At 39.1% G+C, this 71,196-nt stretch overlaps 6 protein-coding genes across 7 annotated transcripts; 4 read left to right on the forward strand and 2 right to left on the reverse strand.

The window, feature by feature from the left end:
• Positions 1–20,157: 20,157 nt before the first annotated feature.
• Positions 20,158–24,745, forward strand: LOC115710250 (DEAD-box ATP-dependent RNA helicase 57). 2 transcript variants are annotated; one of them, XM_061111804.1, is made up of 11 exons: positions 20,158–20,456; positions 20,632–20,776; positions 20,876–21,000; positions 21,122–21,213; positions 21,673–21,769; positions 22,003–22,083; positions 22,163–22,395; positions 22,683–22,877; positions 22,966–23,056; positions 23,340–24,066; positions 24,256–24,745. In XM_061111804.1, exons 1-10 carry the CDS (start codon positions 20,376–20,378, stop codon positions 23,481–23,483), a joined length of 1,284 nt encoding a protein of 427 aa, XP_060967787.1. In that variant the 5' UTR covers positions 20,158–20,375; the 3' UTR covers positions 23,484–24,066; positions 24,256–24,745. The 2 variants fall into 2 exon arrangements, with proteins under 2 accessions (XP_060967787.1, XP_060967789.1); XM_061111806.1 differs by lacking the exon at positions 24,256–24,745 and having other exon boundaries at positions 23,337–23,466.
• A 179-nt stretch (positions 24,746–24,924) lies between these two features.
• On the reverse strand, positions 24,925–28,135 carry LOC115708891 (pentatricopeptide repeat-containing protein At3g53360, mitochondrial). The gene is made up of 2 exons (XM_030636914.2): positions 25,681–28,135; positions 24,925–25,443 (listed from the first exon to the last, which is right to left on the reverse strand). Exon 1 carries the CDS (start codon positions 28,057–28,059, stop codon positions 25,801–25,803), a length of 2,259 nt encoding a protein of 752 aa, XP_030492774.2. The 5' UTR covers positions 28,060–28,135; the 3' UTR covers positions 24,925–25,443; positions 25,681–25,800.
• An 866-nt stretch (positions 28,136–29,001) lies between these two features.
• Positions 29,002–32,182, forward strand: LOC115711454 (beta-1,4-xylosyltransferase IRX9). Its single transcript, XM_030639797.2, has 3 exons — positions 29,002–30,074; positions 30,628–30,865; positions 31,763–32,182. Exons 1-3 carry the CDS (start codon positions 29,323–29,325, stop codon positions 31,934–31,936), a joined length of 1,164 nt encoding a protein of 387 aa, XP_030495657.2. The 5' UTR covers positions 29,002–29,322; the 3' UTR covers positions 31,937–32,182.
• A 27,394-nt stretch (positions 32,183–59,576) lies between these two features.
• Positions 59,577–62,085, forward strand: LOC133035698 (uncharacterized). Its single transcript, XM_061111807.1, has 2 exons — positions 59,577–59,691; positions 61,129–62,085. Exon 2 carries the CDS (start codon positions 61,129–61,131, stop codon positions 61,627–61,629), a length of 501 nt encoding a protein of 166 aa, XP_060967790.1. The 5' UTR covers positions 59,577–59,691; the 3' UTR covers positions 61,630–62,085.
• LOC133036003 (uncharacterized) lies at positions 62,074–63,718 on the forward strand. The gene is made up of 3 exons (XM_061112469.1): positions 62,074–62,563; positions 62,643–63,046; positions 63,119–63,718. The coding sequence occupies exons 1-3, from the start codon at positions 62,074–62,076 to the stop codon at positions 63,716–63,718; spliced, it is 1,494 nt and encodes a 497-aa protein (XP_060968452.1).
• Positions 63,719–64,372: 654 nt separating this feature from the next.
• Positions 64,373–66,385, reverse strand: LOC133036004 (uncharacterized). The gene is made up of 2 exons (XM_061112470.1): positions 65,013–66,385; positions 64,373–64,832 (listed from the first exon to the last, which is right to left on the reverse strand). The coding sequence occupies exons 1-2, from the start codon at positions 66,383–66,385 to the stop codon at positions 64,373–64,375; spliced, it is 1,833 nt and encodes a 610-aa protein (XP_060968453.1).
• Between the last annotated feature and the right edge of the window lie 4,811 nt (positions 66,386–71,196).

The following is a 71,196-nucleotide window of genomic DNA, read 5'->3' on the forward strand; positions in this document are numbered from 1 at the left end:
TTATTATTTAATTAATTATTTTTGAAATTAAATATTTAATTTAAAATTAAATAAATCCTACATCCAACTATCCAGCTAACCTTGTTGCAGAAGTATGTGTTTTAGCTTGTTTGTAAGTTTTCAAAACCTATTATTACTTGATTGCAAATAGCCATGGTTACTTTTTGCCAGATCTAATGATCTGATGGCTCCCTTGGTCAAGTTAATAATTTGTAACAGGTATATTTACAATCTTCTTTCATCTGTGTATGACCTAGCAACATGATAGGACCCATCCAAAGTGTGCCTGTGTGAGCCTTTGTGTTTAATGTGATTATAGATACATATAGGTTGTTGTTGCTAAAATAAATTATCATAGTTCTTGATAGAATTTATTTAGGCCCATTTAGTTATTGGGCCTATTCAATTAATAACAATTGTTCTTATTAAGGTTAAATTCCTCTCTTTTGGGCCTTGTGTGAGAGTTGGGAGCCATAGAAGTGGGTACGACAAACTGAACCCAGCACCCCCTCACATGAACCACCCCAATTGTGAAGGCCCATTTGCCTGATTTGAACAACTGTACTAGGTAAACTAGTTTAACCTAATAAAATTGATTAGCAACATAATTAATTTCATTTATTTTGAAATTAATTTAAGAAAATTATAGTTTAAAGAATTTTTTATTCTAAGCTAAACTATATGTATTTTCTTGTATTTAATTAAATATAGAATTATAACCATCTAGATTCTTTCTGGAACTTAATTTAAATTTTTCATTAAATATTCTTATTTAAGTTGATATTTAGTTATCTACAACTAACCAACTTAAATCTGAATATCTTTTGAATTTCAAATTTCAAAATTAAGTTGAGGAATTTTAGACATTGGTTATTAAGATTCTTTAGATATTTTTTAAGTTAATATCTTTTCGAATATTAACTTAAAATGGAATATTTTCAAATTAAGTGGTTACAACTTAATTTTTGATATTTAATTAAATTTAAATTTGAAAAATATTTAAGTTCTAGATTTTTTCTAATACAACTTAAATTAGATATTTTTTTCAAATTTTGTGGAAAAGATACTTAGTCAAATAAGATATTTTCTAGATAGTTATTTCTAGACTACTTATTATTTCTAATATTAAATAGGAAAATATTATACATTGTGAAATTAATTATTTATATAATTAATTTTGGTACAATTTATTTTAAGTATATTTTTTCCTAGTATTAAACTAGAGATTAATAATTAAGCCTTCTCTACACTTAATTATTTATTTCTTGAATTTAATACATTTAATTAATTTGAAAATTAAATATCTAAGTTGATTTTTATCATCATACTTAAATATTTCTTTTTCATGACATTTAATTAAATAGAAAATTATTTTTAGTTGAAATTTATTTTTTCAACTAAATTTAAATAATTTTCAAAGTATATTTTTTTTTATTTTATTAATCAATTTTCGAAATTGCATTTCTTAAATGCTAGAATTTCGAATTTTATCTTGAAAAATAGATTAAGTTGTAAATTAATTATTTATTTTAATTAATTCTTGGATCAACTTAAATCAATGATTTTTTCATTTATTGATTAATTTAAAATAAATTAAATTAAAGTATATTATTAGAAATTGAATTAATTAGTCAAAGGAAAATCTAGATAGATGATATTTTTGCTTGAAGTATTTTTCTAGTGTATTTAATTAAATAGAAAATTAATATTTAAGTTGATTTTCATCATCATACTTAAATATTTGAAATTTTTCTTATATATTTAATTAAATAGGAAAATTATATTTTTTGCTGTAAATTAATTTTATTAATTAATTTTGGGCCAACATTAAATTAGAATAATTTTTCCAGGATTAATTTTTTATTTTAACATGCATTTTCGAAAATTGTATTCTTAAATACTTTAATTTTTCGAAATGCAATATATATATTTATAGAAAATTAAATTTGAGTTGTAAATTAATTTAAATTAATTTTGTAACAACTTAAATTGAATATTTTTCTAAATATTTATTGGAAATTATTACTAAGATGGAAATAATTCATGTTATTTTCATATCCATCTAAGTAAAATTTATAAATATTAAATTAAAATTTATATTTAGAATTTTTTATTCTAAATTGGAAATTTTAAATAAATATATATTTAAAATAAATAAATTAAATAAAGAGAATCAAAGAAAATACAACTCACTTTAAATAATGAGCTTGATTATTATTAAGATATTCGATCTCCATTGTTGGTCTTACAAAAGTTAAATGTTTTCAATATAACCTCGAGACGCTAGACTTCGTCCCCCTATGGATGGTTATTCGTTGAACGCATTTAACACCGTAAGATTTCATTTGATAAGTGTTTTGTGAGTTTTCGTCTCTATTTAGACTCTCCCCTACGGTGACTACTTAGAGATAAACTCATAAAACATGAAACCATGGTGGAAGCTCATAAAATGAGAATAACCTTGACTCTTGCCTACCGGGACAACGTTGGATTCTTATTTTGATCGAATAAAAGGTTGCTAGAATGGTTTCTATTTTAGATGAGCTGACAACTCTATTCAATAAATGATACTTTGACTCTCGCCTACCGGACACTTTGTATCGGTTGTTGAAAACCTTGGAAATTATTTAGGATTGTATGTTTTAGTATTTTCACTTGTCATTCCTACTTGCTATATGCTTATAATTTCTGAATTGTGTATGAATTTATATTGAACCATGTTATTTTCTGTTATTAAGTTGTAGTTTAATTTCGAATCTTCATTGTTGGTCTAACATGTTTGTTTTTCTAATGAGATAAATCCCTAATGGATTTTCACCATTAGACATACATAATAGTGTAAGATCTCGAAAGATAAATATTGTATATGCGACATCTAGCTGTTCATCAATTGATGACACCTTAGACTAGTATTTTTACGATATGAAACAAGAAGATTGTATAAATAAGATTACTTTGACTTTCGCTAATAGAAGCATCGTTGGATTCTTATTTATAAACGAAATTATCCTAATTCCTCTTAGCTTATTCATTTCGAATTAGCTCAATAATATATCATTGGATGAATGGTCTATAAATCATTTCATGTCATTATATTTTCTCTTAAGAAATTAAATGATGCATATGATTATAATACCGAAATTCTATTCCCAATTGATATAAATCCTCAATCTTAGAAATCTCCTGCTTGTATGGGCAAATCAGACTTAGAATTCAATTAGTAGTGGTGGTCCAAGAAAGAATTACTCATTATATTTGGTTGAATTTAAGTCTTTGACTTTAATTTTAGAATCCAAACAGAAATTTTCTTATATTTCTAATTCCAAATACAATACAGTTACACTTTCTCAAGTGTTTAATATCCATCTTTTAATTAATGGATCCAAACTGTATGGAATATGAGTTAGGTATTCTGTGACCAGGATCCACTTGCACTATTCTAAGAATTCTTTTATAAACCTAAATCATCAAAAGACACTACCACATTTTTTTTTAATCTATGGCATTTGTATCTTGTTCATAGTGGATTTGACAAGATCAATCTCTGTAAAGAGTTAATATGCCTATATCCACTGAAAGTAATTCATCTCATTCGCAGATGGATGTACATTCAGGGATGGATATGAGTTTTTCGTTGTATTCTTAAAACGATCACTCTAGATTATACCTTATGCAAAGAAATTTGAAATGTTTGAAAATTTTCATTAATTTCTAGCAATGGTTAAAACCATTAAGGTAAGTGGTTAAAGATCTTGCGAACTGATAGGGGTGGAGAAATAGTTAGTAGATATGCAGTTCAAAGATCATTAAATTGATTTTTGAATTATATCCAAACTTACCTCCCCAGAAATTTCGAGTTGCATGTTGATGATTAGTTACTAGTCGTTGCCTAAATCCTTCTATGGTAATACAATTTCAGAATGATGTAATGGTTTTATACTTAATGTAAATCATTACTAGATTCATGGATGACCTAATCAAAATCTTAAGAAAAGCTAGAACTGTTAACCATGGTTTCTTAGCTATTCTAAGTGATTAGGGGTGGACCATCCCATTGTCAATAGATAAGAAAGTGTTTGTTCAAACAAATACTACTTTTCTAAGAAAATGACTAAGTCTGAAAAACAAGTAGCAAATAAAGGAGATATTTAATTCTTGATTCCAAAAGTGTTCTATCATCTTATATAATATATGATGATCCCACTGCCTCTGTTGTCTTGTCACAACCAAAGAGGTTAATACCATTTAGTTTTCTTCGACATAATTCACGGTACCTCGTCGTAGTGGGAGAGTTTCTAGGAACTCACCTTCTTATGACTTGGGAGACACTAGTGATTAAAATCCATTGTGAGTTTAAACAAGTAATGGATTGTCAAGATAAGAAACTAAGAAGAAAGCCAATAGAACTATGGTTTAATCCATTCACATGGAATAACCTAAAGTTTTCTATTACAAGGACATAAAAGGAAATTTTCGTTTATAAGTCCATTCAATGGACTTAACAAAACTTCCTGTTCCTAGTATTATAGGTTTGAGTTTATCTAAACCTATGGCTTGTCGTATACCTGTAATTACTTACTCTAATGCAAGCAACTTACTTTAGTAAGATGCTGAAGCATTTTCTTTCTAATGGCAATCTATAGAAGCTTCACAACTTCTTAGGCATAGATTTTATCTAAGGAAAAGTCTCAACTATTCCAGAAAAGATAAAGCCATGAAAGAATTTCTTATATCAACGGTGAGAGGTCTTAGATATGCTTTTGCATGCCTTAGACCAGACACCTACTGTTGAGTGGGAGTAATGAGTAGGTATCAGATTAATCCAGGAGAAGAACATTGGAAGACAATCAAGTAAATCTTAAGATTAAGAAGAGGAACTATATGTTAGTCTATAAGAGTGTGTTTAAAACTCTTAGACTACACCATATCAGATTTCGAAATTTGCCTTTGTGCTAGTAAATCTTTCTGATAAGATGGTGATTACTCTGGGGGTTGAATAGTGATTTTGGAGAAGTGTAAAAACCTATCTGAAGTCTCTAGGTCTACCAGAGAGGGACTGAATGTTAAAGCTGCAGGAAAGGTACTTATTCAGTGTAAGGAAAGTTCTATACATTTTTGGCATCATTCCAAATTGCCTTAAACTACTAGTGTTAATTTCCTGATTAACCAAAAGTAGTTGCCAAAGGTATAGAATCCAGTATCCCAAGAGAGTAGACATATAGAGAGGAATTTCACATTATCAATGATTTTGTGATTAAAGGAAGAGTAATGGTGGAGAAAAGGTTGTGCTTAATTCAACCTTTCAGATCCTATTACGAGGAGTTTACTACTACTACACTTGATTTGTATATCAAGGTGTTGAGATTATTTGAAACGCACTTTTTGTTTTATATTAGTGCAAGTGGGAGTTTGTTGGGTTTTATGCCCTAAATAAAACTCATTTCAATATAATCAGATTTACTTATTAATATAGATCAGAAATAACATTTAATGTTGCATGGTTCACATGATTTATTTCATGATTATATCTACATAATGTATAAATTCATCTGAAACCCTTTTCACATACTTGATCCTGTTTATTGTGCCGTCAACACATTGGAAAGTAAACATGACTATGTGAATAAAGTTTCCTAGATTTATCAGACACAGGGTTTTACTGATATGATAATCTACAACAAGAGTTTACTTGTATTTGGAGAAATACTATGTTCTTTCCAGAGCATTGGTTAAAGTAAAGCTCAGGTTGGATGCATGGAGTATGCATCGGAAGGGACCGATATTGAACTTTGACTTAGATTTAATTAAACTTACCGTAGGATCTATTCAAGTCAATATCGCCAAGTTGATCCTAGATCAAATGATCTTAATCCTGTTATGATTAGGCTCAATCTTGAAAGGCTATTCGTGTTCTTTGATTTGTTAGTTAAGCCTACTTTTAGGTCAGGGTGATACATACATTTTGGGAACACGGTAGTGCAATTGAGTGGGAGCGCTAGCATAAACATGGAATCTATAGCTTCTACCTGGCAAATAGTAAGCAAAGGATGATCTCCTTCCAGCTTGACCAAACGAAAATAAATGGTGGAGATCTCATTTCACATAAGCTGAAATATCATTTATACGGGGTCAAGTGTTTTAAGGATAAAATACATAGTAGGGTGTTACGGTAATTTAATCCCTTTACTGTGTAGATCATTCATATAGAGGAGAATTGATCACATTAGGATTATAACAATGAATAACTAATGATGTGTCTATATGGTGGAACATATAGAGCATTCTATATACTGAGAGTGCAATTCTAAGTTCTATGCGTGGATTCAACGAAGAATTAATAAGTTAGTGAATTTTAGTGCTAAATTCTTGATCTACTTATTGGAAGCTCGGCTATATAGACCCATGGTCCCCCCACTAGTTGAGATAATATTGCTTGTAAGACTCATGTAATTGATTTTTGATTAATCAATTATAATTCTCAAATTAGACTATGTCTATTTGTGAATTTTTTCACTAAGTAAGGGCGAAATTGTAAAGAAAGAGTTTATAGGGGCATATTTGTTAATTATGATACTTTGTATGGTTCAATTAATAAATATGATAAGTGACAATATTATTTAATAATTATTTATAGTTATTAAATAGTTAGAATTGGCATTTAAATGGTTGAATTAGGAAATTGGCATTTTTGAGAAAATCAGATACAAAAGGTGTTAAAATTGCAAAATTGCAAAAAGCAAGGCCCAATCCACTAATGCTTGGCCGGCCACCTATTGTAGGTTTTTAAGTTGATTTTTTCATTATTTTAATGCCATATAATTCAAATCTAACCCTAGTGGAATGCTATAAATAGATAGTGAAGGCTTCAGAAAAATAAGACTTTTCTTCTGACACTTTCTGAATCAGAAAAACTGAGCCTTCTCTCTCCCTATCTTTAGCTACCACTTCTTCTTTCTTCTTCCTTTGAATTTCGAAATCCTTAGTGATTAGAGTAGTGCCCACACACATCAAGTGATACCTCAATCATAGTGAGGAAGATCGTGAAGAAAGATCATCAGCAAAGGAGTTTCAGCATCAAAGATTCAGAGAAAGAGATCCAGGTTCAGATATTGATAATGCTCGCTACGTAAAGGAATCAAGGGCTAGATATCTGAACGGAAGGAGTCATATTATTCCGCTGCACCCAATGTAAGGTTTCTTAAACTTTATATGTGTTTAATTTATCGTTTTAGAAAGTTCTTATTTAGGATGTTAATAAACATACTTGTGAGTAGATCTAAGATCCTGGTAAAATAATTTCCAACAGTTTTATCTCCCGGTCCACAGATAAATGCATTCCCTTCTTCAACATCTTGAAGAAGTGTCAGAAATTTGAATGGTCCGACGAGTGCGAGGAAGCATTCAAAAAACTGAAAGAACACATGGCTAAGCCACCAATCCTATCAAAGCCTGTCCTCGGAGAGGACTTGTTTCTATACTTAGCGGTCTCCGAGAATGCGGTTAGCGCGACCCTGGTACGGGAAGAGAAAAAAACTCAGCATCTTGTGTACTATGTTAGCAAGCGCATGATAGGAGCGGAAACGTGATACCTGGTGATCGAAAAACTAGTTTTTTACCTCTTGATGGCCTCAAGAAAATTGAGACCTTACTTCCAAGCTCACCCAATCAAGGTATTAACCAACCACCCGCTCCGGCAAGTCTTACAAAAGCCAGAGGCATCCAGAAGGCTTTTCAAATGGGCAATGGAGTTAAGCCACTTTGACCTGCACTACATTCAACGCATTTCCATAAAAGGACAGGCGCTAGCAGACTTCATCACGGAGTGCAATGAAGCTGAAGCTACCGCAAACATACCCACACCATCGGTCCCGGCATGGAAGGTATTCGTGGATGGAGCCTCCAACGAGAACGGATCTGGAGCAGGGGTCGCAATGATATCCCCGAACGGACTTCGACTCCAAGCGGCCCTACGGTTTGACTTCTCAGCTTCTAACAATGTGGCCGAATACGAAGCCCTGATAGCAGGGCTGAGATTAGAAAAAATCGTGGGGGCTAAAAGAGTAGAAGTCTACAGTGATTCCCAACTGGTAGTAAACCAGGTGTCGGGGGAATATCAGACGCGCAGAGAAAGAATGGCCGCATATGTGGCGATAGTCCGGGAACTGCTCCACGAGTTTACAGACTATAAATTGGAAAGAATCCCCAGGGAAAAGAATGCTCACACGGACTGTCTGGCTAAGTTAGCTTCGGACAACGAAATTGAGAAACTGGGGGTGGTACCTGTGGAACGCTTAGAAGAGCCAAGCATCAAAGTAAAAGAATCCATAACAACAGTTGAGCAAGAGCCCAGGTGGATGGTTCTCATCATCGAATACATAACAAAAGGTGAATTGCCCCGAGAGAAGGCACTATCCAGAAGGATACAGTATCAAGCGCACCGTTACGTGATGATGGAAAAAATTCTCTATCGAAGAGGACTCAGCATGCCTTATTTAAGGTGTGTATCGGACCCTGAAGCTAAGCAAATCATGCTAGAGGTCTATGAAGGGTTCTGTGGAGATCATACAGGAGGCCCAAGTCTCTCAAAGAAAAGACAAGGGTACTTCTGGCCAACAATAAAAAAATATTGCATAGACTACGTCCAGAAATGTGATTCGTGCCAAAGGTTTGCGAACATACCAAGAGCTCCTCCCAATGAGATTACCCTGATGACTAGTCCCTGGCCCTTCGCGGTCTGGGGAATAGATCTTATTGGGTCCCTGCCAACGGGGAAGGGAGGAGTAAAGTATGCAATAGTAGCAGTAGACTACTTCACCAAGTGGACGGAGGCTGAGCCAATGAAGACTATAACTGCTAAAAAGCACTAGACTTTGTTATTAAAAACATAGTGTGTCGATACGGCTTGCCTCACAAAATAGTCTCTGACAATGGAAAGCAATTCGATTGAGAAGAGTTCACTGACTTCTGCAACCAACACGGAGTCGTTAAAAGCTTCTCCGCTGTGGCAAGGCCGCAAACAAACGGACAAGCAGAAGCAGTCAACAAAATCCTAAAGGTCACCCTAAAGAAAAAGTTGCTGGCCTGCAAAAATAATTGGCCCGAAGAATTGCCAAGAGTGTTATGGGCCTACCGAACGACCCCAAGAACTACGACCGGCCACTCGCCATTTTCAATGGCTTACGGTTGTGAAGCAATGGTCCCGGTGGAAACGTTATTCCCGTCCCACGGGAGAACAACTTATGATCCAGCAACAAACCAAGCTTTATTATAGGAAGCGTTGGATCAAGTTGAGGAGCTCCGGGACGAGTCTCAAATACAAATGGCAGCTTATCAAAAGAAGGTGACTAAGTACTTTAACTCTAAAGTTAAAAGTAGAAAGTTTACTATTGGCGATATGGTCTTAAGAAGAGTCTTTCCAGCCACTCAAGAACCCGGAGTGGGGGTACTTGGGCCAAATTGGGAAGGGCCATATAAAATTGAGGATGACATCGGCTCCGGAACCTATAAGCTAAAAAGATTGGACGAAACCATCGTGCCCAGGGCTTGGAACGCCGATCACCTCCGGAAGTATTACCAATAGTCCAAAATGTAAACTTAGGCTTTGTTATAAGAATTTGTACTGTAAAGTGTATGCAACCTTTAAATTTCAAATAAAACTGAGTGCCTTAAAAACAAATATTTTCATGCCACTCAAGAGGGTACTAAGGCATACCACACGGACAGATGTAAAACAGGCCAAAAGTAAAAACAGTAAAAACAAGATTAAACGAATATATATCAAAGTGAACATATATATTTAAAATATCCTGACCCAAAGGGCAGGTACGAAAAAAAAAAATATAACATACCAAGGGCCTGGGGGCGGGCCGCAATAACTGTCTCCCGTCAAAAGATAATTTAAATTGTCTTAAAGGAAAGAAAAAAGACTGTAAATAAAAAAGAAAAATATGATTGTAATGGTGAAATTGGTTGGACTCCGCGGCCTAATCGATGCGAGGAGGAAGACGAGGGCCCCGGCGCTCTTCAAGTAAAGCATCAAGCCTTTTCTTCTTCTCCCGGAACTTAGCAAGAGCCTCTTCAGGCTTGGGATAGAAGTCAAGCTTGATACTCTGGCCATTCGACTGCCAGGCCATGTAGACGCCGTCATCGAAGCGCTTGACGCAATGCTTGCAGATGATGGGGGTCAGGAGCTCATCTCTTTTGGCCTTTTTCAAAGCCTAATCTCTGAAATCCCTTATCTCCTTCACCTCCACGGTTAGGTTGGCCGTAGACTGCAAGTCCACCTGATGCAACTCCTCTAAGGACTTCACCTTGGAACCCATCTCGTCCATAGCCTCTCTGGCTTCGCGAAGCTCACGTTTGGCCCTGGCTGCAGCCTCGCCCTCCACCTTCAAGGCCTCCTAGTGCCTCGCCTCCGCCTCAGCTTCCCTCTGCTTGGCCTCCTCTCGGATCTTCGCCTCTGCAAGGGCCTCTCTTCGATGAGCCTCCTTCTGGAATGCCCGCCTCTCGGCAGACAAATCCCGTAGGATCCTCACGGCCTCGTCTATGCCCCCGAATTCGGACATGACGAAGCCATGGTCGATCAAGGTCTTGGAAAGACGGTCGGTCTCGGCAGTAATCTGGAAAAAGAGACAAGAGTGAGATCAGATGCCTTAGACAAAATATCAAAGGATGGAATAAATTACAAGTACTCACCGCGGCCATGGCAGAGCTAATGTCTTGGACCTAGTAAACAGAGTTCAAGGAGGCACAAGCCGCATATCTTTTAGCTGGGAACTGAGTCAGATGGGAGACAAACTGGCTGGTCATCTCCGAGGCAAAGGGAGCTAAGGTGGGCCCGACAAAGCAGTTGAACCAATCCGTCAGCAGATCCATGTTCAGGTCCCACGGATTCCAGAAGGCGTCCTCATGAAGAGTGTTCTGTTGCTCCTCCCGCAAAATCTTCTTTAGGGCCTCCACCTCAGCATGCCCCCGACTGTACTCGTCAAGGGCGTAGTTGTACTTGGCCACTCGAAGATTTTGCCTCTCCTCATCTACGGGAACCGGGGTCAATACTATGTCGTGTGTCACAGTATATTCCTCCGCTTCGGAAGGAATCCCAGAATCATTGCTCATCACCGGAGTATCCCCCCTCCTTGTCCGCTTGGAAGGTTCAACCTAAACCATCTTGCCCTTTCGCTTACGCTCAAGGGCAGCCGCATCCTCCACCTCGCCTTCCTCGACTTCCCCCTCCTTGTCTATCAAGACGATTGTGCCTGAAGGGGCATTGGAGGAGGACCTCCCGGGGGTCACCGACTGGGAGGGAGCCAGAGGCAGAGAGGCATCAGGACTGTAGGCCTCAGCGAGAGTAGCCAGGAGATCTTCCATAGGCCTGACTGCTGCAACAAAGAAATAAGCTAAGTGTTAGGATATTCGTGAGAAAGGCATACGCCCAACAAAAAAGCAATAAAACTAGTCCTACCCTGACTCTCTAATTCAGCCCTAGCAAAGTCTCGAATCACAATATTGGCTTCATCATCCTCGAGAAAGCTGTCCGAGGGGAGAAACCAGTTGGAAGATAAATGGGCTGAATGGTCCAGGGGAATAGGCGCCGGAGGTCCAGAGCCCATCCGGGATCGACCTAAAAAATGGCCTAAGTGGGAAAAATAATATTCTTTGGCGTGATCCCCCCACCGGGTAGAAGGCATTTTAAACCTACGAAGGCGCTCATCGAACCCAATAGGTCTAAGGTGGGTATACTCTCAGACGGGAGGAACATAATGTATTATTAAATAGGACTTACCAGAACCCGAAGTGCTGGCATCGGGAGCACCAGTATTGGGGACCAGGACCACAGGCTTGGGCCTGGGGGTCCTCCACTCCGGCGGAGCTTCTAAACGAAGGGTCCTCCCGGCAGCCGCTTAGGCCTTGATGTAGGCCAGCTCCTGTTCCCTCTTAAATAGGTACTTCTGGTACCGGTCCTCCATCGTGGCGATAATATCTTCCCGGAATGCCCTTTCTGTAGCCGGAGCCCTCATGTTCGGGCATATGACCTTGGAGAGATTGAAGTCATCCACCGACTGACTCCCCGATATCAGCTTGGCCTTCCGACAGTTCTCCGTCGTGACCAACTCCCCCACATCGAGGGCCTTCTTGTCGTAAGTAGAGAAAGTCTTGGCCCGCTGAAGGAACACTTGGGTAGGCGCGGTCCGCATGTAAGGAGGGATCCTAACCCACTCCGTGAGAAGCTCCGGGCGGTCCATGGCCTGGAAATCGGAGGAGACGAAGAAGCGGTGGCGGTACTCCTTCAAATGTTTTTAATGGTTGAAAGGGATCGGGCCCTCATTCAAAGGATGGGCTCGGAGGCCATAAAATCCGTCTTTAAATTTATCCCCCTTCTTGGGGATAGAAACAAGTTCGTAAAAATATAAAATTTTGGTCGGACTGGGCGAACCCCTGCTCCGGGCGACATAAAAAATAAACAAGCCTGAAAGCAGGCGGTAAGCTTGAGGGATTAGTTGATATGGCGCGAGGCTGACAAAAACAAGAAAGTTTACAAAATAGTCCTGAAGGGGGAGCATAGCCCCAGAAATTAAATGGGTCTGGCTCCAAGCTCTGAAGCCCCCGTAGTTGTGGTTGGGTGTCTCCTCGTCTCGAGGCAGTCGGTGGTAGGTCCCGGAGACCGAAGGTTTGATGCCTGCCACCACCACAATCTTTTCAACCTGGTGAGCGCAGGTCAGTGTGGAGTGGAGCTCAGCCGCCTCCCATCCGTTGGCACGGGACTTGTAGTTCTCCTAGGCCACAGAACCCTACATGACCTGCTCCAGGGTGGCCAGTTGAAATTCTCCTTTCTTGGAAGATTTAGAACCAGATGCAGAAGCAGACATTTTGGTTCTAAAAAATCAAAAAAATCCAGCAGTTAGGCCCCAAACAAACCCTAATATTCCAAAAAGGGAATGGGGTCCCCTAACCGCTGGAAAGAGGCCCCCTCCGGACACTTGCCAAATAAGAAACCCCCAAGAGGCTTTCCTTGGCAAGAGTCAGGTGCAAGAATCCCAAAGGTAGTGACATTGCAAACGAAAAAAAAAAAGGGAAAAAGGCAAGATCTACTTTAAGCCCTAAAGTTGTCATTACGTGGGATGAGGATGATTCCTCAACGAAAGCGTAGTGTAAAGAAGTAATCTAAACGCAAAAAGGAGGAATTTAACACATCATTCAGAAACTCGAGCAAACCCATTCCTAAGAGTTTGACATCCAACCCAGAAAACATAAAACATGCCATATAAACGAACAGTAAGCAAGTATACTATGACAAAGAACTTACATGAAGTTTGAAGGCTGGGGGTTGGTGTTGATCGCCGGTAGAACGAAGACTGGGAACGTCGAAGGAATAGGAGCAAGAAATCAATGGTGTTTAAAGCTTCTTTTCTCTCTGAAAAAACTCTAAGAAAATTTGGTAAAATGCTGAAAGTAACCAAATGAAGTAAGAAGGCTGGCTTTTATAGGCCAGAACATGTGTGAGACAACTGTGATCAACCACCATCGAACGGTTAGGATGGCAATCGATTCGAATTCTACAGATCCAACGGTTGGATTAAACACTCATCAAGGTGGTAGAAAACGCTTGAGTACCCGTCTGACACCCATTTAATGCGCCGTATCAATAAATGGACAGAAAACGAATCGTCGTCTGCAAAAATCAAATAACTGCAGTAATGATGGTCATTAATATGTCATCACGCGCCCAAGGCACGTGCCAGGAAGCTGATAAGGCAACCGGAGGTATCTAAGCAAGCCTTGTTTACTTTTTCACCAAACAAGGCTTGGGGGGTAAATGTTGCCCCTGATTTTGTCCAAAATACGTGGACCAACCGGATGACGACACGTAGACTAAATGGGTTTAATGTTAAGATAATCCTGCTAAGTCTCTTTCACCAAAGGGATCAGCCCTAGACATGTCTCCCGCTGAAGACGTGTGAGTCTCACACGCTCCCGGAGAGCAAAGCCACAAAAAAGCCTCTTCGGGAGGTGTCAGATCCTATCTGAACAGTCACCTCGCATTTAATGCCGCATGGGAGAAGGCGTATTGAAACTGCCATATGTCTTAAAGTCTGACAGCGTAACCCCCTTTCTGCAGCTACTACGCTTTGATTAGTAAGCCTAGTGACGGCTACTCTATGAGGAATCACATCAGTAAAGAAGGATAAAGGACTACGTCCATAAATCCCCTACAAAGCCTAGGGATTAGACCATGCATTTCTTATGATGTATCCATTGGGAATGTGTGTCTTTACTGGGAATTACAAAAAGCCATGTACCTCAATTCTAGGGATCACCCCACAAAAACACTATAAATACCCCCCAAACTCATTAAGGCAGGGGTCGAGAATTTTGAGTTTCATAAGAACTAAAGAGGAAAAATCCACCAAGAACATTCTCTGTAATAAATACTATCATAAATACACAGACTCGTGGACTAAGGCTCATTATGCCCCAACCACGTAAAAATCTCTCTCATTAATTCCTTATAGCTTTCTTAATTATTATTATTATATTGGTTGCCGAAAACTTCGGTCAACAATACCATATACTATAAAAGGAATTTTACACCACATATTGAAATTTTTAATTTTTTAATTTTTTTTTATTGTGGGACGGGATTTTCTTCAAAAATATTGTGTAAGTTTTATATAGTGTACTGTGTTAAGTTTTTACTGTTGTTCCACGATTGTTTTTTAGTTGTTCCACTGTTGTTTTAATTGTTCTATTTTATTGTTTTACGGTTGTTTATAAGAAGACATAATTTTATTAAAAAATTTCATGTGCCAGTAAAATTGTAAACTTTTATTTAAAATCCAATATTTTTATAAAAATCCCAACTATAAAACAGTAGTCTAAGCATAGCTAATTTTATTTTTGGTGGTATAAGTAATTTTTATGGCTTTTATGATAAAACCTTACAAAAATATGACTTTGTTTCTCTATTTGTTTTGCTTCTCTTTTCTGTTTTTTTTTTTTTTTGTCTAATTATACCTTACTTGTCTTTCCTCTATTCCCATTTATTGTCAACTATTAAAAATCAAAGGGAAAGTTGAATTTCTATGCTTGCATTAGGGGATAATTTTTTTCCCTAAACTTAAAATAGGAGATATTGGTAAAATGGGATAATATTTTTCTTAATTCTCACAATACCCCCCCCCCCCAATTTGAAACCTAATGCCCTCTCTCTCTCTTTCACCTCTCTTTCTCTCTTTCTCTCTCGCTCGGTGCCGCACCCACACATGCAGACCACCCACCCACGGCAGACCACCCATGGCCGACCGGCCTACGTGACCCACGGCCGACCGGCCTACGTGACCCACGGCCGACCGCCCCGCTCAACCCATATCACCCACGCCGACCGCCCCCCTCAATTTTTTTAGTGATTTTTTCAATTTTTCCTTTAATTTTTGGTGCTTAAATTCATGAAATAGAATAATATGTTGCAATTTTGTGTGAAATCTGTTAGTTAAGGTTAGATTTAAGAAAATTAGGAAGAGATTTGTCGAAAATGGAATTTTTTTAATCAGGTCCGATGGGACCCGATGCCCGTCCGATGGTCGGGTCCGATGGGGGCATGGCTGGAGGTTGAAGATGACAACTCAATGGGCCCGATGGGCCCGATGGCCTGATATAGGGGTCCGATGGGGCCCGATTCCTTGGGCCCGATGGCCTGATATAGGGGTCCGATGGCCCGATCTGATTCCTTGGGTCCGATGCCTTGGGCCTGATGGGTCCGATTTACGTTTAGGGGAAAGGATGGGAAGAGAGGAGTTGATGTAATTGGGGGAGGGTATTTTGGGAAAAACAATAAAATTGTCATATATTAAAGTTATTGGTAAGTATAAGTTTAGGAAATTTTTTTTAAGGTTAAGCATAGAAATTTAAATTTCCCAAATCAAATTAAGCATTCATGTTATAATTTCATAATATTTATTTTGAAAGTGTTATTGGTTATTGAGATTTTCAGTAATTGTTTTGTTATTTGATTATTTTGTATGAAATTATAAGATTTTGATAATCAGATATATTTGTTATGATTAAATCTTTTTTTAAAAAAACAAGTCTGTATTTTGTCCACATAGTCCATGTATGAGTGATTTATAGGGTGTATATTTTATATTATGCAATAAATATTATGTTTGGGAGTGATTAAATCTATTAAAAAAGAAAAATCAATTTGAACACACTAGGTTGTCAAACTCTTGGAGACAACAAGTTGGGATTAATAGCAAGCAATTACGTAGACTTAGTAAGGTAATTTACAAACTATTTGAGAGCTAAAATTTCCAAATTTAAAAAATGGATTTTTTGTCTATTATATTTGGTGAGCTAGAAATGAATTTTTTTGGCTTGATGTTTCTTTGTATACATGTGGGATCAATCATAGAACAAAGGAAGATGTTAAAACTAAAATTTTATGTATTTGGCCTAAAAAGGTTGGTCATGAAGATATAGAATCATATTATTGTTTGTAATTGGAGAATTTATTATGTATAAAGTTGATTACTATATACCCAGGTTTTCTTGAGAAGACACTATTAGGTTGTAAAATGTAAATTATTTTGGAGTAATATTCATAAAAAAAATTTACAAACTATTATTAATAATAAAATAAAAAGATTTTATTAATTAAATGAAATAATTATCAATTTAATTTTTATATTTTTTAAACGAGATTAAAATATATATCTTAATTAATATCAATTTTAAATTTTTATTAGAATATGGTATCTTAATATTTCTACATTGTTTTTATGAGTAGAATATCATCAACATAAAGAACAAATAATACTAGTACATTACTTTTGATGTATTTGTACACACAAACTTCATCTACATTTTGTTGGAAACCGTATATTTTATTTGTATCATTAAAAATGATATTAAGTTCAAGAGGTTTGCTTCAATCCATAAATGGATTTAAGTAATTTACAAACCTTTTGATCTTCCCCATTTTGCACATACCTTTCAAGTTGGTCCATATAAATAGTTTCGTCAAGATTTTCATTTAGAAAAACATGTCCATTTGCCATATCTCATAATTATATGTAGCATCTATGGACAAGAAAATGCGAATGGACTTAAGTATGGTCGCATGAGAGAAGGTTTCATCATAATTGATGCCTGTGTAGCCCTTGGCTACAAGCCTTGCTTTATAGGTTTCAACATTCCCTTCAACATTTCTTTTCTTCTTGTAAATCTATTTACACCCCATAGGTTTTACCTTTATAGATATCATTCCATACTCCCAAACTTTGTTGGTGCGCATGGAATCTATTTCTTGATCCATGACATTGTTCCACTTGTCTAAGTCAGGGTCATCCATTGGTTGCTTGTAAGCCAATGGATCGTCCTTGTTTGTGTCAGAGATAAAAATATGTGCCTCATGTTCGTAGCAAACAGGTTGTCTCACAACTAGGGGTGTTCACTAAGTATCCCATCCAATCCAATCCGCACGATCCAATCCAATCCAATCCGCAAAATGCGGATATCCGCACTAGCGCGGATTGGATTGGATTGAAAAATCTAAAATCCGCACTTGTGCGGATTGGATGTTATTTGACCTCAAAAAGTAACCGATCCAATTCAATCCGCACTTAATTATATATATTTTTAAAAAATTATAATATATAATATATATTAATTTTTTAATATTATTAAAAAAAAGACACAAACTTATAATTTCTTAATATTTTTTAGTCATATATTGAGTTGGAGTATTTCATTTGTTTTATAATAAAAAACACCAAAAAAATTATTCTTTATTCACATAAACACATACACATAAATTTAAATATATTACTAACTTATTTATTTTAGTAATGAATACATATATATTTTAGTGTAAATCTAAAGATGAGTACATATATATTGACATATATGTATTGGTTTGATTTATATATAAATGGAGATGGAAATTGATTATTATTGGAGATTAAAATACAATAGTCTTTTTTTAATTTTTTTCTATGAAATATTAAATAATTTATCTTTAAAAAAAACTGATCCAATCCGCACTATTGCGGATTGGATTGGATTGGATTTAAACTGTTATGCGGATCGGATTGGATCTAAAATATGAAATCCACACTTAGTGCGGATTGGATGTTGTTTGACCAAAAAAAATACGGATTGGATCGGATGAACACCCCTACTCACAACCCTCCCACTACGGTGATTTACCAGGAATTCCTTTTTAGGAACTATGGCAACCATGGTTGGTTGTTCCGCTTATAGTACTGAAGTTGACGGTATAGAAATCTGCTCATTTCTAATTTTCTCAATAACCACTTTGTCGTGTGGTTTGTGATCCCTCATATAATCATGTTCCATACAAATTTTATTTGTGAAAACAAATATCTTCTGGTCCTCATGACTATAGAACTGAAGTTGACGGTACAGAAATCTGCTCATTTCTAATTTTCTCAATAACCCCTTTGTTGTGTGGTTTGTAATCCCTCATATAATCATGTTCCATACAAATTTTATTTGTGGAAGTAAATATCTTCTGGTCCTCATGACTATAGAAGTATGCACCTCTAGTCTCCTCTGAATATCCCATAAATATACACACTTCCAACCTAGGAGCCAGTTTCCCTGTCTTTCGTCTTAGAACACGAGCTGGACAACCCCAAATATAAAAATATTTCAAACTGGATTTGTTTCATTCTATAATTATGTTGGAGTTTTTCTTATGCTCTTCGAGTGTACTGCATTAAGAATTTAAGTAGCCTCTTGAAGCGCGTATCCTTAGAGGTTGAATGGCAGTGAAGAATAAGTCAACATAGACTTGACCATGCTCGACAAGGTCCGGTTTCTTCTCTCTCAATCATCGTTTTGTTGTGGTGTTCTAGGTGTTGTGAGTTAGGATAGGATCTTGATAAGTCGTTATTTGTCTTAGAAATATTGACAATTTTATGTATTAATATTTTTAAATTGATTCTTTAAATTATTAATTAGTGTGATTTTAATTTTTTAAGCTATTCTAAAGACTAATAATGTGTTATCCTCAAAATCACCCTTATGCGGCACAGAGCAAGATGACACGTGGCAATTGATAATAAGTTTGGACGGTATACAATTAATTGGGAAGACCGCCCAAAAGGCTTTGGGCGCAACAACTAAGAAGCAAAACAATCGACCAAAGGAGTAAGGTGATCGAGGAGTACAACTTTTGATCACCTCGAACAACTTAAAGATGCATCCTGGATGAAATGTCCGACCAACAATATCGTCACAGTTGAAGACTTTGGAAAAGATCATCTTCCCAATTAAAGTTTTTGCAACGCTGTCAGAGCCACTTTCTGCAACCTCAGTTGCAAGATCTGCCTCTATAACCTCATTTGCTTCACCATCACAATTAAAAAAATCATACAAAGCTGCCCATTCGTCATGATTCATGTCGAACAATTATGAAAGCTTCAATAATCAAGCTTCGTAATCCAACTCTTAGCACCCTAAAAAAAGAACCACATAGAGAGGTACCGAAAAATTTTAAATAAATATATTCGGATGGAGAATAACTAAAAAAAAAATAATATTTATTCACGAATATATATATAATGTTAGGGTACTTTTACAATGCACCCCTTTAAAAGGAATGCACTGATACATCCTTTATCTGATTCGACATTCAAAAGAGTTTTTTTGTCCAATTTTTTTTTCATATTCGTATACATTATAGTTATTTAAGATATTCTACACAATTTTAAGAAATTTGGAATAATTTTATAATATAAAAAGTAATGTTCAAATAATTTATTTCATACGCGTGAAACACACTATTTAAACCTTGTTTTTTGCGTGTTAATTTTTTTTTTTTAAAATTTCTTAATATTTTGTAAGATGTCTTAAAGAATTATAACGTACATGACTACAATAAAAAATTTAAGTAGAAAATTATTTTAGATACTAAAATAGATATGGATGTATTGGTAATCTTTTTTAAGAATTGTATTGTATAATTTTTCAAAAAGTTATGTTCTAGTATATTTTATTTTTTTTTTTAACATTTTTTTTTTTTTTTTGTTTTGAAATTAAACATGAAAGAAAATGATAAATGATAATTGATTCAATGGGTAAAATCGAGAGGACCAATATTTAAATTAACCCTAAATGTCTTGATGTAAACGACATGTCGTTCAATAAGATTTAGTATTCTTTGGGAGAAAGAGCAGGGTTTAAGCAGCGAGTCTCATAGACCGCTCTTACAAAAACACAGAATTTCACCCATCGACCTATTCCTTCCTTCCTTCCACTGCAATTGAATCCAACTCCAAGTTTGTTGCTTTTCTGATAATCATATATAAAACGGTGCAGGTGTGAGAAGGAGACCACATTCATCGTCTTCCACCATGGAAAAAGGCACTTCTTTTTTGTTCGCTGGAGTCCATTTTAATAAGAAGAAATTCTCCACAGACTTTTCCAGATTCCAGGTACCGTTTCCTTTAACTTGGGTATCTTTTGCTTTTTCTTTTCCCGGTCGGGTTAGCTTTCAAATTTTCCAGTTTCGTTTCAGCAATATACAATCCGGGTATTTCTGTTCGGTTCTCGGGAAAGTTATTTATTTATTATTTTTTGATAGTGTTGTAATTTTCGTTTTTTTTTTAGAAAAAGAAGGAAAATGATGAATTAGTTGAGAATTTGAGCTTGAACGAAAATAGAGAATCAGATGAATCAGAAGAAGAAGAAAAAGATGAAGAGAAAGTACGTGTGAAGAAGAGAAAGAGAAAGGCAGTTGGTTCTGGACCTTCCGGTAGTTATTGGTTTTGTATTTGTTTTATTGTTCCTTATATGCCATTAAAAGGTAGACAAAGCTTTAGTTTTGATAATTATCTTTGTAATGCTAAAACAGAATCTGTGGAGGGATTTAGCGTTTTCAAGAGTTCAAAATCAGTTGAAGCTACAGTGAAAGAAGAGAATGAGAAAACTGAGAAGAAACTTTCCCAAGAGAAAAAGAAATTTTATCAGCAACAGGAGGTTCTTTCAGCTCTCTCTCTCTCTCTCTCTCTCTCTCTCTCTCTCTCTCTCTTTTCCTGAACAAATTTGTTCTTATGATGGTGCTTCTGGTTTCTGCTTAACATCTTTGGTATTTTCACAGCGGGATGCACTTTTCAGGAAGGAGCATAACATTCATGTTGCTGGGAATACTGTCCCATCCCCACTTACAGATTTCGAAGAGTTAAGCTCAAGGTCTGTCTTTCGCAGAGTTAAGCATAACATATTCTTGTTATATTTGTGCCCTTGAGAGACCCTTTGCCCAATGCAATTTCCCTCTAGTAATTCACAAATGGTTTTTTTCTTTTAAGACCTGGAAATCAAATTTTCATGTGTATTCTTCCTGGATTTTCTGTTTTGTTTAGTTCTGTCCAAATGGCCATGATTTTCCTTTATCCTGTAAGTGCTGAATAAAATCAGAGAATTAAGTTTTCACTGTTTCATTTTGTGGCGTTGAGTTTCTCCTCTTTGCTGTGTTTGTTATGCTTCCTTACTCCGCTTTTGACAATCATTGTTGTGTGCTTGAACTTGAAGCTGTTGATTTTCGTTGCCTTTTCTGGAAGCTGATATGCTGCTGATTCTTAATTCTAGTTGATGTTAATCTCCCGTTGTTAATAATAAAACCTAAAAAATCTGTCTTAATTTCTCTTATAGATATGGATGTAAGGCGAAATTATTACGTAACTTGGCAGATCTTGGAATTAAACAGCCAACACCAATCCAAAGGCAGGCTATACCAATCCTGTTATCTGTATGGACTTCCGTTTCAGCTATCTTATGGTCTTTATTGTTATTATTTTTTTTTTCGTTCACTTTGTATTTATTTCTTTCCTTGTGAATATGAATAGAATGAGAATAAAAAAAAAAGGAAATTTTATTAATTAAACCCATGAATATTTAATTTCACCGTACTAAATATATGATATGAATAAAACCATATATTTTTGTACACTTCTTGATGTAAGTTCTGATAATTTTTCTTAGGGGCGGGAATGCTTCGCTTGTGCTCCAACTGGGTCTGGCAAAACTTTGGCTTTTGTTTGTCCCATGCTTATGAAACTTAAGGTACTTTGTATGTGATTTGAATTGTGTTTGCAGTGTTTTGCTCTTAAATTTTGCTGATTTTATCTTTCTGTGTAACCAGCCTGCTTCTAAAGATGGTGTTGGAGCTGTTATCCTTTGCCCTACACGTGAATTGGCATCTCAAACAATTAGAGAGTGTAAAAAGTTTGCTGAGGGAAGTAAATTTTGTATAAAGTTAATGACTAAGCAGCTTATACGAAAAGCTGATTTATCGAAGTTCTCTTGTGATATATTAGTATCTACTCCACTTCGGTTAAAGTTAGCTATTCGAAAGAAAAAGTTGAATTTAAGCAGGCAAGTGATGATTTTCAATGTTTGAACTTATGTTAGCTTGCTGCAATTTGTCTGTATTCAGTAGTCAAACAACAACAAGACAGTAATAATAGATATCTCTATATATCAAGATCTCTTAGATTTTGCTATTGTTCGTAGTAGGTGTATGCTATTATTCCCACTTCGTAATTATATCATTTGGAAGTTTCAGAAACTCAGTTTTAGTGATCATTGCAATGGAATTAGATGAATACTGAGCATTTAAGAATTGTCCATGAACTCATGAATTATTTTGTGGTGCTATGCAGGGTTCAATATCTTGTACTGGATGAATCTGATAAGCTATTTGAGCTTGGCTTGTTAAAGCAGATTGATTGTATAGTCAAAGCATGCTCAAATCCTTCAATAGTACGTTCATTATTTAGTGCTACTTTACCTGATTTTGTTGAGGAGCTTGCACGTACAATAATGCATGATGCTGTTCGAGTTATTATTGGCAGGAAGTAAGCTTCATGAATTTATTGCAAACTAGAGTTTGACATGTGTTACATGTTGACGAGTAAACTGATTTGTATCTTTTGGTTTAAACAGGAATACAGCTTCTGAAAATGTCAAGCAAAAGTTGGTTTTTGCTGGAAGTGAAGAAGGGAAACTTTTAGCACTTCGTCAAAGCTTTGCAGAGGTATATTTTTGCAGATATGCACCACATGGGGAATTTTTGTTTGACTAAGATGGGGAAGCTCCCTCTCCTCCCTCTCTCTCAAGTGGAGAATAATACCCAAGGAGATAAATTATGGTTATGACTGGAGGAATCTGATTAATGATATAGATCTACATTGAGATAAATGAACTAGCATGCTTGTTTGTTGTGCAATATCATTATCATTATCATTTTCAATTGGAGCATCTTTCTGAATATCCCTCCAACTCATCCTTTTTTATTTTTCCTTGGTACTTGTCAGTAGAGTCTGAATCCGCCAGTGTTAATCTTCGTCCAGAGCAAGGAGAGAGCTAAAGAACTGTACGCAGAACTGTTAGTTGACGACATTCGAGTGGATGTCATCCATTCTGATCTGACACAGGAGCAGGCAAGTTCTTGTTATCTTTAACATATACTACTTAATTAATTACGGTAAAGGAAAAAATATTCTAGTGATGCATGCAGGATCCTTCTCTACTTTAGAACTCTCGCCAATCACCATCTGACTTAAACAATTTGACAAAAATTGAAACAAAATCTAGAATAATTTAGTTGGGTGCCTGGTAAAAAATGAGAGAGATCTTAACTTTTGGATGCCCTTCATTTTGACATTGTTGAAGTAACTCTTCTTAATACTTATGTAATGGTACTGGGAAAGTGCCTAAGTGTATGAAAATGTTTTGGACTACATCCATGTGCTAGGTCCTTTGGAACTTGTAATATCTCTTGTGAACTTTCTGTGGACCTGCTCATGTGCTGAAGTAACTGTTTTTGGGATTATTCTTTTCATGAACTTACAATCTACTGTGTGTTGAGTGCTAACCTATTAAATGGCATACAGCGAGACAGTGCTGTTGATAACTTCAGAGCTGGTAAAACATGGGTTTTGATCGCCACTGATGTTATTGCGCGGGGTATGGATTTCAAAGCAATCAACTGCGTGATCAATTATGATTTTCCGGATTCTACTTCTGCATACATTCACAGGATTGGTATGTCATTCAAACTCTTCTAGCATGTGTTTGAGACCCTAGTAAGGAAATATAGAAATATAGATTTGTATTAATTTATTGTTGGTGTGCCTTGCAAATTAATATTAGTATTATTGAAAAACTGCTTGTCCTGGTCTCTTCTAAAATGAAACTAAACTCTGAGACCATGTTTGCTATTGTTCTATGAAGGTCGGTCTGGGCGAGCAGGAAGAAGTGGGCAAGCTATTACTTTATACACTGAGGAGGACATTCCTTTTTTACGAAACATAGCCAACGAGATGAAAAGCTCCGGCTCTGTGTTTCCATCTTGGGCCATTGGCTTACAGAAAAAGAAGTGGAAGAAGCACCGGCCTCGTAGAGATACAATATCAACAACCCCCCGAGATAAGGGAGAAAAGAAGAAATAAACAATGAGTTTTCCATAGTTGTGAGTTCTTGACTATAATGTATCGGTTTTAATTTATTTGGTTACAAAATTTTGCACACCCGAAATGTTATAGGTCGATTTTTACTTTTTCTTTTTAGTTCTAATGCTCCATATCAAGCTGGTTTGCTTTTGAATGAAATTTCTGTCGCTTATACCCAAAACAATGTGATTGAATACAACATGCTTCCATATTCTTTTGAACTAAGACCATCTCCGCAAAATTAGCTAAATTTACTTCATATTTGGTTCAAATTTTGTAATTGCTCTAACGTATAAAGTGCAAATTAATTTCAAAGTCAATATACTCATTAAATTTTTATTAGAACTATATATATAAAAGTATTTAAATAGATTAATAAAATGTTAGTTGATCAAAAAGAATAAATAGAAATCTTTTAATTAATAAAAATCATTAATTAGTGGGAATTGAGTAAACAAAAAAAGTAATATTTATTGATGTGTTAATTTATTTATGTTATAATTTGTGCTAAATTTGACCAAATATAGCATGTAAACACACTTTTTACAAAACAAGTAAAGCTTCATTTTGTTTAACTATGGCAATGCACCGCTAGCTCCATTGGAAAATGAACCAAAGGATTTTAATCTTTAACTTCTTTTGAACAACTTTAACATACTATTATACTAGCAACACCTATTTCTACTTCAATTAAATAGTAGACTTACACTCTACTTAGGATTTTGAACAAGTGCATGTTATTAGGCACTAGTAGTACCTATCACCACCTAAAGATATTTTGTAAATGGTTAGTAATATTTTATGTGAGATTTGATACCTAATAATTCTAATAGCAATACGACAATTTAGGTGGTGCCACTAGTGCCTTTTCTCTTTGAACAAAGTTGTCCAGTAATTGAGCATATTGTGATCATGGTTGCTGCAAACGTAGAGCCCCTTCCCTTGAACGAAATCCAAAGTAGGGAAACACCTGAGGAAAAGAGGGGGAAGATGATGAAACATTTTCAAAGATAGATAACTATCTAATTTCTATTGTTTTAACTTGGTTTGAACTCATATGAATCAAGCCAACTTTGAGCAACCAATTGGGTTAGGGTCATTGTAAAAACACACACAAACACCACATCAAAATATTTCAAAAGTTAGCCAAATTTGGACTAAATGCATGTAAAATATCATTTGAGCATCTCAAAATCAAGAAGCAAACCTGTCATGATCATAGCCAGCGGTAAGAGGCAGTTTAGTTTCATTGAGGCTGGCACTTGGTCAGTGCTCGAGTGGCTTTGGGGTTTCAGTGAAACTTCTTTTGCTGTAAAAAGCCTATGCCTTAGAGTGGATCACAACCTTCATCCAACATCTGCAACCACAATTCCTCAAGCTTTTCATATACCTTGTCCCTCTCTGGATGCAAAGTATCGTCAGCTAAAAACACATGGGTTCTACCCTTAACTTCGATCCAGCTCTGACCTGGAATCTTTCTAACACCCCTTTCTTTCATCAAGCTCCTCAGTCTAGCTACTTCTGCCCAATGGCCAGAAGAAGCATGTATGTTGCAAAGTAAAACATGAGCAGCAGAATTAGAGGGATCAATTTTTATAATGTTCTCTGCTGCCCGTTTTCCTATATCAGAATTCCCATGAGTTTTGCAGGCAGCTAAGAGAGTCTTCCACACCACAATGTCAGGCTCAAATGCCATTTGCTTGATAAATTCCTCTGCTTCATGTAAGCGTCCAGCACGAGCAAGCAAGTCCACCATACAAGAACAGTGCTCTCTAGTTGGTAAAATCCCATGCTCGATTTCAATTGTTCTATAGATGTTTTGTCCTTCTTCTACTAATCCTACATGACTGCAGGCAGTAAGAACCCCAACAAAAGTAACTTCGTTTGGCTTTACTCCCGAACTTTTCATTTTTCTGAAGAGTTCAAGAGCTTCCTTTCCATATCCGAACTGAGCATAACCCACGATTAAACTACTCCATGAGACTACATCAGGACTTTCCATTGAATTGAATAGCTTTGTAGCAGTTCCAAGTGTACCACACTTTGTATACATGTCAATTAATCCATTGATGACAGAAGCATTTAGTACAAGCCCACTTTTTATAGAAAAACAATGAACTTGATTCCCTACCTCCAAAGATATAATTACAGCACAACCTGTAATAACATTACTTAAAGTGATATGATCAGGTCTAATTTGAGAGCAAAGCATTAACCTAAATAATCTGAAAACTTCTCCAGCTTCATTGTGGTGCGTGCATGCTGTTAAAAGGGCATTCCAAGATACCGAATCAGCACTACTCTCTATATCTTCAAAGACACTAAAGGCATCACAAAGCGCTGAACACTTTGCATACATAGATAGCAATGTGTTGTGTACAGGAACATTTGAATCAAAACCCATTTTAATTATGTACGAGTGGACTTGCCTACCCTGGTGGATTGTCCAGGAGTTTGTGCAAGCAGAAAGCACTGACAGGACAGTCACATCATTAGGTTTAAGCCCTATACATCTCATCTTATTAAAGAGTACTATGGCTTCATTGGCGTCTCCACTATTAGCAAATCCTGATATTATCGCATTCCAAGAAACTAAATCCGGCATGTCTATATGATTGAAAACCGTTTTTGCAGACTCTAAAAACCCACATTTCGCATACATATCACAAAGTGAGCATCCAGCAAAAATATCACTTCCTAAACCAAATTTTATACACAACCCATGAATCTGCCTTCCATATTCAGGCTCAAAGAGGCTGCTACAAGCACTGAAAGCACTTCCAAAAAAGAACTCGTTCGGCTGGTAAGCACCTTGACATAACATCTCCTTGAAATGAAGCAAAGCCTCAAACTCATAGCCAAGTTGAGAAAATCCCGCAATGATTGAACCCCATGATATCAAATCCTTTGTTACAATACGTGAAAACACAAGGGAAGCATCAGGAATTAGACCAACTTTAGTGTACATTGCAATAAGAGCATTTTGCGCAATAAGTTGATCACCACTTTCTGATTTAACAACATGAGCATGCAGTTGCTTCCCCAACCAAGCATCACTGAGCCCTGAACAAGCTTTGGCTACACTCCCAAACGTGAACTGATCAGGCATATGTCCTAACCTTCGCATCTGACAATACAACTCAACAGCATCATTATATTGACCATTCTGCGAACACCCAGATATGACTGAAGTCCAAGAAATAACATTTCGTTGAGGCATTGCGTCAAATACCTTTATGGCATCCTTAACAGACCCACATTTTCCATACATATTCAAAATACGATTATGAAGAACGATGTCCTGTTGAAACTTAGACGTCAAAATAAGATTATTATGGACTCTCTTACCGTGTTCGAGAGACCTTAGAGAAGAACAAGCAGAGAGCAAGTGAGAGTAAGCACTGGGGCATATCCTAAAAGATGTGGTTTTCTCCATCATGTCAAACATCTCAAGAGCTTCTCTGTAACGTTTTTGCAAGCACAAGTGCTTCATGTACTCATTACTAGACTGTTCAGTTCTCAAGTTGGGTAAGCTCCATGGATGGAAACTTGGCTTGCTATGGGGTTTGAGCTTGGTTATCATCATCGCTGCCAATATTACTCAGGTTTGAGTAATGTACAAGACAATATATGTGTAGTGTATATATGTAATGTGTGTGTGTGTATATATATATATATATATATATATATATATATATATATATATTGGTCGGATTTTATCTTGTAAAACTTAATGGAGTTTTTATCAAAAAAAAAAAAAAAACTTAATGAAGGAGAATTGTTCTATAAACGATATGTCGTTTTATTGTCATTGTTCTAGAACATTTTTTGAACTTAAAATTTGTGTTTAAGAAGAAATTGAAATAGATTCAAACTATTTAAATAAACTCGTGCTATGTTACAAACCATTACTAATAAAAATAAGGTGCAAATGTTTGCTTAATATGTTTAGAAAGTTAGTTGTATCTGACATGATTAGAGAAAGAATCTTCATTTATATTTTATTGTTCTTTATTATCTCAATTTACAAATGTGGTTATTGAGTTTAAACTTAAGAATCATCCAATAAGAAAAAGCCATTTTATAATCATCATTAAGAAAGGTATAGTTCCACGAAAGAGTCCTTCATGTTTAAGTCAATTCCATACCTTTTGTTTTTTGGTGTAAAAATTGGACCCCATTCAAAAACAGAAATGATCATATGATACATACATATACAAGTCTCTCTCCATATATTTTACTTTATTTATTAGATGTCATGTCATTGATTCATGACCAAATTAATCACCAATTGTCAATTCTCAAAGTAATTTTTTTAAATCAACAAAATAATTATTTCATGGAGAAGTGAGATGTTAAGACCTCAATATCTTGCATAAAAAAAGACCTCAATATCATCTTAATTATTTCTAATTATTATAATACTAAGAATCACATATTACTTACTGACTTCACAACCCCATGAGTTAAACCACTGAGAAGAAATAAAATTTATATTATTTAGGTGATGGGTTTCAATCCCCAACAAACATTATAGTGATACCAATCACCAAACTCATCAAAGCTTTCACTACCATTTTCCTTTGACTTAAAGGGACAACAAAGCTCAAAACCATACAAACAAATACACACACTAATCTAAATTGAGTTTCCAAGTACCAATCACATACCCTCCTGTCCTTACTTTATATATATTTATATAAATTTTCAAATAAAGTTGTCACCTTTTTATGTCTCTCTCTCTGTCTCTTTCTCTCTCTATTTATATACCATGATACCCAGATTCTGATTTAGCAAGTTTTCATATCAAAAACTTCAATTTTGAGGAGAAAGAAAAGTAAGGTAAAGTATGGGATCAGTTGAAAGATCAAAAAAGAGGGTCCATGTATGGAAAAGAGCCATAGTTCATTTTTGTTTATGTTTTGTCATGGGGTTCTTCACTGGCTTTTTCCCAACCGGTAAGTCTTCAATTTTCTCATACGACAATTTCAACTATGTCGTTTCTTCATCATTAAGTAATAAGCAACAGTTCTCACCTCAGCCTATTGAAACAATCTCTAATCAACCAGAAACGACAAGTCGTTTCAACACAACTACTAGTTCTACTACTAGTAATGTTAATGTTTCAGAAGAAACAATTGTTCCTATGCCTCAAAATCATCCCCAAAGAATGAAATTATCAGAACAAAAAGAACAAGGACGAGAAGAAGTAGAAGTTGAAGAAGAAAAACGACAAATACCACCACCAAGAAAGCTAGTGATAATAGTGACACCAACAAGCACAAACGACAACAAGTTTCAAGGGGTGCTTTTGAGAAGGATGGCTAACACTCTGCGCTTGGCTAAACCACCGTTGCTTTGGATTGTCGTTGAGGGACAAAGTGAGTCAAACGACATGTCGCAGATACTAAGGAAGACAGGTATTATGTATAGACATTTGGTGTTCAAAGAGAATTTCACTGATATTGAAGCTGAGCTCGATCATCAAAGGAATGTTGCTCTCAAACACATTGAACATCATAAGCTTAGTGGGATTGTTCACTTTGCTTCCCTTTCCAATGTTTATGATCTCGACTTCTTCAATGAGCTTCGAAAAATTGAGTAAGCAAATCTTTAATCTGCCTTTGTTCTTCTTAATTACCAAGTTTAATAATTGAAAAAAAAAAATAAATAAAACAAATACACAAAATCATTTTTGTATGTTGCTTGAAATAGTGTTTTAACTTTAATATTTGTTGTGCCTACTTTCTTTGATTCCAAAAGGCTGTTTAATTTGTATAAGTAGACAAGAAGAATTACTTCATTGATTCAAGCCTCTTAACCACTTTAGATTCTTTTAATTTAATTATATAAATAAAAACACAGATCATGATAGGTGTGGTTTTATTATATATTGTTGTGATGTGATATTATCATTGCTAAAAATTTACTTATAGACTCATGATGGTATGTTATGTTATGTTTCATATATGTCATAATTGTATCATGATGATCATTATATATGGTACTAATTTAGTTGTCTTTAATGTGTTCCACGTAGGCTTTAGATGAATCGACCCTATATATAAACAAATAAATAAATTCTATGAATATTATTATTTGTATAATTATTATAAAGAGGTGTTTTGGGATATTAATATTAAAATGTATGCAGGGGTTTTGGGACATGGCCAATAGCAGTAGTGGGAGCAAACAGGCAGAGAGTGATCATAGAAGGACCTGTATGTGATTCTTCACAAGTCATAGGTTGGCATCTAAGAAAAATGAACAATGAAACTGATGATATTGACTCCAAACCTCCAATTCCCACTTCAAGTTTTGGCTTCAATAGCTCTATCCTTTGGGACCCCGAAAGATGGGGTCGGACTTCCCCTATTCAAACCACCTCTCAGGTATAATTTTAATTTATCGATTTTGATATAAGACTTCTATATTTTTTAATTTAAATTATTAAGTTAATAAATGTAATTTATAGGATGCATGTCACATTAAATATTATTATTATTTATTTATTTTAATTGGGGAAGGAGGTTTCTAGCTATTGGACCATCACATTAAATATTGTTAGCACCAAATGTTGTCTCTAAACAATAAAATTAATATATTTATATATTTATTATTTTTCAAAAAAAATATTAGTATTTACATAATTATGAAAATTTTATATGGATTTAAGGTCTATTAAATTTAATATATTGAAACAGCAATTTTTGTTAAGGCAACATGTGAAATATTTTCATCAAGTATTATTTATGTATATTTTCAAAAAACAAAAGTATTATTTATGTATTAAAATTGATTTTTGATTATATTTAGCTGAATGAAATCTCAGGAAATGTATCCAGTTTGGAAAAATAATTCAAAACATGTTATGACCCCTAAATCAATTGGAGTATTTATATATATATTTATATATATATAAATATATATTATCTCTTAATCTAACATGATATGGATGATTCCTACCATAAAATTTATATAACTTCGTTAAGGTATAAATTTTGAATTTGTACTTTAGCAGAAATTGCATGCATTTTTTAATACAATATTTGTATATTTTCCACTTTATGGTTAGCAAGTAAGGTTCAGTAGAGGTTTGGCCAACCTCTAAAGATTATGTAGTAAGATCTGAGCAAACATCAATTATTATTATTTGTATTTTTTGAAAATGTTATTGTTATTGTTATTAGGTGAGACTATAATGAAAAATTAAAACTTAATTAACTAATTAAGTTTATGGGTTAATTAGCTGTACTTAATTATTATTAAATTAATATATTTTTGAGCAGGATTCAATCAAATTTGTGAAGCAAGTGGTTCTTGAAGATGAAACTGAAATAAAAGGTATCCCACCAGATGGGTGCTCTAAGATCATGCTTTGGCGTCTTAATTTTCCAATTCAATCAACACCAAACAATGCTATTCCACCTCTAACTACTGCAATTGATAATAGTCAAAGATAAAAAAAAAATTAAAAAAATATTGAGATAATCAAGAGTAGTTGTTACAATGTCAAATTTGCAGAAAAATATACATACCCTTTTGAGGAGGATATGGTTTTCTTTCTCTTATACTTTTTTTTTTTCTCTCTTTTGTAATTTTATTGATTCACATTGTTCTTTATATAATTCAAGTTTTGTAATGGCTTGTAACGCAATGATTGTTCAAAGTTGTAGCATAAAATAATGAGGAATTCATCTTTATCACCATTTTTGTAGCCATTAATATTATACTTGTGTGTTTTTATAATTTTATGTTACATGTTTAGTAAATAACGGCATAAAACTGGTTATAATGCATCTTTAATATTTATTATTTATTTTTTTTTTGAAAGAAGACATAATTCATTAAAATAATTTTATTGTTACAGAAAAATATAAAAATGATGAACAAATAAGCATCTATCTGCCCAAACACAATCCTCTAAACTAGTAACAGATGTTGCTAGTGTGTGGGCAACACCATTCGCCGATCGCGGAATAGCGCTACAAGAACCACCATTAACAACAGCTAATAAAGAATAGATATCTAATAAAATAGACTGATAAGTAAAACTAATATGAAGCTTATTAATCCACCCAATTGCTACAGTAGAATCACTATTAATAACGGAGGCAATGAAACCTATTGACCGAGGTTTTTCGGCAACCAATAAAATAATAAGAAATTAAAGAGCTGTAAGAAATTAGGAGAATGATTTTTACGTGGTTGGGGCGTTAATGAGCCTTAGTCCACGAGTCTGTATATTTATGAGTGTATTTAATACAGAGAATGTTCTTGGTGAGTATTTACTCTTCTTGCACTTATGCAACCCAAAATTCTCGACCCCCATTAATGAGCTTTGAGGGGGTATTTATAGTGTTTTTGTGGGGTGATTCCCAAAATTATAGTACGTGTATTTCTGTAACTATCAATAAAGTTGGGTATTCCCAATGAATATACCATGGGTAATGCATGGTCAAATCCCTAGGTGTTGTAGGGATTTTATGTGGATTGTCCTTATTGCCTTTTGATTGATGTGATTCTTCACAGTGTAGCCGTCATTAGACTTAAGTGATCATAGCCTTGTAGGGGCAGATCGGGGGTTGTGTCGTTAGACTTTATTGCGTGTGGCAGTTCCAACACGCCTCCTCCCACGCGGCATTAAATGCGAGTTGACTGTTCAGAGGAAGCCTGACATCTCCCGGAGATGCTTCGATGCCACCTTGGCCTCTGGGAGTATAGAGGACTTCGTATGCCTTCTCCGGGAGGCAGATCCCGGATAATGCCTTTCTTTATAAAGACTTAGCTATTAATTTGAGTGTTAAGACCTTTGTATCCACGTATCCTTGTCTGGTTGGTCCACGTATATTAGGCAAAATTAGGGGCAGCATTTACCCCCAAGCCTTGTTTAATTGAAAAATGAATAAGGCTTGTTCAGATGCCTCCAGTTGGCTCCTCAGTTTCCTAGCACGTGCTTCGGGCGCGTGAAGGTGTATTTAATAATCACCATTACTGCAGCGATTCACTTTTTGCAGGCGTCGATTCGTTTCATGTCCATTAATTGATACGGCGCATTAATGGGTGTCAGACGGACACTCAAGCGTTTCCACCGCCTTGATGACAAACCAATCTAGCTGTTGGATCTTAGGAATTCGAATCGTGTGTCTTCCCGACTGCACGATTGGTAGGTGATCACGCCTGTTCCACATGCACTTAGGCCTATAAAAGCCACCATTCTTCCTTCATTTGGTTACTTTCAGCCTTTCACCAAATTTCTTTGAATTTTTCAGAGAGAAAGAAACCCTCAAACCAGAAAACCTTCAAACACCATAGGTTTCTTACTAACCTTCCTTCGCTATTGTCAGTCAACGTTTCACCGTCGATCAACAACAACACCCAGTTCTAAAACTTTATGTAAGTTTTTCGCATCCCTTACTTTATTGTTTGTGTTCACGACATGCTTTTCTGTTCATCTACTTTTTCTGGGTTTAATGTTTGAAGTTTCTGGGAATTTTTTTGCCTTGAGTTTCTGTGTAACACGTTAGATTCCTCTTTTCTGGTGTTTGAGTCACTCTTATTTTGCGCATTATGTTTTTCCAAAGGCCCATCTGTTCTTTACGTGATGACCTTCAAGGGTACAGAGAAGACTTTGTCTTTCTCGATTTTTACCCTTTCTTTTTCTTTTCTTTTCTTTGCTCATGTGTAATGTCACTATCTGTAAGATTCTTGCACTCGACTTTTGTCCAGGAAAACCTTCTAAGGCTTTCTTGTTGACAACCGTCCGGAGGGGGCCTCTTTCCAGCGGTTAGGGGACCCCCATTCCCTTTTTTGACTTAGGGTTTGGTATGGGGCCTGACTGCTGGAATTTTAAATCTTTTTCAGAACCAAAATGTCTACATCCGGTTCCAAATCTTCCAAGAAAGGAGGAAAGCGCCTGGCCACCCTGGAAGAGGTGATCAGAGGTCCCGTTGCCCAGGAGGGGTTTAAGCCTCGTGCCACGGGGTGGGAAGCGGCCGAGCTGCACTCTACCCTAACTTGCTCTCATCAGCTGGAGCACATTGTGGTGGTGGTCAGCATCAAGCCTGCGACTTTCGAGACGTACCACCGGCCGCCCCGCGATGCGGAGATGCCCAATCACAATTACGGAGGCTTCGGAGCTTGGAGTCAAACACATTTGATGACCGGGGCTATGCTTCCCCTTTAGGATTATTTTATTAATTTCCTTGTGTTTGTCGGCCTTGCGCCATACCAACTTATTCCATAAGCTTACCGCCTACTTTCAGGCTTGTTTATTTTTTACTCTGCCCAGGGCTGGGGCTCTCCCAGTCCGGCTGAAATATTGTATTTTTATGAACTCGTTTCTGTCCCCAAGAAGGGGGACAAACTTAAGGACGACTTTTGTGGCTTCCGGGCCCACCCTTTTAATGAGGGCCCGGTCCCCTTCAACCAGCAAAAACATGTGAAGGAGTATCGTCACCGCTTCTTCTTCTCCTCCGGGTTCCTGGCTGTGGAACACCCGGAGCTTCTCACAAAGTGGGTTAGGATCCCTCCTTATGAGCGGACTGTGCCTACTCAGCTCTTCCTCCAACGGGCCAAGACCTTCGCCACATATAACAAGAAGGACCTTGACGTCGGGGGGTTGGTCACGACGGAGAATTGCCAGAAGGCCAAGCTGATCCTGGGGCATCAGTCGATGGAGGACTCCAACCTTTCCAAGGTTATCTGCCCGAACGTAAGGGTTCCGGCCGCAGAGAAGACATTCCGGGAGGAGATCATTGCCACGGCGGAAGACAAGTACTGAGAGTACCTCTTCCGGAAGGCCCAGGAGAAGGCTTACACTAAGGCCCAGGCGGCTGCTGGGAGGCCCCTTCGTATTGGGAGCCCGGTTGAGAGGAGGGCCCAGGCGGCTGCCGGGAGGCCCCTCCGTATTGATAGTCCGGTGGAGAGGAGGTCCCCCAAACCAAGGCCTACTGTTCAGGTGCCGAATACGGGGGCTCCCGATGCCAGCACTTCTGGTTCTGGTAAGTCCCCTTTAACGATACATTCTGTCCCTCCTGCTTATGAATATGCTAGCCTTAGGCCTATAGGGTTCGATGAACGTCTCCTTAGGTTTAGGATGCCTTCTACTCGGTGGGGGGATCACGCAAAGGAGTATTACTTCTCCAACTTAGGTGATTATTTAGGCCGGTCTCAGATTGGTTCGGGACCTCCGGTGCCCGTTCCATTGGATCCTACGACCTATCTTTCTTCTATCTGGTTTCGTCTCTCGGACAGCTATCTCGGGGATGATGCAGCTAGTGTTAAGATTCGGGACTTTGCTAGGGCTGAATTAGAGAGTCAGGGTAGGACTAGCTTGATTGCTTTTTAAGTGCTCACTGCTTTCACAGATGTTCTAATACTTGACTCCTTTCTCTTGTTGCAGCAGCTGATCCCATGGAGGCGATCTTGACCACTCTTGCTGGAGCCCACAGTCCTGATGCTTCCCTTCCCCCTACTTCTTCCCAGATGGTTACCCCCGGGAAGGCTTCTTCCAGTGCCCCTCCGAACACTATTGACTTAGTGGATGAGGAGGAGGTACTTCTTGAGGAAGCTGAAGAAGGTCAAGAAGAGCAATGGGCTCTTCTCGGGGAAGTTGAAGAAAGTGAAGAAGAGCAAGAGGTTGCTCTCGTGCGCAAGCGCAAAGGCAAGATGGTAGCAGAGGAGTCTTCTAAACGGCCGCGGAGGGTGGTCACTCTGGCCCCGAGTCATGATTCCGGGATCCCTCCCGAGGCGGAGGAGTTTACAGTGCCTCACGGCATTGTGCTGACTCCGGTCCCCGGAGATGAGGCGAGGCAAGAGCTTCAGATTGCCAAATATAATTATGCCCTTGACGAGTACACCCAAGGGCACGCTGAGGTGGAGGCCTTGAGGAGGGTTTTGCGAGAGGAGGTGCAAAACTCTCTTAACGAGGAGAACTTCCGGAATCCGTGGGATCTGAACCTGGACCCCCCGATGGACTAGTTCAACCGTTTCCTCGGGCCAACCTTGGCCCCTTTTGCCTCCGAGATGACCGGTGAGTACGTCTCCCAGCTGACTCGGTGCGCGCCTAAGAGATACGCTGCTTGTGCATCTTTGAATTCCGTCTTCCAAGTTCAGGACCTCAGCCACGCCTTGGCCGCGGTAAGTACTTTGTGATTTACTTCTTTCCTCATTATTTTACTTAAGGCCTTCACTCACTCTTGCTTCCATTTCTAGATTACTGCAGAGGCCGGCCGCCTTTCCAAAACCATAATTAATCATGGCTTCGTCTTGTCCGAATTTGGGGGCATAGACGAGGTCGTGAAGATCCTGCAGGACTTGTCTGCTGAAAGGCGGGCGTTCCAAGAGAAGGCTAAGCGGAAGGAGGCTCTTGCTAAGGCCAAGTTCGAGGAAGAGGCTAAGCAAAGGGAAGCTTAGGCGGAGGCGATGATCCGAGAGGAGGTCCTTCGGAGGGATAGGCTGGAGGCGAAGCATCAGGAAGCATTGAGGGCGGAGGGCGAGGCTACTGCCAAGGCCAAACGCGAGCTTCGGGAGGCCAAGGAGGCCTTAGACGAGATGGCTACCAAGGTGAGGTCCTTAGAGGAATTGCACCAGGCGGACTTGGAGTCTAGGGCTAACTTGGTCGTGGAGCTGAAGGAGCTCAAGGACTTTAAAGACCAAGCCTTGAAGAAGGCTAAGAAAGATGAGCTCCTCTCCCCTGTTTCCTGCAGCCGTTGCATCCAGCGTTTCAATGACGGCGTCTACATGGCCTGGTCGACAAATGGCTAGAGTATCAAGCTTGACTTCTACCCAAAACCTGCGGAGATGATTGCCAAATTCTGGGAGAAGAAGAAGAAGCTTGACGCCATGCTTGAGGCGCGCATTGGTCCTCGCCTTCCTCCTCGCATTGATTAGGCCGTTCTTAATCCAGCCCATTTCAACCAAGATTTTTCTTATCTTTTTTTTTTTTATTTACAACTATTTTGCTTTTGTTTAAGACAATCTTTATTTTAATAGCTGTTTTATTTTCTAAGGGGAGACAATGATTAAGGCCTGTCCCCGGGCCCTTTGTATATATATTTTTTTTGACCTGTCCTCGAGGGCAAGATTTTTATATATATGATCTTTTTTTTTTCGATGCATATTCTTTCTTTTGGACCTGCCCTTAGGGTCAGGATATTTATACATATGATCTTGTTTTGATGCATAATTTCTCTTTTTGGACCTGCCCTTTGGGTCAGGATATTTTACTTTTGGCTTGTTTTTCGTCTGTCCGTGTCGTATGCCTTAGTACCCCCCTGAGTGGCATGAAAACTTAGTTTTGAAGGCACTTAGTTTTATTTAAAATACAGAGGTTGCATACACTTAGATGGTACAAACCCTTTAAACAAAGCCTACGTTATACATTTGGACTATTGGTAATATTTTCGGAGGTGATCGGCGTTTCAGGCCCTTGGTACAATGGTTCCATCCATCCTTTTTAGCTTATAAGTTTCAGAGCTGATTTCGTCCTCGATTTCATATGGCCCTTCCCAATTTGGCCCAAGTACCCCCACTCCGGGTTCTTGGGTGGCTGGGAAGACTATTCTTAGGACCATATCCCCAATAGTGAATTTTCTGTTTTTAACCTTGGAGTTAAAATATTTGGTCACCTTCTTTTGGTAAGCTGCCATTCGTATTTGTGACTCGTCACGGAGTTCTTCAACTTGATCCAGCGCTTCTTGTAATAAAGCTTGGTTTGTAGCCGGATCGTAAGTCGTTCTCCTGTGGGACGGGAATAACGTTTCTACAGGGACCATCGCTTCACAACCGTACGCCATTGAGAAAGGTGAGTGGCCGGTCGTGGTTCTGGGGGTCATCCGGTAGGCCCATAACACTCTTGGCAACTCTTCGGGCCAGTTGTTTTTGCAGGCCAGCAACTTTTTCTTCAGGGTGACCTTTAGAATTTTATTAACTGCTTCTGCTTGTCTGTTTGTTTGCGGCCTTGCCACCGCGGAGAAGCTTTTTACGACTCTGTGTTGGTTGCAAAAGTCAGTGAACTCTTCGCAATCAAATTGCTTTCCATTGTCAGAGACTATTTTGTGAGGCAAGCCATATCGACACACTATGTTTTTGATAACAAAGTCTAATGCTTTTTTAGCAGTTATAGTCTTCATGGGCTCAGCCTCTGTCCATTTGGTGAAGTAGTCTACTGCTACTATTGCATACTTTACTCCTCCCTTTCCTGTTGGCAGGGACCCAATAAGATCTATCCCCCAGACCGCGAAGGGCCAGGGGCTAGTCATCAGGGTAATCTCATTGGGAGGAGCTCTCGGTATGTTCACGAACCTTTGGCACGAATCACATTTTGGACGTAGTCTATGCAATCTTTTTTCATTGTTGGCCAGAAGTATCCCTGTCTCAATATTTTCTTTGAGAGACTTGGTCCTCCTGTATGATCTCCACAGAACCCTTCGTGGACCTCTAGCGTAATTTGCCTAGCTTCAGGGTCCGATACACACCTTAAATAAGGCATGCTGAGTCCTCTTCGGTAGAGAATTTTATCCATCATTACATAACGATGAGCCTGATACTGGATCTTTCTGGACAGTGCCCTTTCTTGGGGCAACTCACCTTTTGTTATGTATTCTATGATGGGGACCATCCAGTTGGGTTCTTGCCCAACCGTTACTATGGCCTCTTTTATTTTGATGCTTGGCTCTGCCAAGCGTTCCACAGGTACTACCCCCAGTCCTTCAATTTCACTGTCTAAAGCTAACTTAGCCAGGCAGTCCGCGTGAGCGTTCTTTTCCCTGGGGATTCTTTCTACTTTATAGTCCATGAACTCGTGGAGCAGTTCCTGAACTATTGTTACATATGCGACCATTCGTTCGCCGCGTGTTTGATACTCTTCCGATACTTGGTTTACGACCAGTTGGGAGTCGCTGTAGAATTCTATTCTTTTGGCCCCCACGGCCTTTGCTAATCTCAGTCCTGCTATCAAGGCTTCATATTCGGCTTCGTTGTTTGAAGCTGAGAAGTCGAACTGTAGGGCTGCCTAGAGTCGAAGTCCGCTCGGGGATATCATCGCAACCCCCGCTCCGGATCCATTTTCATTGGAGGCTCCGTCCATAAATACTCTCCATGTGGGGACCGATGGTACCGGCGCGTTCGCGGTTGCCTCGGCTTCATTACATTCGGTGATGAAGTCCGCCAACGCTTGTCCCTTTATGGAGACGCGGGGTATGTAGTGTAAGTCGAATTGACTTAACTCCATCGCCCATTTGAGGAGCCTTCCGGACGCCTCTGGCTTTTGAAGGACTTGTCGGAGTGGGTGATTGGTCAACACCTTGATTGGGTGCGCTTGAAAATACGGCCTTAATTTTCTTTAGGCTATTAGGAGGCAGAAAACTAGTTTTTCGATGACGGGGTACCGCGTCTCCGCCCCTATCATGCGCTTGCTAACGTAGTACACGGGATGTTGAGTTTTCTCTTCTTCTCAGACTAAGGCCGCGCTGATCGCGTGCTCGGAGACGACCAAATACACGAACAGGTCCTCTCCGAGGACGAGTTTTGACAGGATTAGAGGCTTGGCCATGTGCTCTTTCAGTTTTTTGAATGCCTCCTCGCACTCGTCAAACCATTCAAACTTCTGGCACTTCTTCAGAATGTTGAAGAAGGGAATGCACTTGTTTGTAGACCGGGAGATAAAACGGATCAGGGCCGCAACCTTTCCAGTTAGGCTCTGCACGTCTTTGTGCTTCTTGGGGGATGGCATGCTCATGAGAGCTTGAATGTTTTTTGGGTTTGCCTCAATCCCTCTCTGGCTGACAATGAAGCCCAGGAACTTTCCTGATTTGACCCTAAAAGTGCATTTCATTGGGTTGAGCTTCATTCCATATCTCCGGACTACCTCGAAACATTTTTCTAGGTCGTCCGCATGGCTATTGCACGCTTTAGACTTGACTAGCATGTCGTCTACGTACACCTCCATGTTTCGCCCCAAGAGGCCTTTGAACATCCGGTTGACCATTCTTTGATAGGTCACACCGGCGTTCTTCAGTCCGAAAGGCATGACCAGGTAGCAGTATACCCCCTTATCGGTCCTGAAGCTAGTGCACTCTTGGTCCGTCGTGTGCATCTTTATTTGGTTGCACCCAGCGTATGCGTCCATGAAGGACAGTAGCTTGAATCTGGAAGTGGCGTCTACCATCTGATCGATCCTGGGCAAAGGGAAACAGTCTTTTGGACAAGCCTTGTTTAGATCAGTGAAGTCTATACAAACTCGCCAGGTTCCGTTAGGCTTCGGCACCAGGACCGGATTGGCTTGCCATTCCGGGTAGTAAACATCGCGGATCATGCCGTTTGTTAAAAGCTTATCCACCTCTTTCTCTAAGGCCTTGACCTTCACTGAATCGAGGGGTCGTCGCTTTTGTTGGACTGGCGGCATGTCCGGGTTGACGTTGAGGACGTGGGTGATGACGTGGGGACTTATGCCAGTCATGTCCTCTTGGCACCATGCAAAAATGTCGATGGCGCCCTTCAGTGTCTTTATTATTTTTTCTTTTTCCTCCGGGTCTAGGTTTTTTCCTAGCCGGAGTACCTTGGTGGAGTCGAGGTCACACACTGATACCTCCTCGACATCCTCCATCAGTTCTACAATTTTCTCGGACCCCACGCGGGGATCCAACTCGTCTTCTTCAGCCATTTCTGGCTCAATGGTTTCCCGGACCATCAGTATGGGCAGGTGGGTCGCAACGTTGTAGCATTGCCTCGCCTCCCCCTGATTTCCTCTCACCGTTCCTATCCCAGCTTCCTAGGTTGGGAACTTTAAGCACAAGTGCCGTATGGACGTGACTGCGCCGAAATCTACCAAGGCCGGTCGGCCGAGGATTGCGTTGTATTCCGTCGGGCAGTCTACCATCACGAAAGTGCTGTACTTGAACGTGCTCTGGGTGGTGTCCGGGCACAAGGTGACTGGAAGTCTTACTTTCCCTATGGGGATAAGTGTCGTTCCGTTGAACCCTGTGAGTTGGGAACCACTTGGTGAGAGGTCTCGATCCGTCAGGCCTATTACGGTAAAAGCCTCTTTGAAAAGTAAATTCACAGAACTTCTGTTATCGATCAGGACTCTGGCCACCACTTAATTGACGATGGGGGTCTCTATAACCAACAGGTCATGGTGGGAAAACGCACCGCCTTAGCGTCCTCTTCCGTGAATGTGATGGGTTGATCCATTAGCTGGGGCCTTTGAGCTGGGAGTTGAGTAACTTCCCAAACCTCATTGTGTTTCACGGCTCCCGCATACCGCTTCAATTCTTTGCGGGTAGTTCCTCCGATATGGGGTCCTCCTGAGATCATGGCCACTCTCCCATTAGGTCTGGGTGGCAGACCGGGTATATGCTGGGCATCTCCGGTGGGAGCAACTGGAGCCAATACTCCTATTGCACCCCATAGTGTTCCCTGTGGCAAAGCTCCAGTCGCCTGACCTGGGTTGAGGTGAGGCAACCGATTCTTGATCCACTCGTAGAGGTGTCCCAATCAGATTAGGTTTTCGATCTCATCTTTGAGATTTTTGCATTCATTGGTGCTGTGCCCAATGTCGTTATGATACTCGCATCTCTTGTTGGGCTCCCTCCAGGAACTATCCTTGTACAGAGGAGGTGGTCTCCGATAGTGTGTATTTTGCCTAGTAGCAAAGTACACACGCTCTTGGGAGTCCGTCAACTCCGTGTACTGGGTGTATTGGGGAGTGTACTCCCTTTTTTGTCGCTTTTCCTCCATCCGGGTGCTGCCTTTGGAGGACCTTTTACTCCTCGAGCCCTGGGAAGGACCGGCCAGGCTGGCAGTTGGAGCAGAGTGCGAGGGAGCTTGTCCATTTATCCCCGAGGGATTCTCGAAATGGGACGATGTAGGGGCCAAGGCCTGGCCCTGGCTGTATCCGGGAGTAGCGGAGAATTGTATGCCGTTTATTGGTGGAGCTACGGTCGGGACATTACCCGACGACTGGCTGGGCTCCGGGCATATACCCTGCTATCCCGGTGGGATAATATCCTCCATAAGCCACTATTTGGGCCTATTCAAGATTGTCATGACCCGGGAAACACAGACATTTTGCGTCATTGCTGACTCTCATGACTGTCATGACCCGGTTGAACCGTGACAGATGGTCGCTTGGATCGAAATTCCCGGTATAAGCTGCCATTTCGGGCATCTTAAAGTTCTTGGGGAGCTCTGCTTCTAGGATATACTTGGCACACGGCTCCCGGTCCTCATAGTCTGAGTCAGAGTTGTCGCCTTTTTGTCTCCGGGAGACTCGGGCGATATCTTTTCGGAGTATGGCGAGTTTCGCCATGATTCCATCATTTAACGTTCCCGTGGAGACCGCGGGCCCGTATTTCTTTTGGTCAAGGTGATCCCGGAGGTCACCTTGATTCTATTGATTTTATTTCTCAAATCGACGGGAGGACATTTCTGTCCTCTTCTTCCTCTACCTTCGGGCTCCTGGTGCATGGAAACGCTTTTTCAGTCCTCTCGATCCTGAGGGCCAAGACTCCCTTTTTGGAGTTTGCCCCTCTGCGGACCTTTCCCTTTCGGGAAATCTTAGCGGACCTTTCGCGGATCCTGAGCCTTTTTCTTTCTCCCGGGGGTAGAAGTAGGGTTTTTCTTTTGGTTCTCTTCAACGGGAAACCTTATAGGACTTGGTTCCCTAGATTTTCGTCGTTGGGTACTTGGCGAGGATTCCTCTGGTTCCTTTCCAAGTCCAGCAGACATGGCTTTGGGATGCACGTGGATGCCAGCTGCCTCCATGGCTTTTTACATGGCCAGCATTACCTCTTGCATGTTTTGGTTTTGTGCTTTTTGGGCTGCGATCTCAGCTTCATGATTGACAGCCTTTTGTCTTAGAAGCACCAATTCCGAGTAGCTACCGTCATCGTAGGCGTACTCATCGAGGTTTCCCTCGTAATCATCGTCAGGAATTCCTTCTTCTTCCTCGGAGCCCTCAGCTGCTCGTGAGGCTACGTCTTCCTCATTCGGCTCTTGAGCATCTTCTAGAGGGCGAGGTTGACGAGTACTGCGAGTCTCCACCATTGTTGTAACGTATTGTGTGTTTACAGAAGCTTTCTTCAGCTCTCAATGAAAGCACCAAAATGTTGACTAAGGTTTTCGGCAACCAATAAAATAATAAGAAATTAAAGAGCTGTAATAAATTAGGAGAAGGATTTTTACGTGGTTGGGACGTTAATGAGCCTTAGTCCACGAGTCCGTATATTTATGAGTGTATTTAATACAGAGAATGTTCTTGGTGAGTATTTACTCTTCTTGCACTTATGCAACCCAAAATTCTCGACCCCCATTAATGAGCTTTGAGGGGGTATTTATAGTGTTTTTGTGGGGTGATTCCCAGAATTATAGTACGTGTATTTCTGTAACTACCAATAAAGTTGGGTATTCCCAATGAATATACCATGGGTAATGCATGGTCAAATCCCTAGGTGCTGTAGGGATTTTATGTGGATTGTCCTTATTGCCTTTTGATTGATGTGATTCTTCACAGTGTAGCCGTTATTAGACTTAAGTGATCATAGCCTTGTAGGTGTAGATCGGGGGTTGTATCGTCAGACTTTATTGCGTGTGGCAGTTCCAACACGCCTCCTCCCACGCGGCATTAAATGCGAGTTGACTGTTCAGAGGAAGCCTGACATCTCCCGAAGATGCTTCGATGCCACCTTGGCCTCCGGGAGTATAGAGGACTTCGTATGCCTTCTCCAGGAGGCAGATCCCGGATAATGCCTTTCTTTATAAAGACTTAGCTATTAATTTGAGTGTTAAGACCTTTGTATCCACGTATCCTTGTCTGGTTGGTCCACGTATATTAGGCAAAATCAGGGGCAACAAAACCGAATTGATGCGCAAGAGACAAGCCTAGACGAATGGCAAGCAGCTCTGCCACATTAGCAGGAAACTCACCTAACACACCTGAGGACCACGCTAACCGGAATCACACCTGCTGCATCTCATATCACTCTCCCAATATGACAAAGCCCCTCCCCGGAATCACCGAAGCATCTGTCGCTAGAGCGAATGATTCAAGAGGAGGTGGCATCCATCGAGTAGGACAATTTGCAATTGGGCTTGCAAGGCCCAAACTCAAATGAAGCCCTATCCGACCATTCTCCTTAAACTCCGCCAGATGATTATGGACTAAATCTGGAATAACATCTAATCTTGATTGCTTGTTGCCAAATAATACTGAGTTTCTATCATACCATAGCCACCAAAGAGTTATCATCATCAATTCAAAAGCCTCACAAGATAGCTTGTCATAGAGACATAATAGAATTTCATGCATTGGTCCATAAACATATCGACAGAGTACTGACCACACCCCAACTGATGCCACATTAGAATCAAACTAGAGCAGGAAAACAAAGCATGCTCAGGAATTTCAGATTCTTCTCCGCATTGTGAACAACAAAGAGGTACCTGAACTTTCTGGGAGATAAGTTGTGTTGCTACTAGTAAAGTCAAATGGAACCTATGCCAAACAAAAAATTTCACCTTTGGTGGCATATTAAGATTCCATACTCCATTCTACCAACGAGTTAGCCTAGATGAATCTGCGACTCCCTCCTCAACCTGGAGTGACCACGCCAATGAGTAGCTATTCTTGACATTATAAACCTCGTCTCTAGCATAGTGCCAACACCAACCATCTTTTGCCTCACGTCTCGCTAATGGAATAGACAAAATTACATCCACATCCATTGGCAAAAAACTTGATGAAGCTTCCCCACATCCCAATCACCAGATGAAAGGATAAAGTCATTCACCCTACAGTCATCATTAATCCTCCTTGTGATTGGCTAAAAAGACCTCGAACGCGGTAGCCATGGATCCTTGAAAGCCCTAACTTTCCTACCATCCCTAATGGACCTCCGAAGACCACATTTAAGCAAATCCATTCCCCAAATCAACCATCTTTTCAGTGGCCTCAAGGATAGAGTAATTTGGAAAATATTTTTGTTTCAAAATTCGAGCAGGCAACGAATCTAGATATAGAAACAACCTCCATACTTGCTTAGCCAAAAAAGCTTGGTTAAATAGTTGAAAATCTTGAAATCCAAGCCCGCCCATTGCCTTAGGCTAACATACTATTTCCCATTTGACTCAGGGAATCTTTCTTATATCACCATATGAAGCCCACTAGAATTGTCGTACAATAGACTTTAATTTTTCACAAGTTGTCACTGGGATCTTAAATACACTCATCATATACGTTGGAATTGTTGGGTTTTGTGCCCTAAATAAAACCCATTTCAATATAATCAGATGTACTTATTAATAAAGATCAGAAATAACATTTTAGGTTGCATGGTTCACATGATTTATTTCATGATTATATATATAATGTATGAATTCTATTTAAGTCCAGAACATATGAATTTGTTAATGATTATAGTGTTGTCAGCACAGTGGAATATAATCTTAATTATATGTTCGAAAGTTAATTCCCTGATTTGTCAGTTCACTGGATTTAGACTGACATGATAATCAGCAATAGGTATTCTTACACCTTGGATAAGTGTTATGTCCTTTCCAGGGCATCGGCAAAGTTTACCAGTATCGGATGTATGGAGTATACATCAGAAGGGACCGATATTGAACTTTGATTAGATATATTAAAATTTACTGTAATATCTATTCAATTTAATATCACCCGTTGATCCTAGATCAATCTTAATCCTGATATGTTTAGGTTCGATCTCAAGAGTATTATACATGTTCTTTGATTTGTTAGTTAAGCCTACTTTTGGGTCAGGGTGATACGTACATTTCGGGAACATGATAGTATAATTGAGTGGGAGCGCTAACATCAATATGGAGTCTATAACTTCTATAGGAATTTAGAAGTGAAACGATGATATCCTTCGAGCTTGGCTAAATAGAGATAAATGGTGGAGATCTCATTTCACTTTGCTGAAATATCATTTATACGGAGCTAAGTGTTTTAAGGATAAAATATATTGAAGGTGTAACGGTAATTTAGTGCCTATTCAATGTAGATCATCTATTAGAGGGTCATTGATCAAATTAGGATTATAACAATGGATAACTAATAGCGTATCTATATTGTGGAACATATAGAGCGTTCTATATGACTGAGAGTGCAATTCCAAGTTCTAAGTGTGGATTCAATAAGGAATTAATAAGTTAGGGAATTTACTTGGTAAATTCGGCTCGACTTATTGGAAGCTCGGAAATATAGGACCATGGTCCCCATACTAATTGAGACCATACTGCTTGTAAGACTCACTTAATTGATTTTGATTAATCAATTATAATTCTAAAGTTAGACTATGTCTACTTTATGAATTTTCACTAAGCAAGGGCGAAATTGTAAAGAAAAGAGATTCTAGGTTTATTTATTAATTGAGAGACTTTATATGTATAATTAATAAATATATTAAATGACAATATTATTTAATAATTAATTTTTAGTTATTAAATAATTAGAATTGGCATTTAAATGGTTAAATTGGAAAATTGTCATTTTTGAGAAAATGGGATTGAAAAATAACAAAATGGGAAAGTTGCAAAGTGAGGCCCAATTTCCTTATATGGCCGGCCACTATGCAAGCCTTTTACCATTTATTTTTTCATTATTATAATGCCATACAATTCTAACCTAAACCTAGTTGGCATTCTATAAATAGAAAGTGTTGGCTTCAGGAAACTATGACTTGCACATTGTTTCTTTCAGAGAAAGCCATAGCCGCTCCTCTCTCTCTCTTTTCCTCTCTTCAATTTCGAAATAGCCTTGAGTGATAGAGTAGTGCCCACACACATCAAGTGGTATCTCAATCATAGTGTGTAAGACTGTGAAGAATCCAAACAACAAGAAGGAGAATCAACATCAAAGGAAGGAGAGAAAGAGATCCAGATTCAGATCTTGATTATGCTCTGCTACAGAAAGGAATCAAGGGCTAGAGATCTGAATGGAAGGAGTCATTATATTCCGCTGCAGCCAATGTAAGGTTTCTTGAACTTTATATGTGTTTATTTCATTGTTTTAGAATTCATATTAGGATGTTAATGAAACATACTTGTTAGTAAATCTAGATCCTGGTAAATTATTTCCAACAGGAATAGCTTGAAGAATAGACTTGATAAGCACTTCTCTCCCACCAGCTGAGAAGAAATTCGGCTTCCCCCAAACACGCTTCCTAACCTTCTCAGAGATCCCCTTAAATGCCCGCTTTTTATTTCTACCAATCACCGTGGGCTAACCCAGGCACTTGTCATGAGTAACCACTTATGAACCCCAATACTCTCACCCCATCTCGATCCACCTGTTGCACATTCAGACTAAAAGTGATAGCCAACTTCTCAAAGTTAATCTTTTGACCAGAGACAACCCCATAAGTTAGAAGGATACACTTTATAGTTTTAGAATCACCACCATTAGCCCTACCAAACACAAGACTATCATCCGCAAAAAACAAGTGAGTAGCACATGGCCCCGATCTAATAATCTGCCCTTTACTCAGCTCGGACAAGAAAACTTTGTGCGTGCAGATATGTTGCTTGAAGTCTGTTCAGAATATTTCTCTGCCCAAGTGCAAGAAATGATGGACACGTGTCACTCGTACATGCTGCCATGTCACCGTTCAAAAAATGGGATAACAATACTGAATTCGATTACTTACATTTATGAAAGAATCTCTCAACCACTTGAGAAAATATCTCAACAACCTTAAAATATCTATAACTAAATTTTAAATTAGATATTTACCTAGTTAAATTAATTAATCGAAAAAGACAAACTCCATAGGGATAGGGAGAAGCATAGGCACCTACCATTGTCTTAAGGACAAGGTTGGTGTCTTTTATCCTGACAAATTTTATCTTTTCTTTATTTAATTAATTTGAAAAAAGTTATTTATTTATTAAAAAAATAAATAATTACTATTTTTTCAATTCAAAATAGATTTTTCTAATCATCTTTATACAACTCTTTATTCCTACCCTTAACAAAGTTTCAAGGTGGTAATTCGAGGACCATGGATCTATAATTCTATGCTCCAATAAACTAGATTATTTATTGAGTCTCATCAACCAAATAATCCATTTTTTATTAATTCTATGATTATTCTACTATAAATATGTAATTGTACTCTTAGTAATTATAGAATTATATTTACTGAGTTTAACTGTAGTGTCCATTGATATAATCAATCCAGTGATTAGTCCTCTATGTGTTGGTTCGTAATTATTTTTGGTCAAAATAATATTTTACCCTTCTAATTACTTATTTATCTTTTAGTTCCATTAATTCACTAGTAGAAGTATAATTCAAGATCCCATCTAAATTTACGCGTAACTTTCCAATACCAAAATTAACACAAAAATGGAACCAACATTCGATCCATTAGAAAAGTTAAGATTCTATAATTGTAGATCATGTTCCTAGCCATTCACATTATTAGATTTTCAAAATAGAAGATGTAAGAATCATCTTCTTTGAGAAACTTTAACGAGTGAATCAAAGAAACTAATAATATGAGCATGAGTTCATGATTACTCGGGATTTAGGCTGATCTACTATTGATCATCGTTATGAAATGAATTAGCTATTTATGATAAATGTCATGTTAATAAAGATAGATTTATTCATGTCAGTTCTTGTCATACATAATTTCTATTATATACAGCACCTTCACTTAGATGTCTTACTATACATCAATAATGTGAACTAAGATTACTTGCACCGTAGAACGGACATCACTCAACCGTACAACAACCACTGATTAAAGATTAAACAACTTTAATATGTTGCTGACTATTTTATTCATAACTAAGTGGTCTTAGTTCTCTATACATCTACAAGTCACAACCTCATATATGAATAAGGAATTTTTCAATATTTAATATAGATTATTCAATAATAAATATCAATAATTTAACATTCAAGCATATATCAAAATGTTTAACTCTTCATTAATAATCAGAAATATCTTTATAGGATTTTTAGGACATAAACCCCAACACCTTCTTCTCCAGTGACAGGTGCTGGGGGTCTCGCCTTGAGGTGATGAGATGAGTGTTGTCTAGGTGAATATCCACACCTTGAAGACGACAAAAGAGTCTAGAAAATTTGAGATGATTGTATGTAAGGAAGCAACTTAGTCTGAGCTTATCGTTCCCATAGACGGCGCCAAAATATTGACAGTGAAAACTCATTAATTAGCTTAAGGTCAAAAAAATCAAAACTCAAACGCTAGAGTTAGAATGAAGATGAAAATATAAAAATTCAAAAACTTAAGGAAATGTTCAGAGCAATAATGGAGGAACAAAAATAGTTGTGTTTCTATGCATGAAGTGTAACAATAATTTTCTAACCCCTTCTCATATTTGAAAAAGAGGTATATAGGCTCTAATGGCCTAGGGTACACTAGTGGTCTCAGGGGACATGGTGACATCCACGACCTCCAAGCTGTAGGTTGCAAGTAGTGGTCTCACACCTTTTACCCGTGTCTGGTGTCAGGTGATCCCGGGCTGCAAGAGTAGTGGCTGTTTTGTACCCTTGGTCGGGTTATCCGGCCTTGCAAGTGTGGTGCCTCCACTACTTGTACCTCCTCGCCTTCAAAACTTGCAGAAGTCGTAGTTGTGCACACCTTGCATGCACACCTTTTCCTTGTGATCATACTCTTGTCGTCTTATTCTTTAATAATTGGAAGAATCCCACTCGCCATGGCTGTAAGCTGCATGGCTGAGTGACATTCCTTAGAGCCTTGGTGGCCATGTTTCTTCTAGGGTTTAGTCGAGTGACATTTCTCTTTGTCATGGTCGAGTGACTTTCCTCTTGGCTTGGTGGCCATGTTTCTTCTAGGGTTTACGTAAGTGACTTTGCTCTTTGTCATGGTCGAGTGACTTTAAGGTCACTGTGGTTGAGTGTCTTTTCTTCTTGCTAAGGCCGAGTGGCTTCAAGGTCACCATGGCTGAGTGACTTCATTCTTGGTCATGGTCGAGTGACTTCAAAGTCACTATGGCCGAGTGACTTTTCTTCTTGCCAAGGTCGAGTGAATTCAAGGTCACCATGCCCAAGTAACTTCATTCTTGGTCAGGGTCGAGTGACATCCAGGTCACTATGGCCGAGTGACTTTTCTTCTTGCCAAGGCCAAGTGACTTCAAGGTCACCATGGCCGAGTGACTTCATTCTTGGTCATGGTCGAGTGACTTCAAGGTCACTATGGTCGAGTGACTTTTCTTCTTGCCAAGACCAAGTAACTTCAAAGTCACCATGGTCGAGTGACTTCATTCTTGGTAACAGTCGAGTGACTTCAAGGTCACTATGGCCGAGTGACTTTTCTTCTTGCCAAGGCCGAGTGACTTCATTCTTTTTCATGGCTGAGTGACCTTGGCCTTGCCATGGCCGAGCGACCTCTAAAGCACATGGGCGAGTGACATCTCAAGGCTCATGGCTGAATAGTCTCTCACCAAAGCCTTAAGGTCGAGTGGCATTTCGTCAAACCCAGATTAAGTGATCACTCGAGATAGGGTTTGGTTGAGTAGCCCTGGGACATTAGCGTCGACTCAATCATTCTTTGACCAACTCTTAAAGTTGATGCCTCTCGCATCACGAGACTAATTTTTGCCTATAAGCAATCCTATCGATTTTTGAGATTAACACACACCTTAAATTCCAACCTATAATTACTAAAGTTACAATTGCCTAATTTCTATAAATATATGTTTAATTATAATTGCACAATAACTTTTTAAACTTTGTCATAATTCTAATTAGTTATTATAATTTTTATATTTAATTATGTAGTCATTAGAGAGAGAGAGAGAGAGAGAGAGAGAGAGAGAGAGAGAGAGAGAGAGAGAGAGAGAGAGAGAGAGAGAGAGAGAGAGAGAGAGAGAGAGAGAGAGAGAGAGAGTGCACAATAAAAAAAAAGGGTTGAGGTTTCAAGAGTCGACGAGGCAGAGTATGATCTTTGGATGCTCTATTTCTCGTTCAAAATATTTTTCAGCCCTCAATTTTCGGTACAATCTTTAAGCTCTCTTGATAATTTTAGCTAATTTCTACTCTTGGATTTGTAAGAAAATTACTTGGATATGTTAGAATAGTGAGAGAAAAGAAAAATCTTTCATTTGTTTTTATAAAATTAATTGAAGTTTTATATATTTTATATAATTTTCAGTCAAAAAAAAAGTTATATAAATTTTAATTTTTAATAATATTTATTTGCTTTTATTTTAATTATTATTTTATTAATCTTTTGAATAAAATTATGATTCTAATAGAATTCAATGAATTTAATTGGAATAACAGCCAAAGGAGCATGACTACAATCAAATAGTAATGAAAGTTATTATTTTCAAAAAAAAAAAAATTAATTAAAATTATGTGTAATAGTCTCAAATAATAAAAAAATTTGCCTCAAATAACCTAAGATTATATTGTTAAAATAATTTAAATTATATTGAACCCAAAATGAAATACACATTCCTTTATTTGTTTATTTATTTTTTAAAGGGATAGGTTCTTTTATTAAAATTAGAATAATTAGTAATTTTATTTTTTAAATTTTCGACAATAATGATTTCACCCATTAAAATATATGGCTTGTTAAGAATCCCTCCTAAACTTTTATATTTATAGAAATTTAGTCATTTTATTTTGTTCCCTTTCATTATTCTATTTAAATACTGACGTATTTTTGTTAATTAACAGATTTGCCCCCAAACTTTGACAATTATCAAATCGTACTCCTCAAAATAAAAATGAGAATGATTTAACATTTTATTTTGTAAATTTTAAAAAATCAATTTAGATCTTAAAAAAATATTTTGAATGATTAAGAAAATTAAAAAAGAAATTAAAATTTTAAAACTAATTAAGCGATTTCAAAAATTCATTTAGATATAAAAAAATCATATTAAAAATCAATTTTTGTAAAATCTAAATTTTACGGGAACAAGCTTGAGTCCATTTTTTTCCTCCAATAATCTAGATTTATTTAAGTAAACATAATTTTTTTTAGTTTAATTTCTAACTTTTTTCAAAATAATTTTATATTTTAATTGAATTTTTAATTATTTTTCTTTAGTTTTTAAGATACAAGTTTATAAATATAAATAAGTTTGATTTCTTTTTTTTTTTTTTTAAAAAAAAAAAAATTAGTATGTTTAAATTATTTATTAGATTTTCAATAATTTTAGTTTTGTTTTTTAAGATACGTGTTTATAAATAAAATAAAATTTGAAAATATTTTTTTCAGGAATAATTTAGATTTTTTAACTTAATATTTTTATCAGATTTTTCAATAATTTCTATTAATTTTCTTAGAATTAATAGAATATTATAATTTTTAAAATTATTTTTTTTAATAAAATAGGCAAAATTTTGTATTGGTCAAAGTTTATGGGCTAAAAATATTAACTTTTAACCGTAAAAAAAATGAAACTTAACAAAAGGGACATAATGTCATATTTTAAAGAGCAAACAAATAATGTAAAAAGTTGAGAGACCTTCTTGGTTTCTCCCTCCATCATCAATTTTTTTTTTTCAAACAACTAATTTGTGGAGTCTTACTAAATTACTAATCCTCTGATTCCACCAATTTCTAATCTATCCACCCGAAGATTCCTTCAAAATAAATAGTATAAACAAAACGAAACATGTCACGAAAAGGTTGTTCAATTCAATAATGTAAACTAAAATATAAACAAAACAATAAGGTTGTTCAATTCGAAATTCAATAATGTAAACTAATATATAAACAAAACAATAAGGTTGTTCAATTCGAGCAAAATAAAATAACATATCATTACATAAACAAGAGATAAGAAAAATTGTTCAATATATAAAAATAAACAAAACATAATATGAAATACAAAGCTTTTTAATAGAGATGCAAATAAGTGATGCAAAATTAAAATATAGTTTACTTAAGAAAAATGTACTCCAAAAGATATGTGATGTAAAACTAAAATACAGTTCAGTTAGGAAAAATGTACTCCAAGAATGTATCAAAAGGTGATTTAAATTTGGCACATAGAGAATGTTGTGCCAAACTTGGCACAATATTTGTTAGAGCATCTTGAATGAGAATACAAATAAGTGGTGGAAAGCTAAAATACAGTCCATTTAACAGAAAAATGTGCTCCAATAGTGTGCCAAAAAATGATGTAAATTTGACGCATATCAAATCTTGTGTCAAATTTGACACAACATTTACTATGATGTAAAATTTAAATCACAATAAATGCACTAATTTTATTTATATTTATGTCATTTGTATTATTTTATTAGTATATTGAACTATAACATTAATTTGTGAAGTATTTATATTATTTTTTTAGAATTATAAAATGAAAAATATAAATTGACACTTTATTTACAAAAATACCTCCATAAGGTATGGACAATATTTTATTTCTTTTATGTGCTTTTAATTATTCAAATACCTCTTACACTATCTTTTACACAATCAGACGATTGGTTGTTGTGTAAAGACCACTTAGTTTAATTTGGAAATTAGCAGATATTTAAGGTTTAATTATGATAATTATGTATAGATATTTAAATAATTATTTATGTTGTTATATTTGAATTCTGAATGCATTTTTATGTCATATAGTGAGATTTCATAATTTTGCATTTTCGGTGCCCGGCAACATGGAACGCGGTGTATGGCTCAGTAGAATCACAATCTAATATTTTAGCATAGTGGGACGGTTTATTTAGACATTGGGAATGTCGGGATTGGTCGGGAATTTAGAGTTTCCTAAAAATACCCTTAAGTGCTTTTTAACCCTTTTAGTGTGGGAGGGGCAAAATAGTCATTTTGCCCCATGAGCCTTTGTCCTTTTGTGGACTTAATATTTGATGATAATGTGATATATGTAATGTTATGTTAGCTGAAATAAAGAAAAGTTTATGCATTTTCACCATTTATTCAAAAATTGGAAATTTGGAAAAATAAGAAAGTTTCTCTCTCAAGAGCTCTCTCTCTCTCTCTCTCTCTCTCTCTCTCTCTCTCTCTCTCTCTCGGTTTTGCTTGGGGATGCTAGGGCTGGGATTTTTCTCTGTAATTCTTGTTAGTTCAACTAGTTGGTAGTGATCTTAAGCTAAGGTATGGTTCTTGAAACTTTTCTTGTTGTGTTCTTGAATTTTAAGAAAGAAAATATTTGCATGCTTGATGATTTTGATAGTAATAGCTACTGTTAGTTGTTGTTGTTGTTGTTTTCTATAGCTTAAAAATGTTTAATTGAGTGAAATAGGATAGGTTTTGATGCATCCTAGTTGTTTTTGTTCAAGTTTGGAATTTTAACTCAAAACTTAAGATTTTTATGGAGAAATGATAAATTTGTTGCTGTGCTTGTTGTAGTTGATTGCTGTTGTTTTTAGAGGCTTAATTATGCATATTTGAGTAGATTCAAGCAGGTTTTGATGAATGTTAGTGGGGTTTAACGAAGCTTGAGTTTTGAACTCAAAGCTTGGAGCTTTAATGGAAATTTTTGTATCTGTGCTTACTGGGTTGTTTTATTGCTTTGGAACTGTTATTTGGGGTATTTAGAGCAGGTCTGGAAAGTTTGAATTAGTTTGGCGTTGATTTGGTCGAGTTATGAAATTTTTAAGATTTCATGCACTAAACCGGAATTCCGGTTCAGTATGGCCTGTAGGAACCGAAATTCCGGTTGGTGTTCTGGGTTCCTCCTAGAACTGGAATTCCGGTTGTAGAACCGGTCTGCCGGTTGGGGAAAAATTGGGAACCCTAGTTCTTCCCATTTTTGTGTTGTTTAGGGTATTACCATGCTTTTTATCGATTTGGAAACTTTTAGTTTCTAGTTTAAGTCCCCGGGAAGTGATTTAGCGTGTCACTTATCAGTGTTGTGATTATTATGGTTTAGGAGCCTGTGATTCGCTGAGCAGTTCGTTCCACTCAGGTTGACCGGCACACCTGAATTCGGAATTGAGGTAAGATTAGTATAACAGTATGCATATGTATTTACATGTTTAGCGTGCATGTTAAGAAGCCTGTTAGATTACATAAGATATGTATGTTGGCTTCGTACCATCCGACAGTATCACATCGGTACGGCTAGAGTATGACTAGCGTACGGAGTATAGGCTGATATTATGGTCGATGAAACTGTACTGTTTGACTGTATCACAGGTAAGGCTAGAGTATGACTAGCGTACCGAGTATAGGCTGATATCGTAACACATCGGTAAGGCTAGAGTATGATTAGCGGCTAGAGTATGACTAGCGTACCGAGTATAGGATGTTACTCTGTCAAAAGTACCGTCGTACGAACGTTCGAGACTCAGTACCGTGTGGGACACGGGGATTAGGGTTGTGGTCAGGGGTATGGGTGTTTGATCATAACCCGGGATATATGTATGTTTTATGATTTATGCTTTTCTTACTGAGCCTGTCGACTCACAGTGCTATGTTTATGTGTAGGTAAGGGCAAGGCCAAAGCTGAGGAACCGTGAGGACGAGCAGATGAATGTTGTACATGTCGGGGCGGTTAGGCCTGGAGCGTACGATCCTCGGGACATCAGGGCTTCTGTAGTTATTCGCTGGGCGACAAGTATTTTGTAATGAATAGTAAACTTTTTGTAAAGTATTTTGTAAATGGGATCCCAAAGTATTTTGTATGAAATGTTATAAGTATTTAATTAAATAAGCAAAATTTTAATTAATCAGGATTTCCATAAACCTCGTTGTTTAGCAACGACCTGCACAGTACGTTTAAAATCACGTAAACACGCCTATGCTAGTTAGGGTGTTACATGTTGGGTGGTTGGCCAAAGGTTGCATCAGAAGAAGGTTTCAATCAGACACAAATTGCTTGGTGGTTGGCCGAAGGTTACATCAGATGAAGGTTGATGGGTGGTTTCTAGGTGATTGGCCGAAGGTTGCATGAAACGAAGGTTTCAATCAGACAAAATAACTGTTAGCAAAATATTTATGCAACTGTAATGCAACTGTTATGAAACATTAAAAATCATAACAGTATTTTCACATACATAACTCTATCTATGTTATCCCAATTTTTACACTCTGACGTGGCATCACATGATGGTGACACGTGGAACTTCGAGTATCTGCTTGGAGAGTACAGTCCGAACAGCATGTTAGAAGCGAAGCGATCAGCAATCCGCGCAAAGCGACCAACACTTAGTGAATTCAGCTTTTGCATTGTGAGTCATTAAATAAATCCCTATAACTTGGGGATCAGATTGCAGAGATATGGGAAGCTGTCCAAATCCCACGATTAGTGTATTCTGTATTTATCATGCAATCTTTCTGCCTATATCTATTGTAACGAGAAGGGAAATACTTCCTCTACAAGTTCATAGCCCTATAAATAGTGATACACACTCACTGGGCAAAGGGTCGAAAGATTTTACCTAAGAGATATTATCTGAGAATTCATATTCAGAGATATTGCTATAAGAGCTATAAGAAAAGGAACCTTTCTCCTTGTTCTTGAGTCAATACAAATAACGAGGATTAGGCTATTACCGAACTCCTTGGGGCTGAACCTCTATAAAATTCTTGTGTCTTTACATTGCTTTACTATATATCAATTTTTATATATTACTTATCGCTTACTAAATAAGACTCACTGTCGTTGGCTAAAAGCGAGGTCAACAATCTACATGTCTCTTCATGATTTAATATGAACAAATTTACCATTAGAAATTTGGAAAACAACGAAAATACACCAGGATAAACATTTTAGTATAGTATTCATGTAATTTTTTTTGGATTATACTTGGGTTGGATTGTTTGGGAACTCCAGTTCAACTTTTTGAGATCTGCATTTCATGGATCTACAAATTGAAGTCAAGACATTAGTTTTATGCAAATTAAATTGAATTTTTGGTTGAATTTTAGTTTCGCAGTAGTTTTTCTACTTTTTTTCATGAATTCGAAACAACCCTTATTTTGATTGATTCTGGTCGTCTTTTCCGGTGAAGTCACCAGAATTAATGGTAGTTCTCTTTCTGGTTGAATTTTCGTTTCAATTGCGTTGGGTTGCGCGATGGTTGCCCAAGAAACATAGTTCCTGGGTTGAAGGTGTGTGTAAGTGATATTTTTGTAATTTTTTTTATTTGGGCTGTATATGTGTTTATTTGGCCAGCTAGAAGTATTTTTGTAATATTGTTACTTTTTTTAGCTAAAATTGAAAAAAAAACCCTATTTTTTTTGTCTTACATATTAAAATAATAATAATAAATTGATAAAAAAGTTATTAGTTATAATTTTTTAATAAAAATATTAATTAGATATTAAATTTTACATCAAAATTTTGCAGTTGTGCCTTGGACCACAATACTAAATTTTGATATAAATCTACCACAAAATAATTCTTACATATCCCATTGGAAATGGTCTTATGATAAAAAATTTGCATCACCATAAATGCACAATATTATTATTAACTTTTATGTCATTTTTTATTATTTTATTAGTATATTTAGCTATAGCATTGATGATAAAATATTTCTTTATTTTTTTTTATTTTTTTACATAATAAAAAAAATAATAATATTAATGATAAATTATTATTTTTCTTTTACATATTTTCAATAAAAATATTAAATTTTGCATCAAATTTTGTGTATAGGGGTGTTCATAAAATACCTAATCTAATTCAATCCAATTTGCAAAGTATCCGCACTTTGCAGATTGTATGTTGATTGATATGCAAAAGTAACCGATCGAATCTTATCCACACATATTTATATATATATTTTTTAAAAAATTATATATACAACTTGTTGACTGGATTTTTAGCCAACCGACGCGGAGTCGTAATAAATGAGATTTAAACCAAAATCACAATAATAAATGCAATTAATAACGCCGGAATTCGCAATAAATGTAAATAAAAGACACCGGAATTTAAAGAGGTTCGGCCCCGGATGTCGGTAATAGCCTACTCCCCTTGAGTTTTATTGATCTGAGTTGCAATAGTCAAGAACAAGCTCTTGATTGTAAAGAATGAGAAATCTTTAATTTTCTAAGTGTTTCAGATTGCGGATCCCCTTCCCAGGTCATGGGTGACCCCTTATATAGGGGAGGGGGGGTCGGTGCTTCTCGCTTCAGGAGACGCGACCAACGCGGAACCGTCTCCTTGATTTTCGAAGGCGGTTGGAGTCTGATATTTAGGAAAATATCTCGCTATTTTCGTGGGTTGACAACTGTCTTTGAGCCTTTCGCGGGATTTTAACATTTGAAGGAGTCACTGATGACAAGGGTCCCTTATGGGTGTGACATGGTCGTCAACCACCTTTGAGGATTAAGCCCATACTTGGGGGTAACACCCTCGAGACTCTCGCTGAGGGGGGATGACCACTATCTTAGTTAGGTGACTCCCCCATGGTCCAACTTGAGAGAGAGAGGGGGGGTCCCCCCCCCCCCCCCCCCCCCCCCCCCCCCCCCGTTAAACCCAAGTTGGGGGGGTCCCCCCCCTTAAACCCAAGTTGGGGGGGTCCCCCCCCTTAAACCCAAGTTAGGGGGGGGTCCCCCCCTTAAACCCAAGTTTTCTTTTGGGGGGAGAAGAACAAACACCCATATTAAGGGGGCATCTCAACAGTCATGGCTTTACTCCTTCTTCATTAATTTAGTCCCGGTATTTTTGTGCCACGTGGTGCTATTCTTGACACGTCATCGTTGTCAAAATTTGGGTAAACATTTGCCCCCCAAGTTTCGAGCGGTATGACCATACGGTAGAAACTTTCTTTGTTGTTCGGGTCTTACTTCTGTTGTTGACGGCTTGGCACAGCGGCACCAAAAATACTATGCCTATACTAAAATAATTAAATTTTTTTTTCTTAAAAAAAAAAATCAAATAAATAATTCCCACTCACTAATTTTCACATTTTTACAATATAGCCCAATAATAATTTCCCAAGAAAAATAAATTACAAGAGAATAAATAAATTTCAAAGAAATATAACCATTTACAAAGAAATGACTAACAAAAATATAAAAATTTCTCATTAGCCCTCAATGGTAGTGGAGGGTTATAATAGCAATTTTGGGTTAAAAGACCCTCTTTTTGCAAAAATAAAATTCCCTATGTAAGAGAAAAAGATGACAAACCTCATCTTTTTCATTTTTTGCTCTTCATTTTTGGGGTTGGGCATCTTCTCACCATTGGAGGAGATTTTGAAGCTTTGAAGTGATTCTTGGACACTTGGTGAGATATTTCTTCACTATGGGTAAGTTTCTAACTCCTCTATAGTCATTTTTCTCATTGAAATCATGTTTTTGGTGGAATTTTTGAAACTTTTTCTTGGTTTTCTTGCTATGGCCGAATTTGACATGCTTGATTGGGATTCTTGGATTTCTTGATATAATGTGATTGTTTGAGGCTTGGGTTTTGTAGTATAGGTGATGGGCAATGTGTTTTTGGCTTTGATTTGGTTCAATTTGATGAAAAAATAAGGAAATTTGAAACTTTTAGGTTGGTGGTGTTCTTGAATGTTGAAGAACACTATGAACATGAAAAGTTTCAATTTCCCTCCATTTTTTCATCTTTGATTTTCATCAAATTGATAGAAATGTGTTTGTGGTGGTGAGCATTGATCTTGGACCCCTCTCTTTTTTTTTTTTTTGTTTTCTTTGCCCCCCCCAAGATACCCCTTTGGGGGGTTAGGGGTATCTTGGATATGTTTGCTTCAAATATTTAGAGGTTATAGTTAACCCCTTTGTGAGTCAAAGGGGGGGGGGGGGTCCCCCCTTACACCCCGAAGCCGGGGGGTCCCCCCCTACGCCCCTTTGTGAGTCGAAGGGGGGGGGGGGGTCCCCCCTTACGCCCCTTTGAGAGTCGAAAGGGGGGGTCCCCCCCTTACACCCGAAGCCGGGGTCCCCCGCCCGCCCCTTTGAGAGTCGAAGGGGGGGGGGGTCCCCCCTTACACCCCGAAGCCGGGGGGTCCCCCCCTTACGACCCGAAGCCGGGGGGTCCCCCCTTATGCCTCTTTGTGAGTCAAAGGGCGGGGGGGGCCCTTACACCTCGAAGCCGGGGGGTCCCCCCCTTACACCTCGAAGCCGGGGGATCCCCCCTTACGCCACTTTGTAAGTCGAAGGGGGGGGGGGGGTCCCCCCCTTACGCCCCTTTGAGAGTCGAAAGGGGGGGTCCCCCCCTTACACCCCGAAGCCGGGGGGTCCCCCCCTTACGCCCCTTTGAGAGTCGAAGGGGGGGGTCCCCCCCCTTACACCCCGAAGCCGGGGGGTCCCCCCCTTACGCCCCTTTGTGAGTTGAAAGGGTGGGGGGTCCCCCCTTACACCCTGAAGCCGGGGTGTTACCCCTTAATTACCCCTTGAAGGCCGGGATGACACTTTGCTATAGGCGGGGGTTGGGGGTAATATACCCCGAGACCATTTATAGGGGGTGATGCCTTGGGACGACCGTGGTGTAATTTTGCGATTTGGAGCCAATCGTTATTTTTACTTTTTACACTTAGTAAGAATACTAAGCGTTGTAATGACCATTATTGCTCCTTTCATTTAGTTGCTTAGATGGTTATCTCGCTGTAAATTTTTATTGTGCATATCTTCTCTTCTCCTTTTATTTTTGTACTAGTAGGTGAGTCCATCATGGATAGCTTACTAGCATTACTCGGTGTATTCACCTCCTCGCCTTTTCCTTTTTGCAGATGCGTTATAGCGACTATTGGGGGGGTGAACACCGAGTAGACGAAGACCTTCTTCAACTTTTGTTTGAAGATTGTCCCGCGTCGCCCCCACACAACTCGTCTGGGGACGAGGGGCTTAGTAGTGTGTCAGAGACGCCCGACCACCTCTACCGAGAGAGAATAGGCGGTGAAGCATACAACAGGCATATTTGGGAGCTTGAAAAAGGGATACGATCTTATCTGCCCCGAGAGTGGACATACACTCTTCCCTTTGGTGAGGTCAATATTCCAGTAGGGGTGCCCATCGGCCTGTCAGGGGGGTTTCCTTTGGCCGAGACTGCTATAACCACCGCAAAACTACCTACCATGCTGAACGCCATGGCTCGCACTAAAAAGAAGAGTCGGGTTAGCTCTTCTGACAGTTCCCATACGGCGGAAGTCGTTACTAAACGGAGGGTATCTGACGATGTTGAGGCTGATTCTGCCGATGGAGCCATGGAGGAGATAGTCAAAGAGTTTTAGAAATGGGTGGAAGAGGAAGCCAAGAATACCCTTTATAAAGCCGCCAAAGAGAAAGAAACAACCAAGGGTTCCCAATCAGCCACTCTCAAAATCAGTGAGTTCGCCCCTAAAGTGCTCAAGGAAGTTCGCACTTCCCGCTGCAAGACTAAGCAGACCCCCTTTGTGGCCCCTTCTAGCAGTCTCACCGAGACCCAACTCCAATATGTGGAGGAGTCGACTGTGAATGGCAAGGACTGCCGGTTAGTGCTCCCCTTTCCGAATCAGTTGGCGCATGACCCTGGGGAGGGGCTGTGTGCATGGTCCCGTCGCCATATTACTTATGGGGGGGCACTCCCCCTTCATAATTTTTTCAAAGACGTGGCTGATTATTTTGGCCTTAGTCCGGGGCAGTTTTCTCCCTTGGCCATACGAGTCCTGACTGGCATATTTGTTTTATATAAGCTAATGAGATGGAAGTGGCCAACAGGCCATGAGGTACACTATCTCTTCGATCTGAGACCGATTAACAGCGAGTATCGGTCGGGATATTACGCTTTTCAGCATGCACACAGGAATGTTAAATTCCTTCATGGTATGGAGAAATCGTCGAAGGAACATGATTTCAAAACTCTCTATTTTTTTGTGAAGGACATTGGGACTAAACACACCAAATTCCAAATGGTGGACCAATTCGAGAAGCCTTCCCCCACCATTGCCATGTACGAGAGAGCTCTTGTGTTAGCCCAATTGCCTGACTATAAGAAGGATCTAAACATTCTAACATCCCCCCGGGCGTTAGATGATTTTGGGTTCAACTTTGTCGTTACTCCTTCTAGCGGAGTGCGGGAAATCCCGCGACCCTTAGGACCTCCGCCAGTGGCACAGACGGCTATAGCGAAAAGCACTATGCCCGGGTCTGCTAAGAAAAGGCCAATTAGGGAGTGTGACCCTCTTGGTGATGATCGCTATTTGTCTTACTTATTACATTTTTTCATTATTTTGCCTGTTACTAATCATTTTTGTGTGTTTTGCAGATATGGCCGGCTTGTTGCGACAAACAACCTACCAGGAGAAAGAGGGTTCGCCTTCTACCGCCTCTCCCATGGCTCCTCCTGGTAAGGTTAGGAAGACTAACCCTCGCCTGGCTATTGATATTCACACCCCTACTGCTGGATCGCCTCCCTCATCTCGGCCGCTTCCTCCTGACTCCGCATCCGGGTCCGCCAATGATACAACCCTTATTGGTTCGACGTCCACAGGGGCCGAGTCACTTGCTGCGCTGCCCTTAGAGGGTCGTTGTCAAGCTTTATCTACGGGTTTGAAGGGGGCACATGGCCATATTGAGGGCCTTATGGACATCATGGACAAGACCATGTCTAGGCTAGATTGTTTGCCCCCTGCCCAGATCGTTGCTCTTGGATGCCGCGAGATGATTAGGGTAAGTTTCTCCTACTTGTGAAAATTCTTTCCTTTTACCATTATCTAACATTTATGTAATGATGTGTAACAGGCTGCCACCATTACTTCTTATGGTCAATCTAGGGTTCTCGCCCTACAAGAGGAGCACAACAAGCAAGGAGCAGCCTCACTCCAACTTGAACTTGATGCCCTTCGCCAGGAATACTCCCAGAAGATTCGCGATCTAGAAACTTCTGTTGAAAGGGTTACTGCTGAGAAGGGGCGTTTCAGGGGTGAGCTTGAAAGTGTTACTGCCGAGAAAGAGCGTTTCAGGGGTGAGCTTGAAAGTGTTACTTCCGAGAAAGAGCGTTTCAGGGGTGAGCTTGAAAGTGAGAAGGAGGCTCATGCGAAGGTTGTCGAGGAAAACAACATTAATGCCAAGGAGTGTGAGAAGCTAGCTGCGGAGGTGAAACAGATCGGAGACCTCTCCACCGATGTTTTCTTCAAATTCTGGCTAAACAACAAGAAAGCTGACTTTAATTATCTGGGTAAGAACATGGAAAGTATGCTATCTTATTGTCGCAATCGTGAGGAGGCAGAAACCAGGGAGAAGGCGCAGACTGCTTGCATTCAGGCCGATTCATACCTCAACTTTGGGGTTGAGGCAACAGATGACTGTCCCCTCGATGACTTACTTGATGGTTCCTATTGATGTATTTTTACTTTTACAGATTTTATGCCCACTAGTACTCTTCAGAGATTCATGACTGTCCGGGCAGTCTTTAATCCCGTAACTTTACTTTTGAGACATTTGTGTCTTTAATCTTTTTACTTGGCCATCGGGGCCTTTATCTTTATATATGGTTTTAAATGTTGACTTTTGTTTAGCGTGGGTATATATTTATAGTCAACCATTCACCACACACAAGTTGCTCAAGACATTGAGTATTGCACCGACACTCTAAAAATTTTAATATCTACTTAAGCGAGGGTGCATTTTTGCTTACTAGTCCATATATGGGTGTGGTTGCCCCCCAAGTGACTATGTAGGTTTACCTCTTGGTCACTTATCTTATGACCGGGGTGTTACCTTTAAGTGTTGGTTGCTCACTATTACCCATATATCTATGACCATTGTGAGGCTTGCAATTTGATTCAATAACAATCATACAAGCTGCGTCATTATATGAAAATAACTTGCAATTTTATTGATAAATGAAATTGGCGACAACGCCTTATTACATCACTACGTAGTAGTATGTGATTAAAACTAAAGCAAATCTAAAAGAAAAGACTAAATACTAATAAAGATTCTAAGTTACTTACGGGCACACCCTTAGCATGAGTTGTTGCTGAAAAGCAATTGTTATTGATAATATTTGCGGAGGTGTTGGCCGTTCCAATATCGGGGTACTGGTACAAGGTTCATGTTAGAGTCATACCGGCCAAGCCTATACGTGCCGGGGGGTACAACTTCTGTAACCTCGTATGGACCTTCCCAATTTGGCCCCAATACTCCTGCTGTTGGGTCTTTAGTGTTGGCCAAGACTCTGCGTAGTACTAGGTCTCCTACCTTGAAGCTTCTTTCCTTAACTTTTGAATTAAAGTATCTGGCTACTTTTTGTTGGTATGCTGCTAACCGTATTTGTGAGGCTTCCCTACGATTTTCCAATAGGTCCAACGATTCATTCATCATCTGGTGATTACTGACTTGGTTGTATGTCACTCGTCGGTGGGAGGGTGGGTCTAGCTCGACCGGTATCATCGCATCATACCCATAAGCAAGGGCAAAGGGGGTATCACCAGTAGCTGTTCTTTCTGTTGTCCTATATGACCACAAAACTTCGGGTAATTGCTCTGGCCAGCTTCCTTTCGCTTCTTCGAGTCTTTTTTTCAAGGTGTCTTTTAAGGTCTTATTCACCGCCTCTACCTGCCCGTTTGACTAGGGGTGCGAGACCGCTGAGAAGCTCTTTACTATGCCATGCTTAATACAGAAATTTGTGAACAGGACACTGTCAAACTGGGTACCGTTGTCAGATACCAATTTATGGGGTAATCCAAACCTACATATAATGTTCTTGACCACAAAGTCAAGCACCTTCTTGGATGTTATAGTTGCTAGGGGTTCGGCTTCTGTCCACTTTGTGAAGTAATCGACTGCTACTACCGCATATTGCACTCCTCCTTTGCCCTTAGGCAACTGACCGATCAAGTCTATACCCCAAATAGCGAAGGGCCATGGACTCTGCATTTGCGTTAGCTCGTTGGGTGGAGCCCTTGGTATTTTTGCAAACTTTTGACATTTTTCACACCTTCGAACATACTCCATGGAGTCTTCTATCATGGTTGGCCAGAAGAATCCTTGCCTCAGTACCTTCTTGGATAAGCTTTGCCCCCCAGCGTGATTACCGCAAAAACCTTCATGGACTTCTTCCATTAGTCGTTGGGCTTGGTCTTGATGTACACATCGTAGTAGGGGCATTGAGTACCCTCGCCGATACATGACACCATCAATGATTAGGTACCGGGTGGCCTTCCTTCTCATTTTCTTTGCCTCGTTTTTGTTTGTGGGCAATGTCCCTTGTTCTAAGTAAGCGGCTATGGGGGTCATCCACGATTGAGTTGTATCGAGTAGGAGTACTTCTTCTTTAGTGTGGATGCTTGGCTCGGGTAAGTATTCTATTGGCACAAGGCTGGCTTTATCTATCTTTTCACTTGTTGCCAACCTTGCCAAGGCATCAGCGGTAGCATTCTCTTCTCGTGGTATTTGTTGAATGGTGTACCCTTCCAGTTGGGCAAGCAAGTCTTGTATTTTGCTAAGGTAGGCCATCATTTTTTCTCCTCTAGCCATGTACTCTCCCAAAACTTGATTTACAACCAGCTGGGAGTCGCTGTAAATGTCTAAGTGTCTGGCCTTCAGCTCTTTTGCTAGTTTCAGACCGGCAATTAATGCTTCATACTCGGCTTCATTGTTTGAGGCAGGGAAACCAAAGCGAATGGCCGTGTGAATTCGTTGTCCCTCCGGTGTTGTTAGGGTGATCCCCGCTCCTGATGACTGGTCGGTAGAAGAACCATCAACTTGTAGCTTCCAGGTTTCACCGGGGTAGTCTTGGTTTTCATTTTTCTCGGAGTTATGGACGTGTGGTTCAGGTGAATCGCTCAGGTCAGGCCTTTGGACGTCACTGGTTATTGTTGGTTGGTCGCCCTCTTGCGTTCCGGTCCACTCGGCTACAAAGTCAGCCAGGGCCTGCCCTTTAATAGCCAATCTTGGCTGATACGTTATGTCATATTGCCCTAACTCTATTGCCCATTTAAGGAGGCGTCCCGATGTATCGGGTTTTTGTAGCACCTGGCGTAAGGGTTGGTCAGTGAGTACCATAATGGGATGAGCCTGAAAGTAGGGTCGAAGCTTCTTGGATGCTAAGATAAGGCAGTATGAAAGCTTTTCTATGAAGGGGTATCTACACTCTACCCCAATCAGCCTTTTGCTCACATAGTAGACTGGGTGTTGTGCTCTATCTTCCTCCCTTACCAAGACTGCACTAACTGCATGTTCTGTTACTGCTAGGTATAAGCTTAACCCTTCACCATCTAGGGGTTTTGAAAGAACTGGAGGCTGGGATAATTGTTGCTTTAAAGCTCGAAAGGCATTTTCGCATTCCTCAGTCCATTCAAATTTTTTGTTACCCCTTAGGATGTTGAAGAAAGGGACACATTTGTCGGTTGATTTGGAGACGAATCTACTCAAAGCGGCGATTCAGCCTGTTAAGCTTTGGACGTCTTTAACTTTAGTTGGGGACTTCATGTCGATCAATGCCTTTATCTTTTCTGGATTAGCCTCGATGCCCCTAGAGTTCACTATGAATCCAAGGAACTTTCCCGAGCTTACTCCGAAAGAACACTTAAGAGGATTGAGCTTCATTCGGTATTGTCTTAGGATCTCAAAGCATTCTTTTAAATCTTCGATGTGCCCTTGGGCTTTCTTAGACTTGACCAGCATGTCATCAACATAGACCTCCATGTTTTTGCCTATTTGCTCTTTAAACATCCGGTTGACCAACCTTTGGTAGGTGGCTCCAGCGTTTTTCAAGCCAAACGGCATCACTTTGTAGCAATACAAGCCGACGTCCGTTCGAAAGCTTGTATGTTCTTGGTCAGGTGGGTGCATGCTTATCTGATTATACCCTGAGTACGCATCCATGAAAGTTAGAATTTCATGGCCGGCTGTTGCGTCTACCAATTGATCGATTCTCGGTAAAGGAAAACAATCTTTTGGGCATGCTTTGTTTAAGTCTGTAAAGTCAATGCACACCCTCCAGGTGCCATTTGGCTTTGGAACTAGTACAGGGTTCGATACCCAGACTGGGTAGTAGGCCTCTTTGATGAAGTCGTTGTTCCATAGTTTTTCCACCTCTTCCTTCAATGCCTTGGCCCTTTCTTTGTCGAGTAGCCTTCTTTTTTGTTGAACTGGCTTGACGTTTTCGACATCGATGTTTAAAGCATGACTTATCACGGTGGGGCTTATTCCCTCCATGTCCTCGTGTGACCAAGCGAAGACATCTTGGTTTTCCCTTAAGAACTGGATCAAAGCGGATCTTATGTCCTCAGGAAGGTTTTTCCCGATCTTGATTAATTTGGATGGTTGTTTGGGGTCTAATGGCATTTCTTCCAATTCTTCAATCGGACCAACCCCTGTATCAATGTCCCCAAAACGGGGATCAATGTCTTCGACCCCGTTTTGGGCGAGCCTTCATTGTTGAGAACTACTCGCCGTAGCTTTGAGGGATTTGGCTGCTTTCTCCTTGGTTGCGATGGATAGGTTGTAACACTCTCGTGCTACTATTTGATTGCCCTTCAAGTAGCCAATTCCACCCTTGGTAGGAAACTTGACGAGGAGGTGAAAGATAGAAGTGACTGCTTTCAGGTCATACAGGGTTGGGCGACCGATTAAGGCGTTGTAGGGAGATATTGTATCCAATACCACGAATAAGGCCATGATAGTGACACTCTTGGGGGCTGTTCCCACTGTCAATGGTAACTTAATAAGTCCAGCCGGTGCCATACCACTTCCTGTGAATCCATAGATGAGATGTTCGCAGGGCTCTAAATCCTTTGCTCCCAAACCCATCCTTTCCAATGAGGACTTGAAGAGGATATTGGCTGATGACCCATTATCAATCATTATCCTTGCCACAATCATATTGGCGATTTGTACCTCTACTACCAAGGGGTCGTTGTGTGGGTATCGAACGTGTTTGGTGTCCTCTTCAGAGAACGTGATTAACTCATGTTCATAACGAGGTTGCTTGGGAGCTCGCTCTTGGACAGCCAACACATCGTTACCCAGTTCATGTCGCAGAGACCGAGCGTACTTCTCTCGGGACTTTCCGGAGTTCCCCGCAAGGTGAGGTCCTCCAGATATAATGTCCAAACGGCCCGTAACGGGGGGAGGTAACAATTGTTGGTCATCTCCAACTGCTTGTTGTTGTTGTTGTCGTTGGGGCCGGTCATTGTCCCGTCGTACATATCTTTTCAAGTTGGGGTTGTTTTGTCTTATGAGAAACTCTATTTCCTCCTTCAGATTATTGCACTCATCGGTGTCATGACCGTAGTCATTGTGGAATCGACAAAACTTGTTCATGTCGCGTTTGCTAATGTCCTTTCTCATGGGATAAGGTTTGCGGTACGGTACCACTGAGTGAGTTGCATTGTAGATATTTTCTCTTGTGTCCAGGAGCAGGCTATAGGTGGTGAACCTTGGAATTGGATCTCGCCTGGGTGGCTCGGGGGTATTCTTTAGTCTTTTGTTATCATTGTTGTTACCGCCATTACTGTTATTCCCTCTCTTACCATTGTTGGAGCCATTCCTAGCGTTACCCCCTTGAGAGCTTTGACTATTTGAGCTTGTTCCGTTTTTTTTATTCTTAGTGTGGTTGAAGTTTTTAGCGTTTCGCTCGGCTTCTTCCAATTTAATAAACTCATCTGCTCTGTCAAGAAAGTCTCTCATAGTATGGGTTGGTTTCCGCCTTGTATCTTTCCATAGCCGACTTCCCACAAGGATGCCCCCCATGATGGCGGCCCGCTTGCCATCATCGCTTAGATTTTTTACTTTGGTTGCCTCTTGCATAAAACGTTGAATGTAGTCTTTTAGTGGCTCATCGGGCTTCTGCTTGATGGCGACTAAGTCACCCAACTCTGCTGGTATCTGTCGGGCTGAAGAGAATTGGGTGTAAAATAACCCCTCAAATTCATCCCAAGAAGTAATTCTTCCTGGGGGTAGTTTAGTAAACCATTGTTGCGCCGTGTCCGTGAGGGTTGCAGGGAAAATTCGACACCTAAGGTCATCCCTGATTCCTTGAAGGTCCATCTGGATTTTGAAGTTCTCCACATGAGTTAATGGGTCTTCACTACCCGTGTACTTGCAAGTGGGCATCTTGAACTTGGCTGGAATAGGGAGGTCATTAATCATTTGGGAGAAGGCAGACCCTCTCCTCCTTTCGAGGTCCAAATCAGTGGGTTTTGGTGCGGTAAGGTCCTTGACCAATCGAGTTAACTCGTCCAACCGAGCCTGGATCACCGGATCTGTGGCTGGTTGAGGTTGAGCAATATTGGCACCAACATTCGCTTGGTCCCCTTGGTCTGGCTCAGGTGGGTTCACTATGTTGGAACCGCGATTGTCTCTATTTCTGTTGAGGTCGTCTCGCAGGTCTCTACCCCTTCGGGGGCCTACTCGTTCAAAAACTGACCCAGTTCTTGGCCTCCCTCCAGCGTTCTGACTATCAGCCCTTCCATTAGCCGGGGGTGGTACTTGGTCATTCCTGCCCCTTTGGGGTGGATTTTCAGGTTGATGTTGCCTATTAGGGGCATACGGCCCTCTAGCTTGATAACCCCCCATCTCATGATTTGGCTGGTTGTTAGCCCGACTTTCAGCTTCATCATCTCCATGACCATCAGGGTAGTCTGGATGGTAGTCACTGTTTACCTCAGGGTCTTCTCTTCTCCCTCTGGGCCTACTATTTCTTGGGCGATCATTGCCATCTCGTGGTTGGCCACGTTGATCACGGGGTTGCCATTCCCTACGCTGGGGTGTCCTTCCACTATTTCTGCTACGATCACCATTATTGTTTCTAGAGTTTCCTCCACCACTCCGCCTTAGACGGACATTGTGGGAGTCATCGCGTCCCATATGATGGCCGGGTAAGACTTGCTCATCAACCGGGGGTGGTCGGTTATTATTGCGGGGAACCCTGTTGGAGGGGTGACTTCTAGTCCTTTCTTGATTCCTTGGGCGCTCTTCAGGTCCATAGACCACCCTCTCCCTATGGTTCCTTGGGGTAGGGACCTCCCGAGGGTAGGTTTGAGGTACCTGTTGATTGTTGGCATCAGTACCCATCCCTTGAGTGTTTTGGTTGAAGTAGCTACGTATTAAGTCAGCAGCCTCTTGGGTGCGACGATCTTGGTCGTCTTGGCGCCTCCTCATCTCACGAGCATGATCTTCGAGCCAAGATTGGAATTCTCTCCTTTGATTAGCAAGACTTTCAGTCAGGGCCTCTCGAGTTTGATTTTGCTCTTGAGATCTTCGGGTTAACACCATTTTTCCCGGGGAAAAACTTGAAGATTTTGGCTAAAGCTCTCAATGAAAGCACCAAAATGTTGACTGGATTTTTAGCCAACCGACGCGGAGTCGTAATAAATGAGATTTAAACCAAAATCACAATAATAAATGCAATTAATAACGCCGGAATTCGCAATAAATGTAAATAAAAGACACCGGAATTTAAAGAGGTTCGGCCCCGGATGTCGGTAATAGCCTACTCCCCTTGAGTTTTATTGATCTGAGTTGCAATAGTCAAGAACAAGCTCTTGATTGCAAAGAATGAGAAATCTTTAATTTTCTAAGTGTTTCAGATTGCGGATCCCCTTCCCAGGTCATGGGTGACCCCTTATATAGGGGAGGGGGGTCGGTGCATCTCGCTTCAGGAGACGCGACCAACGCGGAACCGTCTCCTTGATTTTCGGAGGCGGTTGGAGTCTGATATTTAGCAAAATATCCCGCTATTTTCGTGGGTTGACAACTGTCTTTGAGCCTTTCGCGGGATTTTAACATTTGAAGGAGTCACTGATGACAAGGGTCCCTTATGGGTGTGACATGGTCGTCAACCACCTTTGAGGATTAAGCCCATACTTGGG

Source organism: Cannabis sativa, chromosome 3 (genome assembly GCF_029168945.1).
Source record: "Cannabis sativa cultivar Pink pepper isolate KNU-18-1 chromosome 3, ASM2916894v1, whole genome shotgun sequence".
Classification (NCBI taxonomy): Eukaryota; Viridiplantae; Streptophyta; class Magnoliopsida; order Rosales; family Cannabaceae; genus Cannabis; species Cannabis sativa.

Coding starts and splice junctions, on each gene's coding strand:
- LOC115710250 (XM_061111804.1), top strand. CDS start 20,376: ATGGAAAAAGGCACTTCTTTTTTGTTCGCTGGAGTCCATTTTAATAAG. Junction 22,396..22,682: donor AAAAAGTTGAATTTAAGCAG/GCAAGTGATGAT, acceptor GGTGCTATGCAG/GGTTCAATATCTTGTACTGG. Junction 23,057..23,339: donor TTCGTCAAAGCTTTGCAGAG/GTATATTTTTGC, acceptor ACTTGTCAGTAG/AGTCTGAATCCGCCAGTGTT.
- LOC133036003 (XM_061112469.1), top strand. CDS start 62,074: ATGAGATGGAAGTGGCCAACAGGCCATGAGGTACACTATCTCTTCGAT. Junction 62,564..62,642: donor TAGGGAGTGTGACCCTCTTG/GTGATGATCGCT, acceptor TGTGTTTTGCAG/ATATGGCCGGCTTGTTGCGA. Junction 63,047..63,118: donor GATGCCGCGAGATGATTAGG/GTAAGTTTCTCC, acceptor GATGTGTAACAG/GCTGCCACCATTACTTCTTA.
- LOC115711454 (XM_030639797.2), top strand. CDS start 29,323: ATGGGATCAGTTGAAAGATCAAAAAAGAGGGTCCATGTATGGAAAAGA. Junction 30,075..30,627: donor AATGAGCTTCGAAAAATTGA/GTAAGCAAATCT, acceptor AAATGTATGCAG/GGGTTTTGGGACATGGCCAA. Junction 30,866..31,762: donor CTATTCAAACCACCTCTCAG/GTATAATTTTAA, acceptor ATTTTTGAGCAG/GATTCAATCAAATTTGTGAA.
- LOC133036004 (XM_061112470.1), bottom strand. CDS start 66,385: ATGGTACTCACTGACCAACCCTTACGCCAGGTGCTACAAAAACCCGAT. Junction 64,833..65,012: donor ACCCAGTTTGACAGTGTCCT/GTTCACAAATTT, acceptor GTGGTCATATAG/GACAACAGAAAGAACAGCTA.
- LOC115708891 (XM_030636914.2), bottom strand. CDS start 28,059: ATGATGATAACCAAGCTCAAACCCCATAGCAAGCCAAGTTTCCATCCA.
- LOC133035698 (XM_061111807.1), top strand. CDS start 61,129: ATGCGTTATAGCGACTATTGGGGGGGTGAACACCGAGTAGACGAAGAC.